General features: G+C 38.7%; 2 protein-coding genes across 2 annotated transcripts in view; both read right to left on the reverse strand.

Annotated features, from left to right (window-relative positions):
• Positions 1-7,543: 7,543 nt before the first annotated feature.
• TTC39A (tetratricopeptide repeat domain 39A) lies at positions 7,544-44,132 on the reverse strand. The gene is made up of 17 exons (XM_009811105.1): positions 44,032-44,132; positions 36,384-36,515; positions 35,617-35,693; positions 35,050-35,117; positions 32,116-32,180; positions 29,550-29,649; positions 28,334-28,399; positions 21,825-21,933; positions 21,110-21,177; positions 20,920-20,979; positions 19,991-20,152; positions 18,222-18,313; positions 17,082-17,202; positions 14,662-14,773; positions 11,950-12,064; positions 11,135-11,251; positions 7,544-7,664 (listed from the first exon to the last, which is right to left on the reverse strand). Exons 1-17 carry the CDS (start codon positions 44,094-44,096, stop codon positions 7,544-7,546), a joined length of 1,650 nt encoding a protein of 549 aa, XP_009809407.1. The 5' UTR covers positions 44,097-44,132.
• Positions 44,133-59,818: 15,686 nt separating this feature from the next.
• Positions 59,819-72,089, reverse strand: part of EPS15 (epidermal growth factor receptor pathway substrate 15) — a 21,775-nt gene continuing 9,504 nt past the window's right edge. The window contains exons 7-13 of the mRNA XM_009820876.2: positions 70,970-71,005; positions 69,978-70,114; positions 68,313-68,382; positions 67,036-67,112; positions 66,376-66,538; positions 63,586-63,764; positions 59,819-61,698 (exon numbers count right to left, since the gene is read on the reverse strand). Coding sequence (XP_009819178.1) covers positions 61,552-61,698; positions 63,586-63,764; positions 66,376-66,538; positions 67,036-67,112; positions 68,313-68,382; positions 69,978-70,114; positions 70,970-71,005 — 809 coding nt within the window. The 3' untranslated portion in view covers positions 59,819-61,551. The remainder of the gene's footprint in view (positions 61,699-63,585; positions 63,765-66,375; positions 66,539-67,035; positions 67,113-68,312; positions 68,383-69,977; positions 70,115-70,969; positions 71,006-72,089) is intronic.

A 72,089-nucleotide genomic window follows, 5' to 3' on the forward strand; every position in this document is an offset into this window, starting at 1 on the left:
CATCCACGATGCTGGCACAGCCGGGAAAGCGTTAGGTTACATTTGCAGATTATAGTAGGAAACGGATTTTGTCTCATATGACAGAAGAAGAGAAAATTCCCACAAATCTCAGGCCAAAGAGATGCAATGACAAGTAATGAATACTCAATTTTATAAAGACAGACCTGTATGCTTAAAAATTCTTGCATGCTACTGGAATTACCACTTTAATCCTTTTACGTCTAAGGATGATAATCCTTGTTACTTGTTGCCAGTTCATTATGTAAATCTGGGAGAGAATCATAAAATTTGTACATAAACAAAAGCCCAGAGAATTTCTTTGTGAGAAACTAGTGTTGCAGAAGGGCTACAACCACATAAGGTTTTAGAAGCTCCTACTGTCTTGTGGCTTCCCAGGGTTGAAAGCAATTACGTGTTTGGAAGGCTGACAGTCCTCTCTTTGCAGTGGTAGAAGTGCACTTTTCTAGGCTAAGGGATTATGAAATACCTGAACTTACTTAAGCTGCCACAGTTTCAAGACTTTGACATTTCCTGTCCTTGTGCAATCGTGGTAAAGATGAAAATTCTTCTGAGTCAGACTCAGTTAAGTAAATAACAAGATGGCTGAAACCAAATATACAAGGCCTCTCATCAGTTAAATTCTGGATTAAAATGGACTTTGAAACAAAGTGGATGCTAGTTGATTACAAATCCAGTTTATTAATTATAGACACCCCATTTTTATTAAAAACATACATACTAGTTTATCACCTATAAGAAACATGAATAAAATCTGTTCAGAAGAACACTTCTTGACTTAATACCCAAAATAAAAATTAGCTTCAAGGATTAACTTTTCCTTTTATATAGCATTTAACTTTGAAGTATATAATTTATGCTAACCATCCTTTGCAGATTATCTTGCGTTTAAGCCTGTTTGGGATTGTGTCTTTGGAATTCTTGGTATGAAATGCAAAGTTAATGCCTGTTGATAAAAAAAGAACAGTCCAAACACTCTGCAAAAGCATCTTTTTGATTTAAGCAGAAGAAATAACTATATTTGCATGCTAGCAACTGATTTATTACAATATCCACTCTGCACAGACACTAGCTAAGTAAAAGCTGCAGAGAGGAATCTATATAATGAAAAAAAATGTTTGTGAAAAATGCTGCACATGTTTCTAGCAGCACAAAGGTATGTACTTACTCAGCAAGAGGGGACCAACCGTACTACAAATGAACAAAAAGCCACCAAACCATCTCTGTCCTCTCAGTTGGAAAACAAGTAGAAATAACTACATATTCCTACTCTTTGCAGCACCAAACCCTAGAAGGTATTTGTCTTTAGTTTAAATAAGGCATTTCAACAACAACTGCACACAACAGTAAATGTTCAATCCACTGCACATACTACATGCACCCTGGCTGTCCACACCAAGCATTTTTCCTGGACACAACAGGCCTTGCTCTTGCTCACTAGAGGCACTTTTGCCAGGGTTCTCACTGCAGACAGACACACTGCCATGTTTTTAGCATCTTCTTCCTACACTTCCGCCACATTAGTGGCAGCTGGCTGCCTGTCTAATCAAGAATTCACACTGGGTAAGCAGATTGAGAGAGACAGACAGGGCAGAAACTCAAGGGAAGAAAGATGGATCACTCCAAAACTGTTTTCTGAGCAGGACAGTGCCATCCCAGGTGCTGTCCCACTGAGGCAGGGCTCTGCTATTCCAGAGTAAAAACTGTGTGATGGCCTTGAACACTCAGTCTAAAACTGCTTTTGGTGAGGTTACCTCACTGAAGGGCTCTTGCTAGATTGCCCATTTGTTTGGGATTTCTCCTTGTAGAAGGCTGTATACTGCACACTCTGTTTCCTTTATGATCTCACAGCAAACCATTAGTAAAGGCCCTTAACATCCCTGCGTTTTCCTTGGCCGTCATCTGAAAAAGTGTCAAAGATTTTTCTTCATATATTTCACCTTTTTTTTTTTTTTTTTTAAATGCTGAATTGTAATAGTTCAGACAGTTCTGGTAACTTTTCAAAAAGCTTTAGCTACAGAGCCTGCTACTGGTGTGTGTGTATACATACATATACTTTTTGTGTATATCTATATATACCTTTTTGTATATATATGTGTGTGTGTGCATGTGTGTGTCACAGATCATACACTTTCAATAGACACGTAGGAAAGGCAGTACACGTGAGCTTTCTGCTGTTCCTTGGGAATACCAAGAATTATTTGCATCAGCGATGAGCCCAGCATCATGGAACAGAAACCTGAGCCAAGACCCAGGTATCCACGAGCCGAAGAATGAAGGCCAAAGCAAATGCCAAAACTGCAACTGGGCTGGCTGCTTGCTTCTAAAAAAACTTTGCAGCTGCCCAACAGAGGCTGTGTAACCTTGGTAGTGATGACAGCAGTACTGGGTACTGTACCCAACTGAAGATGACATTGAACATGATCCATATATTGTATCTTCTAGAGTCAAACAATATTGCTCTTCCCCTCTACAATGGTTTACTGAACTCTGCTAAGCGTTGGAGATAAAGTTCCTATTTTTAATCTTCAGATAGTATCAACAGAGGCAGTCTTCAGACATCTTTACCAAAACATCAGGAAAAGCACCACATTCACAAACAAAACACCGGCTCATCCTAGAACTGCACCTATGACACTACCAACACCAAGCATGGCCCCTGTGGCTCCAGCACTGCAGACAAACATCCCGTACAGATCCAGCACTAAGGAAGTAGTTCCTTACCTCCACACCCTGTGTGCTGCAGGATAAAAGGAACAGTGAGAGATGAAAACTGGCCAGAATATTGCAGCTTCTACTTACCTACTCTTTCTCACCACGTTGCTACATTGCTTTTCAGCCACAGACCTGAAACTGTTGTTACTGTACTTGACTAACATGAGATAAACATACTTTTTTTCATTTTTTTTCTTTTTTGAATTGAAGCAGCCTATAAAGAGAACATGCAGGGGATGTTGTGACTGCTCTGTTTTGTATAATTGCTGTAAAATAGTCAAGGAGACACTAAGCAAGTAGAATTGAATGCAATACACAATTCTAAATAAACACTTTGTCTATGTTTAGCCAGAAACTAAAGTAAGTAGGTCCAGAGATTTAAAATACCCAGAAAATAATGGAACACAGCCTAGTCCTACAAAAACATTGTTGAATTAGGAGTAAACACCATGCAGAATTTTACCACAGTGCAATGCAGATATTTATTAGCTCTGTCACTGTTCATAGATCTTGGAGACAAGGATTGACTGGGAAGAGAGTATTTGTACTTATCTTTTTTTTTTTTTTAAACACCTGAAGCAAACCTAGATAGCATCTTTAAAAAATATTTTATGATGACAAATCATTCAATTAAAATACTTGCCAATACGTGCTTTGCTTATAATCTACCACAAAAAGGTATTTGCAGAACATAATGAGAAAAGAAGCAAGTTCATTTCTAGTCTGTTCAGGTTTTCTGATCTCGCTCATCGGTGACGTTTCCAACCATTAACCATTTTCCTGTACAGCAGTAAACAACATGACTCACCTCTTTATCTTCTCCTCTTCCTCCCAGAGGGGGAACTGTGTGGAACACATTGTTTTGGTCATCTCATATACATTTGCTTTGCTGCTGTTTTTATGCTTGAGAAGGCAAAGAAATGCATCTTGCAGGTGGAACTGGAGGCTGAGAGTGTTGTATTTAAACTCTTGGGAGTGCCTTTGGCATTCTGGGACTGACCTCTAGGAAAGCCTTGTTTCACACAGAGGAGCATTACTTGATGCTTCTGTTGGGCCAGAGGCATGCAAGCTGTCAAAGCTATCGTCCCATGAGCTTTTAGTAGTCTTGGACTCAGGCCAACTAAAAATACTAAGGCACTCAACTTAATCTAGAACTTAATGCCAAAAAGAGCGTGAAATGGGAGGAAATGTTTGATATGAGCCTGTTCTATGCTGCTATATTTTATAAAAGGCAAAGTTTCCTAAGAAAAGTTTTGAATGCTCTGTCACTGTGGTGTAAATAGCCTGAGGCTAGGCACTGTCAGAATGGGACAGTCTTTAAACTAACCATCCGTGACAGAATGCGTTAATTGTAGATCGTAACAGAACTGCGTATCAGTAATAAATCAAAGCATGTTCCTATGCTACTGGTTTAGTTGAGCAATCATAAGTAGGTGTTTCCAAATAATAGTAGTTGTACCATGTTTGTGATTCATCAAAATCTCTTCTGATCATCAAGACAACCTGTGACCAGGTTCAGCTTCAGCCCACCATTCTTCATCCAACAGGTTATCTCATCTAGTGTTATTTATAGGAGGTAGGTGTTGATCTAGTTACACCACGTTAGAACTCAGTATAAGCTGCTGGCTTTTCAGCCCATATCCTCCCTTCAGTTTAATGAGAGACCGTACATACATGGATTCCACATATCAGACCTAACGATAAAAATGATGCTCATTTTACTGCTTTTCCCTTCCTGACCACTACCACTTTCAGATGGCATAGCGATATCACATGGGGCACCATGGCAATTGCTGCAGACATCCAGGAAACTGAGTATGAATTTCTACCCCTCCTCAGCTACTGGCAGGAAACCACTTACTAGTGCTACTAAAAAAAATGCATAGAAAAAGAAATACAGTTTGTAAGTTTTATGATAAAGGTCCTACCAAGTGCAGAAAATTATTTTCTGCTACATGAGTTAGTAGATTGCCTTTGGTTAACTTCTCTGGCTTTGCTGAGGATGTAGAAGAGTTGATACCAACAGTTGTTGGCTGAAGCCTAGTACACGGAGTGGGTTTCTCTAGCATTGGTCAGACAACGCAATGTTTGAAAGCAGAAGGAAGTGCTGCTTCTGCAAATGAGGTGTTGACTATATCCATCTGAAGCAGTACTTGTGTTTCCCGAATTTAGGCCATGCTGAAAATCCTTGATTTGTGATTCCATTAGAGTATCTGCTATTTTCTGATAGGTGAATATACTGAACGCTGAAGCTGTTTGAGAATTTGCACCAATTGTGCTTTCCCTAGTTCATTGTACGTGGGCCTCCAGACTGATGAAGCAATTTACCATTCTGGAGAGCTGCTTCAGGCAGAATGCAGCAGCTTCAGGAGAAAGCAATGGAAAAACAATCCCAGCATAGACCTTCCAGCCCAGACTGACACCAATGAGTTTTTGATCTCTAGCCACAGTAGAGAATCAAAATGAAGTACATTGATGAACAAAGAGTAATGGTGGGCAATTAAAAATGTAACATATTGAAAAACATACAGTGACAATGTACCAGACCGTCCGTTCATCCTTTAGCAAGCAAGGTGTTATCTTCCTTTAGCGAGTTCAGAATATTACAGTCCATAAATCTTTGTTGTTACATCAGGAAGGTGAGTATTTCCTGTTGATTGGGAGCTAAAAAGTCAGAGCGAAAGCACGGACTACTTGATCGTGGCTAACTACAAAGTCCTCAGCTGAAGCTGGAGATCAGGTCCATGACGTGACTGATGTTTGTGCTCAACCAAAGATGACTATGAAAATTCTCAGGATTTTCATCACTGCAAAGAATCAGGGAAGTTGACTGCATATTGCACAGTATGTCCTTTGTGCAGTGGATGTGAGATCAGGCGAAACTCGGTTGTGGGTGAAATTTCAAAGAGCCCTGAGAGTTGAATCTACAGTCAGAAGGATTGTTCACTTTCTGCAAAGTACAACTTATGCTAATTTTCATGGCATTGCTTGCTTAAAAGATGCTAAGACTGCCAAAATATTTGAAAAGGACACAACTGGAAGAAGAGGCGTTATATGCATGAAATAGAATAAGAATCTTTTTTATTCTATACAAAGAATGACTGAGTTTTTACACTTAAGTTTTGATGTGCAATATGTAAATAACATAACTGTTTATACTGAATTTTATCTGAATTGAGAAATTTATCTGAACTGAATTTATCTGAGAAAGTTACTTTAAAAAAATGCATTCTTCATCTATGATTTTAACTTGGGAAGACTTTTATAAAGGGTGTCTATTTTTAAGACAATGCAAGTTCTCCGTGTTGAGGAAAAGGTGGTTCTGTCTCCTTACATATTAATTCGCAATTATAAACAATGTCATTTCCTTAGAGGAGGTAAAAGCAGAGCTATAAACTGTCAATTTTCTCTTCTGCTGGGAACAATCACTTTAGAAAGAATATTCACCGTGAGGTACGTAGATAACGAATCTTCCTGACAAACATCTCCATTGGAGAAAAAGGGCTGTCAGAAGACCTCCCATCTTCACATATCAGAATGGGTCATGGGGAAGAAGCTCTTTCAAAAGGGAGGTAGAAACGTGCCCCAAAAAATCACAGACATACAAACATGGAGCTAGCCTGGAGAATCGTAAATACGAGTCAAATACATGCTACGTCTGACTTCACCAGTTTTGCAGAAAAGCAGCAATTCTACGGCAGAGAGCACTGGAAAGCAGAGCTAGCTCTTTGCTCTATTCTCAAAGCCCCTTACACAGAAATTCCCCCAAAAGATCCATAAAGAGCAAAAAGACAAAGGGCCCTCCCTTGTGAAAAGCAGAGCACTGTGCCAAGAGAGCCTGCTCCAACCCCAGCTTCTTAACAGAGGAAACATGGCCATACGATCTCTTTAAACATGGACATCTCAAGTTCGACAAACCTAAGAACAATTGTTTTAAAAAGGAATTGACTGTCACAGTAACTCTGTATTGCTGTGCAGCCAGACCAATATTGATGTTTCTTAAGTGGCCTTAAACTTCAAATCATGTTTGCTCTGATGACAAAACTGTTTTCCTAAGGGCCTCCCATTTTTAAACTTGTCAAAGAAGTGATGCAGTTTTATACTGTCATCACTCTACCCCCACCAAATCCTTTGTAAATCATTCAGCCGCTACGAGCAGCAGACTTGACATGACAACGAAATTAAAGAAAAAGCCAAGGTACTTGCATAAGGGACACCATTTTTTTCACCAAGTTTCTTATAGAAGCAAAAATGTGACTAGTAAAAGCTGGTAAAGAGACGCTTTCTATGCACACCTGGAAATGCCCAGGATTCAGAGCTCCTCCCTGCTGTTCTTGTGCACCACGATTTTCTCACAGCATTTCAGCTGAGTAGGTACTTGGAAAAAGTGATGCTGCCTTCTCAACTGCTAGCAGTATGAGTTCAAACAGGCATTTATAGCTGGGATTAAATCCATGAATCTTTAAAGTTTTGTTGTTTTGGATTTTTCAATTGTTCCCCTTTATGTTGTAGCTTGCTTAGTAAACGTTGCGAACACAAGAAAAAAAGGCACACATGATTGAAAAATGAATTACACAGATGTAAGTATTCAAAAAGCCACTGTTGGAAAAACAGTATTTTTCAGGGTTATGGTTGGTTTGAGAGGTTTTTTGCCATGTTATTATACTAGATTAATGTTTTATGCATCGCCTTTAAAATTTTAAATGATTTGGTTTCTCACTGACTTGAAAGAGAAGGAAAAATAATTCTGAAGTGTCAGTAATTTTCTGCACCAAAGTTTGCAACAAATAGGACATCAAAGAAGAAAAAGTTACGACACTGCTGAGGCTCCAGAATGCATTCCATTTTCTGGGGTGGATTTGGCTTGGTGCAGGGCAGCTTGAATTCTGAAATGTGTTCTTGTTTCCATGGAGTAATTCTTGTAGTTTTGTCTAAAACAAAAGCAGATCCACTCTGATGAATATATATATATTTTAAACATTTTCAAGTTATCTTTATATTATTGTTCTAAGCAAACCAACTGTACACAGCAAAAAAGCCTTTCTTCACAAGCTCCTTTGTTGCCTACTCTAAAATATAAGGCATGTGTTCCTAGCTAAACAATGCAGCTCTTTGTTCTTTATTTGTAGTTCCACTGTCTGGCAATTACCAGAGAACTATAGCTTAATAAGTAATTGAATGTGTTCCACTCAATCAAAACATTGAGTTCACATTAAATATCCATAGCATCCACTTAGTTTACATTCAGAAATTAGACTCTTTTCTTCCCTCCTCTCAAAGTATAACTGACAAATTTGAATACAAACATTTTCAGGATTTTTTTTCTCCTTTTAATAAGATGGACTCATCTTAATTCCACAGACACATTTCAAGGAAGTAGAGAAAAGACAAAAAAAAGGAGAAGAAAAAGAGAGAGAAGATGTCCTGAACCAGAAGAGGGAAACACCCCATCTACATCCCATGGTTGTCAACTATGTGTACTGTGTGTAGGAAATAAGGCCAGACAATTTGCTGCCCTAGAAGCTTGGAAAGAGAAAGGGGGCACACGCGAGACTCCGTATCAGCTTTCGAGGAGCAATTCACCAGCCTGGGGAAAGACTGCAGGACTTCCCCCACAAACATCTAGTGGCTGACTCAGCAGTGTCATCTGCCTATGGACTCCAGTAGCTATGTCATGCTCTAAAGAGTTAGAGAAACATTAAAAGAAACTATTTTCATGCAAAAGCTTATATAAAAAAAGAAATTTTGCCCCCAGGACCACATAGAAAGTGCAGATCCTACTTAATAGCAATTAACATGTCAGCTCTTGCAAGATGGATACAGAATCCAGATACCAAAGAGGATTAGACCATGCTAATTTTCTTATAGAAGATATTTGTCATCTTTACAGAAACATAACAGTCTGTATACCTTAAAAACATTTCAGTTCAAAATTCGTAATTCAAATCAAGCATGGAAGCATGGTATCTGTCACTATGGCAGTAGCAGTCTCTCTGTGAAAACAAGGAATTCCACACCCATCCTACACCAGCTTTTAATTTTATGTATGCAACACCCAAGAGGCTGAATGAGAAAAGGAGGTGACTGGGTTGTGCCATATGCTGATCTGAAACTCTTTGGAGTTTTTTCTTTAAATTAAGTAGACTTTGTCATGCGGATACTGTATTTCTCATCAGTAGGCTCATATTTTTGCTTGTAGCTTACGGTAATACAAATAGAAATAGAAATATTTCCATGCATGACCAAGCCAAAACTGTTTATCATCTCATTCCACTCTTTCTCCCGGAGCTGAAACATTCAAGCCAGCAGCAGTACGTGGATTTAGGTCAAGCAAATCAAGCGTCATGCACAGGCTGAGTGCTCATCTGCACTCCTGCCAACTGCAAACATAACTCTGCAGTCCTGAAACCCACCACAGACAATACGTTCCCCCTCTAGTGGCTGCAAAGACAGTCAGCATTTTTAGCTAAAAGCTTATAAACCTGAGCATTTTAATGCAGTGTGACAGCTACAGGTGGAAATGTAAGGACTGCACTTTTTTTAATGACTGACTGAAACAAGGAGGGGGTTGTGGTGGGGTAGGTTTTTTGCATATCATTACAGTTTCCATGAGTTCTTTGAGCAGAGCAAGTCTGAGTATTAGCTTTCCATATCCTGGGTAACAACAAATTTTGAAGAGCTGCTGTCTGCTGGTGCTCTTCTTTAAGCCAAACACCTTCCCTTAAGGGGGCCTGCGACCTGAGCCATGCAGAGCCATCAGGGCAAAGGCGCAATGGCTAAGCACCAAGTGATAGAAGTACCAGATGGAATGAGAAGCTCTGAATCATTAATTTCTAGATCTATTCTTAAGAGAGATTTGAACAAAGGCAACAAGGACAAGGAGGAGAGGCGTGCTTTGAGGAACATGAAACCAATTGAAACACTTTCCATTGCGTTTTGCTAATGCAATTTTTGCTCTTCTTAATATCTTCCATGAGTCTACAGAGAACCAGGCTCACAAGCATAGGAGATTAAGAATTGCAATAATTTAATTTTTGTGTTGACAGGCTTTTGGCATAATCTTTGGTAGGCTGATTCACCACTCTGTCTTGCATAGTGGACTGACTTGGACAAAAGCTCAACACAAAAACTCTATCTAAGCTCTTTGAATCTTGGGGCCAGACATCAGTTTTGTAGCTGCTAGCACCTACGGCACTGACTGGCGTGACTCTCTGCACTCGGAAAGATGCAGACATCTGGACTCATTCAGGATCCAGGCAGAGAGGTGAACTACCCTGCTGCAGGATGCTTGAGGAGGGCGAGGGTTGTTTGGTTTGCATTCCCTCTCCTCCCCCACCCCACAAGAAACTTTGGCTCAGCAGAGAAGTAAAGGCTCGGACAGAGGTAAAAACCGTATTTTGTTAATTTCATAATAACAACATATATGATCAAGTAGAACTATTCCTGATAAACTTACTTTGCTAGAAAAATCCACCACACAAAATAGTAAAAGCAGGTGTTTCAGTTGGCTTTCAGATGCAGATGAAACAATACAAAGATACTAACCGCAACCTGAAGCATTATCTGAAATGTATTTCGTCAAGGACTAGCACTGCTAGCCATCAATTTCAGTAATGCTATTTTAGCCATAATACAGAGCTTTGATTTAATTTAATACATTTTTTATGAATAAGTAAATAGAATCACAGAATCATTAAAGTTGGAAAAGACCTGTAAGATCATCAAGTCCAACCATCAACCCAACCCCACTATGCCCATTAAACCATGTCCCACAGTGCCACGTCTACACGTTTTTTGAACACCTCCAGTGATGGTGACTCCACCACTTCTCTGGGTAGTCTGTTCCAATGCTTCACCACTCTCTCTGTAAAGAAATTCTTCCTAATATCCAGTCTAAAACCTCCCCTGGCGCAACTTGAGGCCATTTCCTCTAGTCCTGTCACTAGTCACTTGGGAGAAGAGACCAACACCCACCTCTCTGCAACCCCCTTTCAGGTAATTGTAGAGAGCGGTAAGGTCTCCCCTCAGCCTCCTCTTCTCCAGACTGAACAACCCCAGTTCCCTCAGCCGCTCCTCATCAAACTTGTGCTCCAGACCCCTCACTACAAAGATTATTACATTTTTTCACACATGGATTATTTCTTATGGAAGCCTGTGACATTCATATTATATGTTTAATTTTTTTTTTCTCTTATCAGAATGGATAGGTAATCACAGACTGAACGATCAGATAATGTCTACCATTAGAAAGGTCCAAGCCAAAACTAAGGCATGTGTGCTTCCACTGAAAAACTGAAACAGTGAGTTTCCATGATATTAATGAAATGTTTCTGCTTCCCACTAACCAGTAAAATACCATACTGACCCATCAGACATCAGCACAGGCTTTTTGCTTGCTTACTTTGCTCTTTCCAGTAGTTTTATTGCTTCTTCCCTTCTATCCTGGTCTAGGTACAGTATCGCCAGCTCCAGCAAGGCATTTGGAATTAGATAATGGTCATATTTTATCTTCTTCTCACTGCATTGGAAAAGAAATAGTCTCAAGATCTTGAAATGATATATTATTTCCTTTGTTTAACAGTTCCAAACACAAATAAATAGGAGATTAGCTAAGATCAGAAGGAGCAGTCAATCTCTGTTACAACACTTGTCATGTTCTCTATCCAAAGCTACCTTCCTAAATCTGTATTTTGCATAACCATCCTGCACAGTATGTTATTTCTCAGGATTACAAAATATTACCTTTATTATCAGTAAAGTATTAGAAAAGATGACAATATTATGAGCTCTATCCATGTGAACTGACAAAAAGAGATGCCATTCACTGCATGATGTATAGAAGTTCCAAGTATAATCGTGCTGCCATCTGTCTCTGCAGACTGCATTTGGCTTTTTGGGTACAGCTTCTTCATGACTTGTAAGAGGAAGGAGGGGGGAAAAAGGGAAGTGGTATCCCAAAAATTTTATGCATGTATAGTCCTCAAAAAAGGAAAAAATATCTCAGTAAAAAGTGCAGATTTGCAATTCTTCCATACATGACTAACAATACTGGTAATTAAAATTGCAATTCCTTTATATCAAAACAACCGAAATAAATACTAAAGATACTGCATCCTCTCCCTTCTAGTCGTATCACGGTTGCATCTCCTCTTACTTGAAATGAATGGTTACTGTGAAATTCAAGAGCTCTCCTATATGCCAGGTATGAAAACTTACTTTAAATAGATGTAATTAAAATGGTCTTCTGCTTCTGAGATCTTGCCCAAATGCTTGAGACATAAACCCTTTAACAGTTTTATCACACACTGGTCATCTGCTAGTAATTCTGTAGCTGCAAGATGAAGTAAATAGCACGTTTTAGAAAACTCTAGAGCAGCAGAGACTTTTACACAGGTAGGTGTGAGCACAATCCATTTACTGGAACACAGGACAGAAGGAAATATCTGGTCAATTTAGTTCATTTAATGCAGAGACAAACATGCATCAGCCTTTTCATAAATCAAACTTTGTCTAAAAATTGTTGGGCTGTTCTTTCTCTCCCTACTCTCACTGAAAGGCTATTCCACAACCTGATTGTTCTGACACCTAAAAATGAATTTAAAGGGTCCACTTTGGAAATATTGAGGTTTAATTTATAATCTCTTTATCTTACGCCTTTATTGCCCTTTAGTATGTATAGCTCTTCTCCCTCCTTGACTTCTAGTCACATGATCTATTCATAGGCAAGTGTTTTATCAATTCTCCACCTTTGTTTGGCTAAAAATATGCCGAAATTTGCTATCTGCACCTCACATCCCCTCACCTTCTTGCCATACCTTCTGTTCACCTCTTTTGCGTTTTTAAGAGTGCCCAGAGTCTTACCAGCACCTAGGTTCAAAGTCATTACTAACACCATCTTTTCTCCATCAGAAAATTTTTGTGTGATACATTCCAAAGAAAACATCTGGCTTTTTCATAGCCGTTCCATATAGGCAGCTTAGTCTTAAAAGTTTACAAGCAAAATCTTCAGCTTGCTTGCTCATTTCCAATTCGTGAAATACTAACTAAAAAGAATTTCTGCAAAATGTGTGATAGTGCATCTTGTGCTTTTGAATGTCACCCTGTTTTCACTAGTCCAAACCTTACCTGGTTCTTCCTCGCTCCAGCTGATTAAATGGTGACACATACTGCATGAAACAACTGCTTCCCTTTGGACTACGCAGTTGGAGACCTTGATCCTACAACTGGAGTCATTTCTATTGCTAAGTCCCACAGAGGACCCTACATACTTATGTCACCAAAGCAAATCCCAGGAAAGATGCCCAAAGACTACACAGCAAACTAACTTAGAAGGAACAGGGAAGAGGGCAAAAGCTGACACACTAAGTATGTGCATGGTGAGATGACTCAGGGCCACAGAAGAGGTATTTCATAAGGATAAACAAAAAGCAGAACACTTGTCTCTTCTGGACATCTGTCCCATGAACATGTTCACATGCATGTATTTCCTCTACTTGTAACATATCCTACAAACTGCCCTGGATTGTATAAGCAAACATTTAGGGACCTATCCTAGACACGATTATGTATACCAGATTTGCATTTCTAGATGTTGCTTCCACTAACATTCTTCCTTTTACATCTTATATGGTATAACGCTGCTAGAAGCACATCCTCAGATTCATAATTTTATAGTGTTAGATCCTTGCATTATGAATATAACAGTAATACAGAGAAAACACTTGAAAATACAGTAGTTTAGCCCCAAACACTGCCAGGAAAGCTCAAAGAAAGCACGACACCTGGAAACAGCAATTCACTATTTGGAACTTTAAATTGTTGGTGTGTTTAAAATATATCCCACTTTTTGATTACATGTCCTCATAGTGTTTTATAAACATGAATCAGCTTCTACAAATACCTGCAAAAAGCCAGCCTTATCCACAATTTACCAACTAAGAAGAAAAGGGAACAGAGAAACAATTCACTTATTCATAGTAACATAACAAAATGGGTGACAAAGAAGGTGAAAGGGTCAAAAGCCTTCTTCCAAGAGGTCACCTTCACTGAAAATATTTTTCCGTTCTGTTTTTCAATTGATTAAAAAGGAGACAGCTTTAGCCAGTCTTTCAAGAAACTCTTTCAAATCTTGTGTAACACAACATGCACAGGAAGACCAAGATCCTAGAAAAGACTGCAGTGCAGTGATTTAGCCCATATTTCTTTGTCAACAGGGGTTTGATCCTTTTGCAGGAATATATATTATTATATAATAATAAGATCAAATATTTAGTAAGGGAAAACTTTGTGAGAAAAGCTGTGCAGCCTGGTTGCACTCCCATAGGAGTTGGGAAAGACTGGCAAGAAATAAACATCAATTGAACTTTCTCATGGATGGCTAATTAACAGACAGAAGATGTGGTAGCAGAGCCTGTTTCAGTTCAATACTGTCGCCTATCTTATGCTCATTCATAGTGCAAAGGAAGCCCATCCCTGGCGTCCCAGCTTTCTGTAGCATACTGTTGACACACAAATACCATCCAGCCCAAGGTCACATCATAAATTGACAGCACTTTTAAAACAGAAGACCAACTTGTCTCCTTCTATTTATCCTTCAAAACTGAAATACAGTATCTGAGGATAACAAAGCTTCATGATCCAAGTAATCAAGTCAATGCATATGCTGATTTTGATCTAGCAAAATAAACAGTCCTTTAATACATGTCATAAACTATTCCTAATACACATCTGTAGATGGGAAATCACTTGCTACTATTCTAAGTTATTGCTATATTAAAAAGGAAAATTATTCCTACCTGCATAGGTTTCGTTATCTATGTTCCTCCTATGATCAGATTAACTTTACAAATGAGTGTCTCTCTTTATTCACAGATGGTATCTTTAGGTATTGCACTGTAAAATATCTGCTTAAACCGTATCACTGATTACCTGAACTTCTTGCCAATGCTTCTTCTGCTTCAATTAAAGTCTCTAACATGCCTTCTGTTAAGTTGGGACATTTTCCAATTACAGCATAGCCATTCCAGATATACATCATTTCCTAGGGTCAGGGAGAAATGACAGCATCATTAATTACGGTAATGGATAAATGCAGTTTTCAAATACTTTAGTTATCTCTGCATGATGAAAAAGTTACAGATTCCTTAAATAAAAAGTCAGTTTGTCAAAACATATTTTCATTGCAACTGAAAATTTGTTACATTGGTTTTCAGAATAAATTAGCCCTGAAGACAACTAAAGAGCCATTTACTACACACAATGCAAGGAGGATTGCTTGAACAGAATGCAAATACAATCTCACTTACAGATGAAGGCAAGTACCAACAAAACAGACAGACTTAAAACATTCATGACACATGGCTAACTGTCCCTTGATTAAGGTCTCCTTTTGCTTTTCTGTTCTATCCCAGCCAGGGCAGTAATAACTATCAATAACTACAATGTATTGCTTCCATAGAAAAATATAAAATCTCAGGACAACAAAACAAAAAAAAAGAACCCCAAACCCCCTAACCTTTAAGCCAAGCTTCAAACAAAACAACAGAATTTTAGAGCTGAACTGTAAACCCCTTAAATTGCTCGGGTTTGTTTGATGTTCCCACAGAAAGTAATTTTTTTTCTTATTCAACTGTTCTTAGAGTATATTTTATTAAAAAATATTGATTTAATTCCTATTTGTTATTGGGGTTCTCTCTTAGAGTATATCACCAGACCAAATGTGCCCATTGCCACTAGCAATCAAAAAGTTAAAGATGGAAATACTATAGAGACTTACAACTGGTCCTCATGACAAGTTATTTCTTTTATTTTTTATATGACCTAGTCTGTATTTGATAATTTAAAGCTTTTTGATAAAATTTCTGTACAGATTAACTGAGTTTTGGGACTATAGTACAAAAAGCTGTATGGCTAGAATAGATGAAACAGTATGTTAACCCCAGCCACTGTTGCTTTCACCATCCAGTCTCTACTGATTGGAAAACTTGTGCTGAACTTACTGTATCTAGTGCAGATTTGTTAATATGGTTTTGACACAGAAGTATTCAAACTACATTTATACTAGGCTAAATCTCTGAGTTACGACTTGCTTGAGGACTAGCTCCTCTCAGGAAGTCCCTTCACAGTGAAAAGAGAAATCCCAGAGATGAGATTCTGCACCCAAGTCCATCCTCAGAGTGCTTTTAACTGTTCAGCTGCGGCATCTGCTGCCTCAGAAATGCAACTGCAGCAGAAACAAAGGACGCAGTGCCCGGCCGCTTCAAGGAGAGCCCTTAGTACAGAAACCTGTTCTGCTAAAATCCCATTAGAATAGCCCAGCCAAACCCCAGGTGTGTACGTTTCTTACTCTCTACAATCTCTGAAACCTGAAAGGCAAATCAAAGTAACCTAATTATTTCTCTCATTTCAGCCTTATGACTTAGTGGAAAGTGGCCCCTAGTGAATACCCACGCTATGCTGTATCAACTAGATTTCTTCAAGCAGCACTGTGTCACATTCCCAGCTGGTGGGCTGAGAAATGACTACTCATTGGTGTCTCCAAGAAGCTCTCCTTGGTTCAGGCACTAAAGAGTATTTACTAATTATCCATCTGTTTTGCAAACACAACAGCTCAAAGCACTGCAAATGTTAACACCACTGCACTTGGCAAACCCGTGGAGTCAAAATCCTTTTATGTTCTTTTATGTGTTCTTTGCAGACAGATTTTTGTAAGTGCACCATAAGCGAGGCAATGGGTGCCTTATGCAGCTGTTCTCATCTGGCCACAGGGAACTGGCCAGCATTATAGGCAAAAAAAAAAAAAAAAAATCAACAGCACGCAATGGTTTTCTGGAGTGGCTAAAGGATTTGGCTGTTTAATCCCAGCACCTATGAGCTGCTCTGGAGAGCAGCAAATGGCAAACATTCAGGGACACATTAAATAGATGCTTACATGTAGACCCCGATTCTTGCACTGTTTCTTTGATTCCCCCCCCCAACTTGTACCTTAAAGTCTTCTTTTAGTAGTCTCAGTAAATGACACATGACAGAGGAGACCTAGGGCAAAGTTCCTCAAAAGGGAATCAAAAGAAAGCTGTTAGGAGCATGCTAGTCTATAGTTGGAATAATGAGTTACACATGCAACACGTTTACGTGTCACAAACAACTGGCTTAGTTCCCTGTGGCTGGTGCATGCCCCAGTTTTACAGCATTCCTCACATTCATTTGGCTTTGCTTTGGGAACATTCCAGTCTCCTGCAGAGGTTTTTACCTTAGAAACATGGAAAGATACTATTCTAATTATCTTGGGTTTATTTCCATAAATTTAAAAAAGTGGTAATAAGGGGTGTGTGTGTGTATTTCTAACTTACCAAAGGTGGAACAGGCAAAGGAATGGGGTTTGAAGAAAGATATCGTCGAGCTTTCCGAATTGCAAACTTTTCTGTAGGCAGTGATTTCCCTGCAATTTTCAGTTTCAAACTGGGAACAATCCTGAAAGTTTAAAGGAAAATGTAAGGAATTTTTCCTCTGTGAACCTCTGGGAAAAAAACATTCAAACTTAAAAAAAAAAAAATCAAATGAAAGAGAACTTAAAAGAGCTGTTACACACAGAGCTATTGCTACCTCTAGGGAAGCTGAGCAATACATATTCATAAAAGCTGTCTTCATGCAGGGCATATCTCTCTAGGCTTCTTCTTTTAATCAAGCAGGAGGAAGACAGAATTTTCCCCACCCAAAGAATAAATTAGATGATGCACCTAACTTATAAAGGGCCCATCTCTCTTCACAGACTAAGAAAGAGGTAAGCTAACTTTTGTCAGTGTTCCCCCCATTCTCCCGAAGACCAAACGGATTCACTTTGTAATGGATCCCAAATCCAGTGAAATCTGCTTGTAATCATTATATAAGATATGTAAGGCCTGAAAAGTACCAATATATTGTAAGCACATAAAAAAAAAAGGTATTTAGATTTTATAGAAAAACTGTAAAAAACAAAGTAACAAATTTTCTTTGGCCCAGCAAAGTTTAGGCATTTTTGAGCTTAAACATCACAATTAGGTTAATTCACTGTGATAATAATGCATATTTAACTATTTCATATTCCTCTCAGACTCAAAATGCAAGAATCAAATTGAGCTGATGCTGTCTCCACTAAGGAGGCACGCATCTTGTAGCATAATCCATTGAAGGCTTTCAGATGTTACATGCCATTTTGATTAAAGAAAAAAACTGAAAAAGAATGTGAATATTACATGCAACAGCAGCAGCCACTGTATGGCTGACAGACCTAATATCCTGTCTCTAAAGTATTTCCAGGCCAGTAGAAATCTGACGTCTGTACTCAAGGTCCACTTTAGTCTAAGGGAATATTTCATTCTGCCATTTCTTACCAATCCAATGCTACTTGCGCAGGTCCTTTGAACTGCACAATGAATAGTTTTCCCTCTCTTCCCCCAACACTGTGCCGTGAAAAGACAGGAACCTTGTAACTGGGAGTTATCAAATTTTACCTAAATAATTCAGCTTCACTGTCTCCAAAAGGACTGCAGTCATCTGGTCCAAACATACTGAGATAAGCAGCTTTCATGTAAATATAAGTAGCCTGCAAATGCAATCAAGAATATCTGTACAGAAAAATGAATTTAACAGCATCACCATTATTGACATAAAGCACAAACCAGCAACAAAGAGGAAGAAGTTGCTGCTTTTGCTGGCAAACAGACGTAATCTTACAAAATTTTAAGCAGGAGCTATTTTAGAAAATGGACTACAGAATTTTTTTTTTATCACGTATGTCTTTGTTTACTTTGTATCAGCTAATAGTTTATGTCCACATTCCAAGAACAAATGTCACGTTTGCGTGAAGTGAATTTTTATTAATTACTTTCAGGAATACATGCTAGGAAACTCATGAAAAAGTCATGCTCAGAGAAAAAAAAAATAATACTAATATATAGTCTATGTGTCCGATAACAACTTGGTAGCATATCTCAAATATTAGGTTCTGGAGAACATGAAACAGTTTTTGAAGGGTTTCATGATTTCAGATTATGAAAAGTACTGATTTCATAGGGATTCCTGAGCTATCATACATTCAGCAATCAAGGAAAGCAAAGCAGCAGAGGACATTACAACTCTTGCAACAGAAGAGAGTAACAGTTGGTAAGTTCTTGAGTACTGCTTTAAGGAGTCTACAGTAACCATAAGTTTCAGTAGTTTTCTAGAGTATTTTAAGCTGTGATTATTTATTTATACCAGAATCTAACAGTGCATATGCACAACCATCTTTCATTTAGCTCATGTAGTTACTAGTCTGCTACTATCACATGGCACTGTAGATGACATATTAATAGGAAGCATCTTCCCTGCTTCTCTAAGGGCCCTGCAATATAGTATAAAACTCCACACAGTTTAAAAGGACACATGTTAATATTAATCCTACAGCATTTCAGGATATTAAAGCTTTTAGCCAGGTGGTGCACCCCTGGCTGTGGGAGTTCTGTGGGAGCTATTCAGACGAATGCACCTGGCTGAACGCGTTGCTGGAATCCCCAGGGGCACACGGGGTCCATACTGCAGTTTTCACCCAAGTGGGAGCACTGAGAGAGTTGTTCTCACCTGGCTGCTTGGACCTTATGTCGGTTTTGGTTCCACTTGGCCAATATATTCAATGTGTAGTAGAAAAAACAGAGAGAGATACCCTCCCCACACACTACTCTGATCACATTAAGAAGAAACAAACCAATAAACCTCCAATCAACCACACACACAACCCGGTCAGACTTAATCCCTTCTGACAGATATCCCTGTGGCTCAGGGGAAGACAGAGGGAAGAAAGCTACCAGGATTCTGGAGGGAAGACCTTCTCCCTTTCAGATGCACAGGGCAAGGCGCCTCTTCTAATTATATTTATTATCCTGGAGGCACCATCATGGCTAGCCTCACTCATCACCAAAAGGGCTTATATTCATAATGTAATGAAAGAAATGGCAACTTGAGCCATTAATTGCAATGTGTTGATGACACAATTAGTCAATAAATAGCAGAACATTTTTAATAAGCTGTTCTTCATCTACCAGTCAGGCCCAAAAGATTTCTGTTTGCCCACAATCTGTTCAGATTTGAATGTTTGCAATTCGCATTGTTCCAGAAGAGCCACGGCAGTCCAGGGATTGTTTTACAATCTTCATCTTCGAAGCTACAAAAAAAATCAACTCAATCTGACTGAAAGTTAATCGACGCTACAGGGCCTTCTGCCCTCCTGTTCCACTTAACTTACCTTTGACCAAGTGTTTTCTTTGCTTAGCAGGTCTGCATAGAAGAAAGCCATCTTCCACTGGCGCTTGTAGGTGAAGCACCACATGAGCTCCCAGTAACACATGTGATGAAACTGCTTCCAGTATTGCTGAGCCTCGCAACATTCTTCATACCTATTAACTGCCTGAACACAGAGATTTCCAAACACTGCCTTAATCATGTGTAAATGCACATACACCAGTGCTGTAATAGACACTGGGGCTCCATGATCTGCCAGCATGGCTCCTGCGACTTCCAAATTATTAACAGTATTCCCCAAAATCATGTCTGCTGGCTTCACACAAGAGATCCTTGGCTCCACAGTCATTCTGGTGTTAGCAAGTTTACCTCTGCCACAGAGTTCCCCACTCTTGGAAGTTACATTAAGTCCTAAGCATAGACAAAATGAATGCTTGTGCCTAGGGAAATTAGGAAACTAAAGTCAGAGGACAGGTGCTCAGCTGACATTTATTGTTGCAGCTCCAAAGATTTCAAGGGAGCTACCACACTGCACACCAGCTCATACTCTGTCTCAGAGTATTTTGAACATGCATTCTTCACCTCCCTAATTCTTTCAAGTCTTGTATGACTCTCCACCCAGACTGAAGGCAAAGGATTACCACTGGATGTTATTAAAGGCAACTTGCTTCAGGATGGAAAGACAATGAGAAAATTGTGTTATTAATACTGGCGGACTAGATTATCACCAGAAATTGATAAGGGTAGCAAAACGAGCTGGTCAAACAAGCTAGTCAAAATTTTGTAATTCATAAAACATTTGTAATTCATAAACTATAAATTACATATAGGCCAAAGCCACAGGAAGCATTAGCCAAAAAGGAAACTTGTTCCTGGAGGAGTTCTTCTTAAGCTTTTGAGACTTACTTTCCCAAGAGCAAAAGGATTACTTACCGCATCAATATTACCCTTTAGTGTTTCTATCCTGCCTGCAAAAAACAGGAATATGGCTCCCTGTAATAAATAATAATAAAAATACAAGTATTCTATAACAGTTTTCAAGCTGACCATACAGTCTAGATCTTCGTTATTTGGCAAGAAAACATTAAACTATCATACCAAACTAAATTATGATTCATTTTACCTTTGGATAGCGAGCCAAGTAAGGCTTAAGTAGTCTTTCTGCCTCCTCAACATTTCCTTTTCCTGTCCCTAGAATGCATAAAAATGCAAGTGATAAAAATAGTAAGAAAAAAGGAAAAAAAAAAACCCAGGAATGCAAGGTACTGATTAGCCATCCTCACCTGGCCAATACGTAAGTTCCTCTCTATGATAAGTAAGGCATAAATACAGGCTCATGTGGCACTAAGCCAGCAAGCACGAAGACCTGAACACCACTGTGCTCACTGACTTGAAAACTCACTTATGCGCAGCCCAATGCATTTTGAGGAATGCTTTAGGAGATAACAGGGAAGTGTATCTCAGTGGGAAGCTATCACCTCCCAGAAAAGTCAGGGATGACGTACAAACATCAACAAAGGATCCAGGAAGTCATCCCTTACAGCCATTATTTTAACCTCCCAAATAGTGCACCAGACTACTGAAGACAGATTTAATTCTCACAACTTCCTTTGTTATCGCCATCTTCTCCCTTCTTATATGTTAAACAAACTTCCACCTTGAAGATTAAGACACTCTCTTCAGCTATGATCACTATTGTAAAATCACCCACAAATGAGTTACATTTAATCTGATCATGAACAAACAATTCAGCAACAAATAGGTGATGGAATCATCTTTTTCCCCTCTGTGTCCCACAAGAACTAATCAAATCCAAGAGTTATTATAAACAATCTTACCTAACACAAAGGTCATGAAAGTATGATAGCAAAGCAACAGCATGGTACACAGCACCGACCTAAAGCTGTATGATGATGCTCCTTCTTGAAGCTGCAGCAGACCATGCTCCTGTGCAAACAGAGGTGAGGAGGACAAAGTATTGGAAAAGAACCAAAGCTGTGTTTTGCTAGTTTGTTAACTTCTGCGGTGTCATCTACAGATTGCTCACTCACCAAATTCCCCAAATGCACTGACATACCTTGCTTACATAGCAATCAAAGATAAAAACACACATATGAAATTATCTAACATTTTTTCATGGAGCTACTGCTTAGCCTGGAAAACATCTGAGGACAGAGCAGCAACTTAGGATTTATTACATGGTTAACATAAGAGAATGTTAGACAATTTATCACCATCATCCAAGTGCTGCTAAACAGCATTCCAGAAACAAAAACCACAGAGTTTTGAAACGCAAGGCAAATAACATATATTGCCATTGTGCAGTGTATCCATGTTTGTTGTTATTCACTGCATAAGCAAGTTAAAGATATCAAGAAAAAAAAAATCTGCAACTAGCAGGACAAAGGATAACAGGGCAAAAGGATTTTTTTAAGTATGTTAAGAACAAAAGGAGCTTTGCAATGATGTTGGCCCACTACCACCAGTGGAAAAATATGATGAAAAGAAAAATATTTCTGTTCCCTTTGGGAAGAACTAAAGCAATCAAGTATAACACTGTGTTCATATTCAATGAGAGCATGATGGATAACCAGCTTTAAGGATTCAAGCTCCTGAGGCAACAGCATTTAGCAGCCCATTCTAGGACTGGTTCCATGATACCAACAGCAAGAATATAAATATACAAACATATTAAACATGAGATCTGCCTCCTAGTAAATATGCACAGTAAGATGTCCACTGTGTGCTGGGGAAAATTCTGTTTAAAAGTTACACTATGACTGCAACAGAAAGTTACTGGAACACGATATATGTGACTATAAGGACATCCTTTCAAACCAGCTACACTATAAATAGGGACCCTGAGGGATGTCTGTCAGAGCCACTGCGGAAGGTTATCAGAGAAAGCACTCAGAGCATGATCTCAAGACAGATTTTCATCTTTTCTGTGTCCTTGCCAACAGAAGGGTATTATGCTACCTCACCTTTACCACTTACTATGCGAACCTGTAAGCCTGTAATCACATTCTAGTTTTCATCATACAAGTACTTTTTCACTTAACTAGCGTAGTTAATTGTTTTCACATAAATACAGTTATTTTGTGTTTTGAAAAAAATCTTAATTTACTGTATTAATTACTGTTATAGGGAAAGGTACCATTAACACACATATTTGCAGGTCAATTAGTATGACACCTAGCCTGGACAAAATAAGGAAAATACTGACTTGCATGTCACTTCGAAAGAAATTAAAAGATAGTAAAATCATTACTGAAAATCAATAACTTAATGGAAGTTAAGCACTCAGCAAATAAAACCAACTTCATTTTCTACTGAGAGCAAAAGTTTGATTGATACAGATAACTAAAAAAATATGACATACTCAGCTTCTTTAAACTGCCCAGATGAAAACCACAAATATTTGAATTTTTTTTAAAAAGTAGCACTGTAGCACTGCAAGGTAGAAGTAAGACAAAACGTTCTGTGGAATCAGTTTTGGCAGAAAAAAATTCCAAAGTAGATTTCCAAATTACATTTTTTTAAAGTGAAAAGTCTTCAGGCTGAGTATTTCACTGAGCCTTTACTGACATCAGTACTGGGCCTTGCAATGTTCAACATCTTCCACATGATATACAAATACATATAAAATGGCTGCTGATCACATTTTTGAATAGCACTAAGAATGATAGAGAAACAAATTACATTAGTCATATAGAACAATTTATTTGTCAAGTTGATCTCACTTTCATATTTTAGTCCAAAACTGTATTTTAATACAGCCAAACACAAAGTTATCATCTGTAGGAACAAGGAATGCAACCCACACCCACCCTATGTGGGACTGCATCCTGGAAAGCAGTAACTGTGAAGTAACTGGACTAAAAAACATGGTCCATTCATCAGAAGAGGGCTGCAAATCTGGCATACTTGAGCCTAAATTCTTAAACTGAGTAGCTACACATATGGGAAGATCACCGAGCGGTTAGTTCACTCTGTGGTATGTCCATAATCCTATTTTGTCCAGTACAGGTATTAAAGAACAGTTACTTTTCACTCTGCCGCTTGAATACCCCAAACTTTCTATATTAAAACAACAATATAATCAGTAGAGACAGTCTGGAAAAAAGAAATCTAGAAGTAGTTATTAGTATTACAACGCTTGCTTGTAGAAAACGCTGCAACAAAGCTGCTTCTCCTCAAAAAAACTCTTGCAAACTGCTTCTGTTATGATGAGATCCCCAGGGAAGTGGGATGATGAAGGGTGTTTTAGATACCATGTTCACACAGCCAGTCTCCCTAGGCTCCCTCTGGGGCTGGCAGAGACAGAGGTGCTCCTCCAAGGAACAATTCAGCACAGAAGCCTAGGTCAGACATTATGAATCACCTTTTCAAGCACCTACTCTTTCTCCACAGGGAGCCTTCGGAGATTAACCAGCAAACCTCATCAGCTAAGTGAGGTGTCATGCGTTGGGCAATACTCTTACACCCATGTAATCCTCACTGGGGATCAAACTGAGGATCTCGGTACTAAATCACACACAGCTACTACTTGAGCCTAAGAAGTAACTCTGTAAACAAACTACACTCACTGCTGCCAGTCACTAAGTGAGTATATTATATTTAACTGTTAGGACACACCTTCTAACCATAACTAACCCATAAATATCTCCCACACCTATGCCACAGGTGATTATGAGCAATCCCAGAACACCAGGAATGAGCTTCCAAACAAAGTCTATTACAGGGCATATTGCTACAATATAAAACAGATGTCAAGGCAAAAAGTGCTCGTAATTTCTCCAAAATACTTAAATGACATTAACACATTTAGGTTTTGTTTTCACACAAAATTTAAGTTACTCCGAAGGGCATACGGTATGATGCAGAACAGGGAGCAATGACACTTTACAAATGTCATCCAGTATGATAACCCTTACCTTTCTGTGCAAGTTGCTCGTAACATCCCACAATCTCTTAATTCCCAAGACTGTCACTACATTATATTACATCAGTGTCTCACTGATTTGATCCTTGTTCCAAGGCATCCAATGCTCTGTCATTCAGGACTCCCCACATGAGCAGTGGGGATTCCCACAGCAAATGCAGGATGAACAAGGACAACGCTCAAAACCATTATCAGACAATGTTGAGACAGGTTCATATTTATTTCAGCTGTCACTGAGTAAAATACATCCACTTTCCCGAAGCAAAAGCTCTTGAATGCTATTTTTAAATCATTCTCTTTTAATAAGGGATCTTGACAATGCAAGCAAAGCAAGGTCATCATTCATGTACCATGACCTGATCAAATTACTGTAGACTTAGCAAGGAGGATGGATAAAACTAACAGCTTTTATGAAGAACTGACTAATTAAACTGGTAGATGGGGCATTTGAATGTATCCCATGAAATAATTTTAGATTTAACCTTCATTTAAAATTTGCAGAAGAGACCAAAATGCAAATCAGAAAGATGCTTAGTGGGAAACTGGAATTCAATTTATTGCAAATTGAGACATCAAAAATATTCTTCAGCTCAGCTGCTTCGGGAAGATGTCCTCCCACATCAGAAAGTATAATTTTAAAGAAATTGCTTCTATCTGAAAGTTTTCCTGCCTTCCCCTGAAATCATGCTGTCATCTGACCCTCTGACAAATTGCACTTAACATATGGTGGGCTCATGTCAAACCTTTCTACAGTTTAGCAGCACAGTATTTGTAATCATCTATAAAATAAGAACAAGAGTAAATTTTAGCCTAAGATCTGGCAGAGGGGTCAGTAAGATGGGTTCAATGCTTATATGGGAGATCTCACACCAGAAGTTAGTTATCATTAAACACAAAAAGTCCAGGTGGGACACATACTCCACCTACTGCCCAGGGAGTGAGGAAAGCATGCCTCCACAGTACAGTGCACCTGACGGTGTGTAATGCATACCTCTGCCCACAAAAAATTTCTCATGAAATTAGGCAAAGCTGCATTGAACTTCAATGCCCAAATGCAGGGCCTATGCCATTAAACACAAATAAACATGTATTTTGACTAACGATATAGGGGAAAGGAGCTTGAACAGTGAGAATGGCACAACTGGCACATCTTGGAGTGGAAGGGAACAAATGTGGCCTCAGGCTACTCTTATACTTTCTTGATCTTATCCTACCTACTATTTTGAGACTCCAAACTGCTGTTAAGTTGATCATGTTGTCCACAGTGCCCACAAATGGCTTAGGAAGTAACAGAGCTTTGGGCATGTCCTCATTTACTATCAGACATGACATGTCTGAAAGACAAGAGTCCCTAGAGGCAAATCTGCTGGCTTCAAGGCAGATTAGTATTGTGGAAGATACCACAATGCAATTTTATATCCAGTTTTAATGAACACATGACCCACACCAAAAGCAAGCTGTCCTCCAGTGCACTGTAGCTCTCTCAGGTAAACTATAAACAGCTCAAGGCACTAACCATGGCTCTTGTCTTTTGCACAGCCTGATACTCACCATGAGCGTTTAATGGAAAAGACTGCATGATCAAACACAGATGTATTCAAAATTCCTTTCTTCTGGATGGGGTGCAGCACATGACACACAAACTTTCCCTCTCCTCCTCTACCACTGTTTCTTTCACCTTCAAGACTCTTGTCTATACTGCAGGGGACAGCTTCCTCTTGCAAGCTTTGGAAAACCGCCACTGGAAAGGACTGCAAATGCAATTGCAATTTTGCTTTTGGCTTTAGGCATCTGACTAACAAATGTTAAATGCAGAAAGACTTCTTTAGGATGTTAAAATAAATGACCATCAATGAACTTCGATCAACATGTTTAAAATACTCCTTTTTTATGGTGTGCAGACAGCAGGTTTTTGCTTAAATTTGTGGTAATCTAGGTCATGCTTCAGTGAGTTATTAAAAAACTGAAACAGGAGCTGACTCATCAACACAAATATCAGCCCACTCATAACCATACAAGAAATCCCAGGGCCAAAAGAAAACAACAGAAATTCAATTAGAGGGACAATTTTCATCTGCAGTAATAAGATGAGTGTTCAGCAAAGTATTCTCAGAACTCTGCTGGTACATGAATTGCCCTTACATGTCTAGGAGAATATTTTGCTTTAGATGCTCTTTGTTTTCGTAACTGACAGGTAGAACTATTTGATTTTTGCCTCTGCTGTTTGTGAAACAGCTCCTGGTCAGCTCCTGGAAATTTCCAAGTTCTAATCCATGCTCTGCCAAAAGCTCCTTGCTTTTAAACAGGACATTTTATTTCCAGATCTAAGATCCTTCCTGTAAACTAATAAAATGGTGATGACACTCATCCACCTGTCACGTAAGGTTGCAGCTCTGATTAAGGAAACATTTTTCTCCTTGAAACTTGTTTTGTAAATAGAAAGCATTACAAAAGAGTTAAGTTTTAACTTGTTGATACAGCTTTTATTGTGTCTGCGGGACATCGAACACATACCTTACCCAGCATTTATGAAATAAACCTAACTAGTGGTTTAGATTAAACGGACCATGTTTTCTTAATCCAGGAACCCAACTTTGAGTGAATCTCATGTTCTGCTGGTAGAGTGAGAGACAAGGGAGGGTACAAGGTATCAAGACCAAGATATTCCCATCTATTTTGCATCCTATTTTGAAACAACAAATTCACAAAAAACTAACACAGCATTTTCTGTGCATCTGTCCTGCAGAATAACTCAGGTTCATGCGAGTTTACTAGTGCTTTATTACTAAACTTTTGTCCTTAAACTGCATGCACAAACAACATAGGTCAGACTGGTTACTCTCTAGGCAAAAATGCACTTACTCTTTTAGGCAAAGAGAATTTAGGTGCCACACTCAAGTTATCAGTTGCTATTAAAGACACGGAGAAAAAAAAATCAGAAATGAAATTGAAATTTTTTTTTTCCCAACTGGATGTCATGCAGGAACCTGTCAGGGACATTCAGATACCATAATGACAGTAACTATCAAGTAAGCTAATATATTAAAGACTAAGAATACACTTTTGGCTATGGATTTCTAAGCAGAATCATACATCAAAACACCAGTAACTAAAAAACTAAATATGTCAACATCATTGTATTAGCCATTGTCTTTATCATGTTTCACAACCGTATCATCATTGAACAATGGTATCACAATCTTTGAAGTGTAGTATTTCAGACAAAAATAGATAGGAAAACTGAGCTGCATGAAAGCATCAGTGCCAACAGTGCGCATGTGATACCAATCAGAGCGTTTCAGAGGGTTACAGCTAATGTGAGGAAGAAGACAGTAGCTCCTGTCTCCATTTTTTAATTTAAGAGTGAGGGGAATGTACCAATAATATTTAGTTCACATTTACCTTGTTTCCAGAAAATCCAACAAACTCCAGTAATCTCAGAATTCGTGCGGGAAACATGGACAATGTCTACAGAAAGAAATGCAACAGTTATGCAGTAATAGACTTTCTGCCTCTCAGCTACCAGCTGCCTCCTACAACTTTTCCAAACACAAGAAATAATCACTAAAATTACTAAAAACATCTTTGTATGTCTGACAATTTCCTGGGTAAACGTATACACCTGCTCTATTTTACATACAATTTAAACAGAAATATTTGTTTAACACAGAGACCCTGTGTCTCCAGGATTCCCCGCATAGAAATATGTTTACGCAGCACATGCTTAGTAACTCTAGTACTTCTTGGATGTTTCAGAAATACTGGGTGCACACCACACAGTACGTATTTGTTCTTTGTGCAGTAAATCTAACATTTTGGCATGTGCCAGACTCATGCAAAGTAGTGCAAGCAAGGGGAAGCACCAGGCACTTTCTGCTGCCCATCACCTGAACAGCCATGTCACCCCTCACCATCTCTGGGTCAATACCTCTCTGACATACCAGGAACTGTCCTGTATCATTTGACCACCCACTTTCTGACCAGAACACAAGCAACAGCCAACAGTGGCCTGCATAGCACCCCAGACCCCATTCATGCACCCTGCCCCATCAACAGCCCTGCTACCAGCCAAGTCCCTGGCTACAGTCCCCGATTGCTTCCCAAGTGCTGGTTAAACAGTAAATGGAAGTCAGCAAGCACAGGCAACTGCTGCTTCTGTGCAAGTCTTCTCCTGGCCCCTGTTCCAGTGGGTCCCTTCTCATGAGACTATAACACATTCCCCTCCAAGTAGTTCCCAAGCATTGGTCACTTGGCTAATGAACACCCTTACTGGAAGCTGGGCACGGGCACTCAGCTACATTCTCCCAGAACATACCCTTAGCCCATGTCAGATGAGATAACTTCTCCGTTGATAATCTCCCCATGAGGATGCGCAAGTGGGTCTGCACACACACAACAGTATCGCCCATGTTGCGGGAAGTTGTCTATTTCTGAAGTGTATTACTATCTGATGTTCTTAGACCAGAGACTGGGATCCTGTAAGTGTCAGTGCATATACCTAATTTTAACTGTATGATTAGTAACACCGATGTCAGTGGAACTTCTCAGGTATTTAATTTAAGATCATTTTCAGGATGTTGCAGGACTTCAGCTTAAGAGAAGAACTGTTGGTACATACCAGATTAAATGCTCCAACTCCAAGTTTTACACCTCCCTCAAAGTGAAGATGGTTCTCTCCTTTGACATAATGTGGAGACTGTATGAGACTGTCCAGCTCCCTGAAAATGTACAAGATTCTGTTACATTGTCAGTAAATAAAATGATTAATTACAATTCAGTAAGAAAGTAACCCAATTACCTTGAACTACACAGGAGTTCATAAAAGGTCAATTTGTCACCTCACCCAGGTGAGCAACACCTACAACATTTTGTTGAATTTATCAACAAATAATTTCTGTCACATTACTATCAATTAAAAATATTGAGTCCTGGAGATTAATTCCTGTAAAACAGACATAGTCAATTTGCAACGACATTTCTGCCTGAAAACGTTTCAAGAATGGCTGTTTAGAGTAACACTAACCTTTACTACTGCAAAAAGAGATGATGGGGCAGTGCAGAAGAGTTAAATTTAAACTAGCAAATTTGATTGGAGTTTCACTAATTCCTGGATTAGGTATTCCCTTTTTGTGCATGTTCATTCAAAAGAACATTTTGTTATATATAGGAAAGACAATTTTAAGAAATATTTTAAAATGGGCAGGTATACTGGAAATTACTTTTCACTTATTTTTCTGACTTTCATAAATCTCAACTTTGTAGTGTTCCTTTATTTCTCTGTGTAATCCAGCTGGATTTGAACCTATTTTGTCTCCAAGCTTTCTATAGGTATGTGTTTTAGTTTATTTTGTTAATTACTAGGAGAAGAAAAACACTGTTTTAATGGCAGCCACATATTTGTGTTCAGGCTATCATGTTTTTATCTGCTGGTTGTTGCCAACAGATACAGGATTATTCATTGTAATTGCAGTCTTTACAATGGACCTGCATTTAGAGTCGCCTTCAATCCACACAAATATGGACACTGTCATCTCTCTCCCTTCCAGTGAACTTCTGGAGAACCTGAACTGGATGCTGCTTTGTGTCTGCTAGACATGTGACTTTTGGTGGCTGTTCTGAGTCCAAATTTAAAGTCCTAAAATAAACCAAAATATGATGCATATCTAGCTTTCACTTTTTAAAATTATTCAAGTTAGTCTGTACTACTGTGAAAGTTTTCTGATACTTTTTATTCACTGACAATAAGCAAATGTTTCATTCTGAATTACTGTTTTATTTCATTCCATCTTTTTTACACTGTATGGTAACCTTTCCTCCCTGAAGGAGTTTTAAAATTTGTATCTTTGCAACATCTACTCCTCCTGTCTTTTCAGGGTTGCTGTTGTTGCAGATTATCAAGCAGTCCTGCTGACAGTGGGGAAAGGAAAGACGGCTTTTTATATCAGAAACTATGTTGTAAAAAATACTGATCAATCAAAGCAAATGAAGTCTCATTTCCATATTCCATTCTTTTCTCTGTAACCTGTTGCACCACACTCTCACCAAAACTGCAAACAATTATTTCTTCCCACATCAGAGGTACAATACAAAAATCGTAACTGCCAGTCTCACATAAAAACTTCTGCTTTGTTAAAATAAATGTTTTAGTAACATGCAAGTTGTTATTAGCATTCTTTTGAAGAAGACCACCTAAGAGCTACTAGATTTATAACACTTTGTTTTACATATACTGGAGATGACTTTAATTTATTGAGGCACAACTGAGTATGCTTCCCATTTTAATGTAATTTCTAGAATTTACTCCTGCATTTCAAAGCCTTTTGCACATGTTGGAAGTAGCTCTCCATAACTTCCTGGATGAAAATAAATCTACTTAAGCCGATGTTTTTGGCTTACAGACGCTAAGTAATGGGCATATTGTGAGTTCAGATAAGCAACCCTGCTTATCATTTTCAGTAGCATGCACCTTCTCTTTAGAGCAGAACAACTGCCATACTTAACCTGGTTAAATGTCCAGCTAACCAAGTATATCGCTCAGACAGTGGCATATGCTTGGAAAAGCATCCTCTAGGAATTGACCGTTCAGGGACTTCATGACGCAGAGACTGCAATCTGTTCTACTATGCTAACTAGCTCCTATAAACCTATTTCCTGTCAATTTGTTTAATCTTTGTTTGAAGCCATTTATACTTTCCATTGCAAGCTCTTCAGTTTATTGACTCTTAATTTGTCTTAGCTTCATGCATTTATTGTGGAATTACTTGTGCTTCAGCTACTGGTTTTGAATGTTCCTAAAAGCTGCAGCTAGAACTATAAAGAAATGCCATTTCATACGCCTAATGACTGCAAGACCTCCAAATTGTGCTATGCAGATACAATGAGCACTACATCATTTAGAACAGATATTTTTTGACATAATTTCAAGGATATAGTATTTGATGTAGGCAAACCTTGCGGGTTAACAGGGTTAGGGTCCACTATCGTTACAATCCAAATCAACCATAATATCAATGTTCTCTGTTATGTAAAGGAGGAATTTTTGTGGGCTGAGAAAGGCGATAGACAGGAGGCCCATAATAAATGCTGCAATAAATACAACAGTAATTAATTTGTGAACTGGACAATTTGACAAGCAGCACTTTTTACTGAAAGAGTACGCTTGATCACACATCACTCTGACTTACCTGTATGTTTGGTAACTATTTCGGACTTTGATGCCTCCTTTTATGAAGCTAACCATATTCTCGTCCTGTTAGAAACAAAACACATTAGCAATATGAATTTGTAAGCATTATAAAGAGCTTTTGTCTTCTTGAGATGAACACATGCCTTGAACATAACCATCGTGACACACAAAATATCAGTCTCTGAGAAACAATACATGGATTTAGGATTTCCTTTCTATATTAAAATATTTTTTTATTGTGTTCAGACATACAGGCTTTACTTTGATGCCTTCTGTGACTAGTTTAGCCCCTGTGACCTTTGGACCATCTGAATTTGCATTAATGAACACAGCGACTAAGCTAATGAATGGCACCTAAGGTACATGCATTTGTGGCTGTTTCAAAAAATAGCTTTCTCTCATTTGTCCTTCAGCACAGTGAAGATCTGAACATTTCCTGGCTCAGCACCAGATACAAATAAATACCTGTCCTCAGGAGTCTACAGAATATAGCTTCACATCCTAAAAAGGAAGCAGGGTAAGTTATACAAGATACGCTCTTTCTGGTCTGAATATTCAAGTATCTATGAGATCCATACTAGTACAGTAACATGTTACATTACAAGCTACAATGAACTGAGAACTTACAACGAAGTGTATCTGGGGGACCATTACAGTTGTATCCCAAATAGAGAGAACTCTTTAGTCTCATAACTTTCTGGTGGCAGTTTCCTGCCTCACTCATTGTATATAACCTGTCATTCTGGTTTGTTTTGATTACTCTGGGATAGGAAGACTACATGTGTTTTAGCAGATGATTTTTCTGTGATAGTATTTTAAGAGGCTGTATGAAGCATTGCGGAGAACATAGCATAGAGTAGATGAACATTTCGTTGTTTTACTGTTACTGTTAAGGAAACAGGACGCAATTGTGCTCATCAATGTGTAGACAGACAGAACCTGCCTCAAAGAGCTTTCCATCCTCCTGTAAGTCAGGAAGATAATACAATCAAAGTTACAGTTCAACTTCTTCCAAACTTTGTTTTCTATGAACTAGTACAGGAAGCCTAATGGCCTGAACTGAAGGGCAGGGGCTTACTCCTGCAGCCTGCAACACCACCACTAGCCTGTCTCCTTTACAGTCATCCTTAAGCAGCATTATCAAGAACGATAATTGAGGACAGAAACTATGCACCATAAATGAACGTGTAATTTCTGATGATATATCCCCGGAGACTTGAATCCCAATCACATGCAAACAAAATAACCACAGAAAAATGTGATCCTGTTTTTCTTTGTTCTGTAGAAAAAGTCAGTTTTTAATTAGCAACTGGCGGGGGGGGGTGGGGGGGGTGGGTGTACAGCACACCTAACCATATGTAAAGGTTCAGTTGTATTTTCCTTTGAATGGAAAATGGAAAGAGGAAAGAAGATGGTTTTAAAATGCTTAAATTCAGAATACTCATGATACCAACAACAGAAATAACCAACGTGAGAATAGTCCAGCCCCTGAAAAATCCTGAGAATAATTTTTATGTGTTTTCCACTGGATTTGGTCATTTACATTAAGCATCAAAACTAACCTACTTCAATAGCTGTTGGAACAAATTGCCTTTGTTTAATTTTTAAAACCAGTTCATGTGTTCATGAAAAATTAAACACAGAATAGAAGAGGAAGCAAATAGACAAGCATTCTTTATGCAGAAGAGGACAAGAAATTATTTTCTTACTCTTAAATCTCTCACGTATCTAGAAACATTTTTAAAAACAGATACCTGTGAAAATAGTGCTTAAAACCGAGAGACACTGCATTAAAACACTCCTTTCTTACAGGCACAATGGAGAAGTTCTGAAAAGCCTTGCTTCCATAGCTTCAGGTATCACCTAAACTGTCCCCTGTGCTAGAGGCTACTCATCCCAAAGAATCCCAAAGGAATATGGAAATAGGTAGCTACACCTTGGCCATTTCAAAGTCCATCATTTTACCATAAAGTCACCATCATCAGCACTCTAAAAACCTTCAGAAGAAGCTACTCTGACTACTGGTTTTGCTATGAAGCAATAGTTTCTAGCAGAGGGGCATGGCAGATTGCTGAAAAAGGTTACACGGTTCATAAACTATCATAAGCAACATAAATCAGAGCCCAACTGGCAACTCCCAAACACTATAAAATCACCACCTGCATTTCATTCTCTATCAGCACCTTTGAGCCAAGAAACAGAAGCCCTTTGTGAATGTGACTTTTATTATCCCCTCTCCATAGATGAAGAGGCCCACTGCCACATAGCAAGTACAGCCAAATCAAAAAGAAGAATCATTTCAAGTATGATTAACAACTGAAATTGCAAGCTGGAGCCCAAGTAAGTATTGCTAATGTTGATCCATCAAACAAATCAAGCTTCATTAGTACAGATAAAATTCAAAGACGAGGGAGAGCTCCCCTTCTTTTAAAGACAGGCAGCACTGTTCAGCAAAAACCATGTGTGGAGCCTAACAGCTATGCAGACCATAATAGCTGTTCAAGAACAAAACAGTGAGAAAGCAGCCTTGGGAAAGCAAACACCAGCCTGAATGAAACAAAAATCTTGCTTGCATTCCAGCATAGCACGGCTTCAATGACCATCTCTCTCCTTTTTTTTTTTCAATCTGATATCCCAACACACAGTATTTGAAAATTGGTGCTTACTGCGGTTACATTTCACACATCCAAAAGGGACTGGAGAAGGGTGTCATAGGGGACTCAGTGCTATGTGTATCGAGATAAACTTTTTTAGATAATCATGATAAACATTCTACTATCTCATCAGCAAATAGTCCAGATTTAATCCAGATGAAAGTGTCTTACACCATTAGGTCAAACTAGGGTCTTCTACCATTTCTTTAGTTTTAAGAAAAGAAACCTGTATGGTGTGTACTTTTTTTTCTCTCAAAGAGCCACGTAGGAATCCATACCTGGAGGAATGTAAGTGCTGCTCTCTGAAGTAAACATTCAGCATAGCAAATTTCTGCATGGATTTCCTCTAGTGTCACATGGAGGGGGGAAGAAAACAAATCAATCAGACAAAAAGTAATTAAAAAACACTTAGCCCATTAATATAGGAATAAGATCACAAAGCTCAAACTGAGAAAAATTTTCAGCAAATTTGCTGTAGTGTTTCAGTTCTAGACTACTGAAGTAACTCCAAACAGTAATGACACACAGTTACAGGAATTTCTCTGGTGCTTTCCAGGAATTCCTGGATCTAGAACCTTTCTAGGCATTTCCCTACTTCTTTCTAGGTATTTCTTTACCCAGCAATTTTTGGAAATGCTGAGTCAGCAACCAACAAAAAAAAGTTAGTGATTTTCGATGTGGTCACCCAGCAATTGCTAAAACACTGATCCAGCAGTTTTGGAAATGCCAAATCAGAGATTTTGTCAGTGAACTCATAAACTGCAAAAACACATCAGGTGAACAATTCTACACAATTCAAACTGCAGCAAAATAGACGAAAACATTATGCATTTAAAGATAGTTACCTTCAGTAAAGTGTTCAAGGCTTTGCCTATGCACAAGGTTGTTGATAGAATCAGCTACTGTTGATTTCTTCCTAAATCTGCAGAGAAGTCAGTTTGGTCATTCTGAACATGAAGCATCAACAACAGAGAATGGTATCTTTCAGCCAGCCACCCCCCATACAGTCACTAACATACCTCTAGTGCTCACCAACCCTCTGTCACCTCACCACATACACAAACTTCAGCATATTCCATACAGAACTTAGTCAACATGGTCCTCCTGGGATCCGTCTTTTACCCTTCATGTGCAGAAATCTGTCTTGATGAAGGAAGGGACAAGGGGGCTTTTCGATTTATTTTGAGTGTGTGTTTATGTGCACATGTGTGTACAGAAACGGGAGCACAGTTGACTCAAGGACAGCCAGCTACAGTATAACCATCACCAAATGGGAAGATTCTGCAGTGTCTGTAAATGGTAAATAACTCCCAGACACTGCAGAACCGGGGCTACGGATAGGACAAAAATCTAATTTACAGCAAGAAAAATCAGTTATTGCAGTAAACTGAAGATTTCAAGACTAGACTGATGAAAAAGCTAAGTTATGTGGTCTGACCTCGTAACTGACCCTCCTTTGAGCAGGAGGCTGGACTAGATGACCTCCTGATGTCCCTTCCAATCTCAGTTTTCCTATGATGTCTATGAAATTACATGTCCTTTGCTAACCTGTATGTCTTTAAGAACTTTCCCATGAAGGGACTGTTTATTGACTGAATTGCTCCACACTTACTTTTGACAGGTGGCTTGAGCTTCCTTCATTGTGTTTCCTGCATTCAGTATGTCCTGAGGATCAAATGTCATCATAGCTTGCATTTCCAATATGGTGGCATAAGTCAGTGCATGATACATACTATCTTTAGTTCTGCAAGAAAACACAAGATGCAAAGCACAGCTGGTTTGATTATATCATTACTTTTAAAAAACAAATACAAATCCCATTCCAGAAAATCATCGGTCTGATGGGAACTAGGTCTAAAAAACCTAGAAATCAAACACAAAGGATATGCAAAATAATCAAGAAATGCTAATACATTGAAATTTGTACAGGAAATCATGTCTACAGCTCCGGTTCCAAAAACAGTGCTAAGATGTTCCAATTCTGAGCCAAGGTTAACATACATAACAAAGCACAGGAATTAACCACATGGCTAACCATTCAGTGACCATAGAATCTTTTGTCTTTTTTAATGAAGTATCTAATGAATGCTACAACATATGACACAAGTCCAGATATTCTTATTCTATTTTGGGACAGTTACTCAGGACAGACTCAAGGAGATAAGTAACACCATACTATAACCATTGCCAAAGTAGAATCTTCTTCAAACAGTTCTTCCCACCAGAAGCGTTCCAGCCTGCATTAAACACTACAGCTTTTTCCTCCTCTCCCTTTCTGCCAACCTTCCACCTCAATTTGTTCAACTTAAATATTCTTCTGTGGGATTTCAAATGGTGCCTCTTTTGTAGAAAGCCAAAAACTTTGGCATTAGTGCAAGGAAAACAATTAACTCGTACCTGCAACCATTGCCAGCATCCTTCCTCTGGCAGGAAGAGGAGTTTATACATTGCACATATTTACAGCATTCAGCCAGTACCTATGTATGGTATAATCCTCTGCAAATGAATCAAAATATCTTCAGGCCTAGAGATCCAATAAAGATGACTTGGGAAATACATCGAAGGGCAAGCTCAGATGCATTCCTGCCACATAAACTCTCTGTAGACCTTGCTAACCCACCCCTGACAAATAGCACAACTTAGACAAATACTGCTGAAGAGCAACAATTGCTATTTCAATTGTTTACACTTTTAGAAGGGATCAGATAGTTCTATATGCTGGGAATATTAAAAAATACTTGCAGTTAAACAAGGATATCCTTTCAACAAAACCTCCACCCTCAACACCTCTATTCTCAATACGTGTACTTTAGGTGTTTGTTTCTCAAAATGAGCCACTTCATTCTCTTTTTCTGCTAAGGAGAAAGTGGTGGGCCAGCAACATGCCCTTGCCGCAAATAGGGCTAACGGTAACTTAGGCTGCATTAGGAGTGTTGCTGCCAGCTGGTCGAGGGAGGTGATCCTTCTCCTCTGCTTAACACTGGTGAGGCCACACTTGGGAGTACCACGTCCAGTTCTGGGCTCCTCAGTACACGGACATACTCGAGAAAGTCCAATGAAGGGCGATGAGGATGATTAAGGGACTGGAACATCTCTGCTACAAGGAAAGGCTGAGAGAGTTGGGACTCTTCTGCCTGGAGAAGAGAAAGCTCAGGGGGTTCCTATAACATACAGAAATCCCTGAAGGGAGGGTGCAAAGAGGATGGAGCTAGGCTCTTTTCATTGGTGCCCTGTCACAGGACCAGCGGGAACGGGCACAAAGTGAAACACAGGAGGCTCTGTCTGAACATCGGGAAACACTTTTGTACTATCAGGGTGACCAAGCGCTGGCACAGGTTGTCCAGAGAGCTTACAGAGTCCGTACCCTTGGAGATACTCAAAAGCCATCTGGACGTGGTCCCGGGCAACCGTGTCTAGGTGGCCCTGCTTGAGCAGGTGACCTCCAGAGGTCCCTTCCAACCTCAACCACTCTGATTCAGTGGTTTTGTTTTAAGGGGAAAAGCCAAACTTTAAAGACACCTCAATCCATTTAATTTCTCCCCTGGAAATACACTTGCCTCCCCAGGTTTTGATGATTGAGTTGGAAGATAATTTTAAGGATAACTTAAGACAATCTTACATTAAAACTCATTGTGGTGACCTTGGATCCCTTGAAGTTTTGTAACAATTCATACATTATTATGCATTAATTCTTTTGCTCAATGGAGTGAAACACCCGTAAGTATCCTCAGGAGTCCCTGATGTTTGGTTAGTGTTTTCCAGAGCCAAAAAACAACCTTGTCTAGATGTAAAGTAACCTCCTCTCAATGACATTATGCAATAAAATCACCAAAGAAAAATCCAAGTGATGATATGATCCTAACTTTCTTTGTGTATATAGTTTTTGAGATCTAGGGTTTAAAATAATACCTTGTGCTGGCACAGACAGCATTACACAGGTATCTGGTGCTTCCCTTGCCAACCTTCATAATGACAACGAAGGGCTACTTTTTCCACTATACATGGCACAGAGCAGGCTGGCTGTATTGAAGAAATTTGCAGTGCGTGTTTAGTGGCTGTCCTTAATTCCTAGTTGCCCTCACCACGTCCACAGGTTACCTAACAAGGTGCTCTAACCAACCTCTAAACGAATCTACCATAAAAGCCATTTTGGGAAATCACCTACTGCCGTAAGTACTATGAGCCCCAGACTATGCTAACATCCATCTCATCTCCAAGATGAGTAAGAAGAACAGACAGATAATGGAGAAATTAGTTTAAAATCCACTGGAGTCAGAACAGCTCTGTCTTAGTCTACTTGCATCACGATTCTTTCACAGTAGACTGGTAATGCAAAGTAGAAAAAAACTGAACATACTATGAAATGCCAGGCTGATGAAGTGTTCCTGTTCATTTGCTTACTCATCAGCCTCAGTGGGCGCAGAGAAACACACTTCATCTCGTATTTATTAAAATAAAACCCTTCCAAAGGTTCAAATTCAAAGCACAGGGAAAGCACTAAAATAGTTCCCTTCCAAAATTTTAAGAAATTTGCTTTCAAAAATCAAAGCAGATAAATATTAAATTCACTGCACTAAAAGGAAAATTGATGCTTTTCACATATACATGGTGAAGAGGGATTTCCCCCTCCAGTAATTTGCTTCTGATACCAAATCACTCCTGCTCTAATCAATGTTTTCATCTATTTTGCTTCTAATAGTTAAAGAAGACAATAATAATTAATGTTTATCATTAGTCAACTGGTATTTATCAACACTCAAATTTACTTTTTCTTTTTTCCCAGGGGCTGAGGGGTGGGTAGAAATGCAACCAAATGTAACAGTTATCTATGCTATTTATACTAACCATATAATTAAAACTGCCAGTTACATCCTGGCTTATTGCCAGAAGTTTTAAGGCCTGCATTTTATATGGGTGGATACAGAATGAAACGTCATAGCTTTTTTTTTTTCTTCTTTTGATTCCTCAGCACTTCCCACAGGACATCGTTAGAGTTAACAAGCCTTTATGGCATAAATACAACTAATATTCTGATTAATGACTTATCCCAGTAGTTGGTATCACATGGCTGAATAAGAGGATTATAAGTAATATCTTTAGGCACTTATGGAGTTATGCCACATGCCTGTTCTCCAACTACGGTGCAATCATTATCATCCTGTAGCACTGCCCTTTCTTGAGAGCTGTTGGAGAGCACTTTTATTCCTGCTTGAAAACAAGTACCTAAGTGAGGACAGTGAGAGCTCTCCCCTCCAGCTGAAGTATGAAAATCAAAAAGCTTGGCTTGTTTTGACCTCAAAATTAACCCAGGGGCTAGTATTTTTTGTGAAAAACACAGTGCCCAAAATCTTTTTGAAGATCCTTTTATAACAATCCAGCAGGGAGGACATGCATCACCAGGTTACAGAAACCCCAGGTTCAAGTCCATGCCCTGATTTAGTATCAAGATGCTTCTAACAAGTGAAACAAATGCAACAGCACAGAGCAAGAAAGCCCCTCCACAGACCAGCCAACAGTCCAATCACCCAGGTGTACCCAAGACTGAGAGATCAAGGCCCAAATTGAAACTGCATCAGGAGAATGTGGTCACATGGGGCCTGAAGGCTTTCCTCATCTTTGATCAGAAGTTCCACCCAATGTCCAAACGCCCGCTAGACTTATTGCATGGGCTTCTGTAGAAACGTTCTGTTTTGATGAATCGACATATTCTAGTAAAAACCTGTTTCCTATGAAAACTCCCCACTAGCATTAAGTTTACAACTAGGAAGGACCACTGTAATCAGCTACCAGCCTGGTTCCCTGGTTACCACAAGTCATCAGAATAGTCTAAGCCAAAAAGCTGTGGTTCAACGAGAGTACCCCTGAGCCTTTTTGATCTAAGCCATTCTCCAAAATTCAGTCAGTTCTTTCAGCTAGGAGGTGAAATCAACAATTAAGTCAGGCTTTGGCAGCAATGTATTTATTTACAAAGACTATAAAAGTTGTGTTCTTCCAGACTCCAGTCATAAAAAGATACACCCCCCACCCCCCGAAATAATTACCTTCTTCACGTTTCTGACATTCTTTACTATAAAACCTAACTCGAGTTTTCTGCGGAGTTGTACACCATCTTTATCCAAACACTGTCTAGAGCTTCACCCTACCTCCATGTGCTTCTCCTTACTCTTTCACCACTCTCAGTTTGACAATCACACACTTTCTTTGTTAGATCAGTTCCCAGAGAAAGCTCCTCCACCCCACTGAGCAACCGCATGTTTGCTTTTATTTGACAACGGCAAGAACATTTCACCACACCATGAAGACAGCCATTACAAAAGGCTTCCATTCCTTAGTAATCTCTTTAAACTTTTTAAAGATCAGAATATGTAAGATAACATTTAATATTGGGTTTACATTAAAAATTGAAGTGATAGTAAATAGGTACCACAGAACTACACTATTCCAATAACAGTTTCACAAGTAACCTGCAGAGCAGTAACACAATCTTTTCACACCTACCTGAAATACTCCTGCATCAAAGGATTGAACTTACCTTTCAAACACAGTCATTCTAGAATTAACATTCCACCAAACAACACCAAGTGCTTTTTGGAGGCTATTTTCAGAATAAAGTCAACTGCCCAGAATGAATCGTTCTCGTATTGTTCTTGGAATCATGTAAGCAGCAACGCAGATGTGTTGCAGCTCATCCAATGATCCACATTAGTCTGTGTCATGAATTTATCATTATTATTTACCATTCTCCCAAGTGACTTGACATCAGCAAACTATCAGGTGATTATGTCATGTTTTCCTTCAGGATAATTATTAAAATATTAAACATTTGTCCTGGGGAAGGAAAGGGGACATCTCACCAGAATCAACTCTTTAATTCATTATTATCTGTTTGCAATTACCTGAGGGCTAAAATCTAGTCAGCTTTTAATTGATTTACTGTATGTATCTCAGGGTTGGGGAGGAAGATGAGATTTTTCCCCACTCCAGTGACTAAACAGTTTCAGTGTTACTCATTGTCACAGTTAACAGGTTACATATTGAAAATCACTGCTGTGTTTGATGATCGAATTTAAGGAATTTCTTAAGACTTCTTAGACTGAGTGTGAATACTCCACATGAAAGATTTATTTAATTAAACTTACTGCAGGAAGCACAAGATAATTGGAGCCCGCTATTGTACAATGATTGTTAATGATAATAAAGAAAACTGACTCTAAAACCTAAAAGGCAGCTGAGGAAACAAGAAGAGTTATGTAACATGAAGCAAAAATGCCAGATTACTTTTTTTATGAAACAAGATCTCTTCTTTATGATAGATTCGCTTTTCTAACAGGAAAAAAAAACGAGCTTTACCTCAACACAAGTCTAGACACCATCCTCAGATATTTATTTTTAAGCTGCTAGGAAAAATCTTCCAATTTTAACTCTCGTACATTGCCAAATCTGCTCTCAGTTACACATGGTACAGATCAGTTGAAAATACACTTATTGTGGAAGCCAAATGTGAGTAATTTAGTGAATCTGCAATAATGTAATACAGAGCTGAGCATGTCCTACAACATAAGTGGTAAAGCTGCAAAATCTATGATATGAAATTCTTTACAAGCATGTAAAAACTGGAAAGTATTTCTTTAAACAAAGATAGTATGTTTATGGACTGTGAAAACCAATTTCAAATCTCAGCACACTAAAAGGCAACAGTGAGGAACCGATGACTCCTAAAGAAAATACTCAGTATTACCATATGTGCCCACTCCACAGCTCTTGTCATTCCCTAAAGAGATGGAGTGTGTCCATAATGGATATCATCTGTGGGGAAATTTAGCATCCTGTTTCTGCATTACACTTGCAAAGATCGTAAGCCTGTATTTCCCTCACTGCCAAAGGCAACAGGAATAAGGGCCGCCTCATAACAACAGGCTAACATGAAAAATCGGTTTCAAAATGGTTTTGCAGTGTGGAATACAGTCAGATACAAAAACAGAGTATCAGTTCATGAAATATATTCTGCAGGGCCCAACAAAAGCTGAATGAAAACCATATGCAATAGAAGAAAAATGGATTTACAGAAAAAAACACCCAAAACACAGCCTCACTAGCTTTTGCAGTGTTTTGGAAACCCCCTTCAATAAAATATCTCCTTATTTTATGCTAAGCACTGAGTAAGCATTTCCAGATGGGCACAGGGGCTTTACTGTCAGAATTTAATGAAAACACAGTTATTCTTCTTACCATTTTTATGATATCTTCTGATGATATATAAACACAAAACAAAACTGCTGTGAATAAAACCAGTATTATTAATACATCTGAGCCTACAATTTATCATGAATGTCTTTCACAGAGTGTACTTACGTGGTTAAGCTACAGATTCTGGCACCAAAGACTGATGCCGATACCTCCGCAAAGCAGGTTATGTAGTATTCACTATAGTTACCCCTGAGGCATATCAAACACATACTACTGCATTGCCTATGAATTTTACGTGTTTCATATTCCAGTGGCCTGAAAGAAGGCATGATGTAATTTGCTGATGACTCAAAAATAAATGAAGCAAACTGGGGGGAAAAAAAAAGTGAGTTAACCACAGACTTCAACAAGCCAAAAGCACAGGTAACTTCAGGACAGAGTATGAAAAATCACAGACACTGTAAAGACACAACAATTTTTAGAAGCTATTTTGTGACTTCACTGCTTGCAGCTGGGCCGCTCATTACATGCTGGGCTGCAATGTAATGAGGAACAGAGTGCATGACCACAACACTGAATTGCAAAATAAGCTGTGAGAAAGTTTCTGCAAGTGGTTATTAATTTAAAAAAAAAAAAAAAAAAAAACATACCTAAAGTAACGTGTCCCAAACCTGGCAATTCATGGTCAGTTGCTCATTTAGACACTAAACTATAAATTCTCAAATTCTCAAATATGGGAAAGGAGGGGGGGAAAAAAAAGTGACAGAAGATGGTTTCTAATCTTCCAGGAGCAAAAATCTCACATACAGTACTCACACATTCAGCACTACAGCTGAGAGGTTACTTCTTTGGACAACAGTTCTGTACTTTTTGTAGTTACCTTTGATCAATCTCATTATTTACTCACCCAAGTGTAAAGCACTTATTCTGTCTTCCCCAAAACTTAACACATTAACTTACCACCCCCTTCTGAACAAAAACCATGCAGTCTTATCAACTATTAACAGAGAACTAGCTGTCTGGTCCATTCTCTGGAAGAAAAATAAACAGAAGAAAGCTAGTAATCAACTTACTTTGCTTGTAAAGAAGCCAAAGCGTCCGAGAACTTATTGTTAAGAAATAAATCCAGAGCTGCCATACACTCATGCAATGCCACGTTGAGGTCTGATGTAGGTGACCTGCCAGAAGAAGAGAGAATAAACTCAGCACATTTGTTCTCTTTCTAGCTGTGCATTACTGCTACATTTGAACTCCTCATCTTCAGTTCTAGCCTTATTCCCATGTATAATCTGCTGTTCCATTTCTAGTGATTGCAAAAAATGAAAGTGTCTTCCATTATGTTTGTGGGTTTTTTTTTTAAACTATGCTCTTACTCTGTGACATGTGGAAAGCAATTAAAGTTTTGTACTTTCTAAAAATAAGATAAACTGCATGTGCTGTAAATAAGAGCCTGGTCATGCAGAATTTACCCTGTGGGAGCATGGCAATTTGATGAGCTCAGGTATCAGGAACACAGAAGCACTGGGTGACAACGCACATTTGACTGTGTATAAGGCTGACAGAGACTACAGGCTGGTGACATTATGATCATGTTGTCACTTTAAGGATGAGACATTGCCAAACTACATCAGATTATTATATCGACTGCTGCTGGAATATCTGCTTTAGTTCAGCTCATGTTCAGTATGGTTCCTGACTGGTGGACCACTACAGACTTGCAGGTGGGTTAAAATTTCCCAGGAGCATTGTGCACGCTCCTGGGAACATCACTGTCCCTAGGAAGTGCTACTGCACTCAAACAAAAAAACTGCTGCTGCATCTCAAAGTCTGAAGATCATCTCAGAGGCTTACTCTGGCTGTGCTGTTCTCATTTACAACATTCAGATGTCAGCCTGACCTGTCACAAGGGTTCTCAGCTGGTCTTTGGGTTTCTGGCAACAGGATAATACAGACCAGCTGAAGAAGTTTGGCCCAAGTTCATCACCACCAGAACTGCTGGACAAAAAAATCCACAGAATAAACAATAAGGCCTTGCACTAACAAAGTTGAGGTAACCTGGTCAATGTTAGGACAGTTGAAACATCTGCATCTAATGATCAAAGAGTTACACCGCACTAATAAGTTGTCTGTACAAAAAAGCTCCCCCAACAATATACAAACAAATCCTCATCATGTTCCTGATGCCAAACAGCTCTAACTGAGGTGATCTGTCTTGGGCCTTAGAAACTACGTTACTTCCTTAAAAAACGGCACAACACGTAGCCTGCTGAAAGGAAAAACAGAAAGCAAAGTCCTGGTATCATCTGAAAGAAAAGACAGGGGAGCACAGAGCAAACAGATAGCATCAGTAATAACCACTGACTGCAGCAGTGGTTTGTCTTTGTTTTTTGAGAATAACAACTGCAAAGAAAAAAAGAGCATAATTATGTCTATGAAAAACAGGATTATAAAGTTGAGAGAAACATTATATGACACTGTTCATAGTGGCTGTTGTCATCACACTTCAGATATCCTGCAAATCCTTCTGCACCCAAGAGACTCTCCAAGTGCTTTGCAAACATTGATTAACCAAGTCTTGGCATCCGTCTCATACAATATGCAATATCATGTCTGCCTAACTATTCTGAGCCTCACTTACTGTAATAATTAAAACTTTGCCAATTATTGTTTACATATATTACAATTCTCACCTGCCTTTTTTAAATCTGTGTCCCTGAACCAAACAGCATCTTTAACACTACAAGAAACATATTCTCATCTGTTTTCAAATATTTAGACTACTAACATTTTACCTGGGGTTTTTGTTTGTTTGTTTCTTGTCATGCAGGAGAATTACCCCATTCAATACAAATAAACCTTTTCAAAATATTCCTTTGAAACAGAAAGGTAACAAAGAAAAAACCACTGTTGAAGCTCAAAGCACAAACAAGATATATTAGTTACTCGGCATCTTTTCTGGAATAAGAATTATTAACACAGTGCCACCCCCAGCAGCAGCAAAAATACAAGTTGCACACTTCCCTCATGCTCCAAGGAAACCTGACATTTGGTGTAGCTCCCAAGTGAAGGGCTTAAGACCTGAACAAAAAACGCACCTTACATAGATGCTACAAATCATCATTTGTTGCTGCTAACAATAGGGAAGAAACACTTTAAACTAGAGCGTAAGCATTTTAAAGCAAACTGATTAGTCATGCTTCAGTGGGCTGCAGATTCTTTCCTGCTTTCAACAGCAAGATCAGAACTGCCTCTAAGCCAAATGGAGAATGCTCTGCGCTGCTACTTACCTTTCCGCTAAATCTCTTGTCTTTTCTGACATAGTCATTTGTATGCCCACTCTGCATTTAGGCACGAACATCTAGCAGCGGCAGCAGCACTCGGTGCTACTTCACCAGCTCTGAGTGACGGTCACACTGCGAGCGCAGGGTAGGGCAGTGTCTGCGATACTGTACTCTCTGATTGGTCATTAGGGATGACACGATGAGAGTTGCGAGCATCGCTAGTTCACTTACAACACACTACAAATGAGCGCCTCGGAAGCCGGTCTGTGACACATGAAGTTTATATATCACTGCATACTTACTACTAATGTAGAAGTGCTGGCAGCTGCCAGCGTATCGTTGATCTACAGACCTGTCTGAAATTAGTGGCAGCATCAGCTACCTTTCATTCAGTACAAACCAGGCAGAAGTCAAATACCCCTGTTATTACAGATCTGAAACAACAAAAATTACTGCATGTGGCAGTGGACCACATCGGAAACCTATGCACCAGAACGGAGAGTCAAATGAGGGCAGGTGACATGCATGAGAACCAAGGCATTACTTGCTGCAAATGTGAGAAGCAGACAGGCAAAAGAGACAAGAAAGTACTTCTCCCCAGCAAGGATTCTCTGCAAAACAGGCTTCAATCCACCAGCCTAACTGCTGCTCGTTGCTGGTTCCTATAAATTTGGAAGGTAGTGAGACTTTACATGTTCTTTGTGAAAATCTCTCTTTAATGCCATGCAGAATGACAGGGGTTGGCATAAACAATTTAATCAGTGGAGTGAGCTCATTTGGCCGATTTTGCCCAAAATAAAATAGCATATGCTCCCAAACTGCTTTGCTGGCATGTCAGCAGTACTGGGCCTGTATGTAAGAAGGGCAGCTACCAGCAGCAAGAACAGTCATCTCTCTCGTTACAACAGCAGGACTGTAGAAGTTGATCAGCTATGATTTAATTCAGTTAGTTTCTCCAAGAGCATCTAATGTTAAAAATTATACATTTCTTTTCTCCTATACATGGTCTTATTTGTTAGATTACACAAAGCAGTAGCAATACTGAAGACATCAACTGATGAAGGAAGACCCAAAAATCATAAACAAGTGAAGGATAATTTCAGGAAGATACTCTGAAGACATTAACATACCTGATTAAATCTCTTGCTGTTTTTATGACATCCTGTACAGGAAAAGCCTATGCTGTATTTGGTATAAAAATGATTGTAACAGATCCACAGGCTGCCCCATTAATGACTCCATTACATGTCCGTAACAGCAGTCTACGTACCTGGGCCACAGCAGGAGAGAAAAGACATTACCGGGTTTTTTTTTTTCCCCAGTAGGGAATAACTACTGCTTACAACTTAAAATTAACTGGGGTGCTTCCATGGCAGGATCATGAGCTACTCTGAAAAGATTATTCATAATTTTCACCAGCTGTTTATACAATTTCTAATTGATACTGTATTTCTCCAAATGGTCTTTAAAGTTCTGTATGGTCAAGGCTCTGGCTGTTTCTGCCAAGTTCTTCCAAGACTTGAGTTAGCAGATTTTTATCTGAATACTTCTCTGGTAACAATTACATGCTCAGACAACCTTCAGCAAGCAATCTCTCTTCCCTCACATATATCAATGTTTTCTTTTAACTAAAGAAAACAAATCTAAAAAAATAAGATCTGAAATATTTCCAAATTTAGGCCATTTCCCCCTTGGTCTTAGAAGCTTCTTTCTTTGCTTTTTAGTGGCAGGTCTTGCAAGGATAGCCATATGGTTCTCATTGTGGTTTTATTATTTATGAAATCATCATTTTCTGCCCCAGGGACCATGACTGGGGGTGCTTCACAAATCACAATTACAGTGTATCCTCTGACTTAAGGTAAGACCTGATCTCACTACTCCACTGCATCCCCACTGTCTCTAGTCAGAAGCGCAATTGCTTGGGACATCCTAGGCAATGCCCTTTTTTCCTTAAACATCAAATCCTTCTCACACCAACAGCTATATCGAACAAAATAAATAAGCAGAACTAAGCAAAATTAAATTTCTGAATATTAATGAAAAGTAAAGCACTTTCAAAAGTAAAGAATCACGATGTTTTCCATGGTCAAAAGCGGGGGCGGGGGAGAGTGAAGGCTTTTTTCAGCATGGAACTTACCATATTTCTGCATAAATTTTATTTCACTGAGTGCATTATATTGACTGGTTTCTTACTGTAATTTTGCAGCTCATATGCTTTATGATTTCTCATTGGGTTTTATGGATTTCATTAATAAAAAGGATCTTGAACCTTGTATTCTGCAAAATGCTGTACTGACTCATTTTACCTCAGTAACTATCAGAACTTTGCAAGAAGAGGTAAGTCTGAAGTTTGTGCCTTTATAGTAATGCTTTTAATAGTAATTCAAGAGCTCCTTCAGTATTGTGGAACACTGAAAGCAAGTTAAATCAGTCATATCCTAAAATATGGATGCATTTCTCTGCCAAACCTACGTTATCTGCATAAGTCAGTTGAGGTAGTGTGCACGGGTAACTTAATTTGGAGGAAGAGAATAAAATACAAAGAGTCAAGCACAACTGAGCTAAACCAGTCCTTGATGAGAAACCACCACAGTGAAGACCAAATGCTGGTGACTCAGTAGTTGACTCTTCTCTCCATTATCAAGAGACTCTTGGAGGAGGGAAGAAGTGGAAGCACACCGTGTTTTCCCAAATACAGACTGGTCCCAAACATGTAAACTAAGTGACGTGCGAGATCAAAGAAAAGCATCTAACGGAAAGATTATATTCCTATTCCAAAGAAACTTCACAGCAAAATCTCTGTAATCATACTAGGCACCTTCTATCTCGGGGACTTGAACAGCACCAGCACAATTGGGCTCCATCATGACTGACACTGCTTTCATCTTATTCAGAAACATCAACAAAGCTACTGTAGTGAACACCAACCTGGGTTCTGGGATGACTTCTGCAACAGCTCTACCTATACTGCACAGCTGGCTTCTGCTCCTGCTGTCCCACTGAAACATGTCTTCTGCAACACAACACAAACCGTTCGCACCCCGACTTACTACATCGAAGGCTAGAAAAGCATAACTGTTCATCTGAAGGGTTACAAATTCAGCTTAAAAGTTTCTTGTTAAGTAATTTTGAAGTATTTGCTCCTGATTTTAGTTTATATTTAACAATTTGGACAATACGGTGTTTTGGCCTCCTTTACTCTCTTTATATCAGGGGCTCTCTGTGTAACATGCAGTTTCAATTTTTGCATGATAATGCTAATCTTATGCTATTAAAAGGCAGCACAAACACTCATAGCGCTGGCAGAAAGGACGGGGTTGCACCAACACATATTTCTGCAGCTCTTTTACGCTCCCTGCATCAATAGTCAATATATCTGGCAGCACACCTTACTACTATGATGTTGGAGAGCTCAGCACGTACAGAGAAATAACAATTAGCATTACATTCTCTCTGTCTTTACAAAGAGATTTAGAGAGGGCTGATTCTAGCCACGGAGTCAGAAAAAAAGTAATAAATTCTTAAACAACTTCTTTATAGAGTATGAATGGAACTGAAAAAAGATTAGTCTCCGATGCCCAAAGCGGCTTCGTTTTTTTCCAGAAAGGAAGAAGCAGTAAAACCATATTGCTCCCTACAAACACTGTGCCACTCAGGCTACCTAAGCTTCATCAGTGCTAACGCTTCAAACCATTCACAGGTGTGAGGAGCACCCCAAAGCACATTTCAAAGGTCTGAGTTTCAGTTCTTAACAAAAAACCATCTAAGACACCTCCAACATATGAACACAACCTGGCTTGCTGATACGCAGGCCACCACGTGTGGTAGGTACCGTCGCCGACACACGGCTGTCCTCACTGCATGTTTTCAAAAGTATCACCATTGAATATAGAAATTCTTGCCATGATACCACTTTCTGTTCTCGTAATGCCGGATAATCACAGAGACGTTACGAGATACCAGGATACACCTGGGGTTACTTTCTTTAGCCTTTTCAAGTTTGCCAGGTCACTCCTAAATGGATGACTACTACTTTTCTAAATAGACAACTGCTTTGAGCAACACCACGTTACAAATGTTCTGAGCCTGAGACTGAAAAAATCTCTACATTCAAAGAAAACAAAAAGCACATCACTTGGGAAGAATTCTCTTCCTCTTCTGCAAACATTTCCAAAACCATATGAGATCAGAAATAATCTCGGATGAACGGCTCTCTCATTACCATGAAAAGAAGGACCAGTAAGCAGTTCTCACAATAATTTGTCACTCTTCAGTTTTCAGACAATACTGAAACTTCTTTGTAATTCGAAAGCAAATAAGTTAATGCAAGAAAATTAATTCTACCACATCCTTTCCTGTTCTATGTGCCAAGCTAGTAATACCTCAGCATTTATCTTTTTGTATTCTTGAACATGTTTCTGGCATGTGACTAAGACTCCTCGGTGCTGCAGAAATACCATTGCTTCTAACAACAACAAAGCAATTGGAAAGGTTTCAATATTCATGTTCTCCAAATATTCTGCATAGAGACACAACAGTGATGCAATTCTGGAATTCAGGAGATCTTAGTCAGTATTTCAAGTTGTACGTGGAATATGACAGTTTATTTCTGAAGTTAACTCAGCTCTCAAAACCACCAAGTTGTCAATGCCTCGGCAATGTCAAAGGTCTTGTTAAAAAGATATTCAAGCTTTTGGCACTTCTGTTTCAGCAAAAGCTCACAAAACAAAGGGATGTGGCAAAGCAGTCAAGTGAGCGGAACAAAGTCCACGGAATTGGTAGACTTGTGTTCTGCCCTCGGTTCCACCGCTGTTTAACTTGTGCCAAGCAGGATCTAGGTTGCATTACGTTCACAGTTCTCATCCTGTATTTGAATGGGCAAACAATGCAATAAATTCATTAAGATAGGTTTGTTCAGTCAAATAAAAAGTATTGGTGTCTTTTTTGCAGTTTCCTTTCTGTGTTGTACTGCCATGACTGCTCACAGAGGGCTAAATGCACCATTGTGGGTGATTATTCCCAGTTAGTAGAACTGCCTGCATCAAAGAGAATGAAAAAAAAAAAAAAAAAACAACAATATAGTCTGGCAAATTACAAATTATCCACCCAAGCATCCTGGAACTGTAATAACCTATTGGAATGTACACAGAAAAAATTACCTCACACAGGGTCAAAATTAAAAGGAAACAAATATATCCAGCATTAAAGAAATTTACAGGAACACTGCAATTAAGAGGAAATTCTCATCATAAATCAGTCTGTACTGATGCTTAGCAAGTTTTAACAGCTCTTCTTTTTCAATTCAAATGCTCCACAATCTTTGTAACTTTGAAGGACAGATGTGATTCATATCATGCTATTTTGGTTTTTAAGAGTCTTAAGGTCTTTAGACAAACTTACAATACCCATTTGCTCTTTTCTCAAAGTCCTCTAACTTCTCACAGTTTTACTGCCTCTGGTCAACCTACATTTCTGGCATAGTTACTCTTGATTTTTAAAGGTGTAATCCCGTTCATATTAAAACTAATGAGAAATCAACAAGAGCTGCACTAGACCACTGTTTTGCAATGGTGTTGAGCACATTTAGGTAGCCAGCAAACTAACAATAAAAGCATTAAGCAAAATGCAAGCTCACGTCTGTCACATTCATGGTAAGAAGCCAGACAAAATCTGCAAGATTTGTTTTTGTAAGGACTGCAATATCAGGGTAGAGGTCTGTATTATTGCTGAAGTAAGATTCCATGAGAATTTAGGGAGTGATGTTATGCAGTTTTCCCTTTTGGTTGGATTCTGCATTACCTAGCAATAACAAAGACTGACTGGTAGGTCACAAAATAGTTACCTACGGATCTTTCTTCAGCAGTTGTAAAGTTTGGTTTGTACTTTTTTACGCTGACTTACACTTCTTTCAGCATTCAGTGTGGTGATGAACATGGAAGGGATGAAATACACATTTTGGCCCAAAAGGCATTTTCCTGCAGCACTTAATCTGAGCTGAAATGCTTCTTGGTTTGGTGTTTGGTTTTTGGTTTTGTTTAGTTTGGGTTTTTTTTTCATTAAATCTATGCAAAGCATTTTCAAAATAAATTTCTCTGTAATATGATTTATGGCAACTTAAAAAAAAAAACCAACCATGCTTATGTTTCAATTCCATTGCTGAACAGTACTTTAGGCTCTTATAAAAAAATATAGGAATGACACAAAACATTTTAACAAATAGAGAATTGTTGCTTTGCCTCTAATCATTGCTTTACACAAAATTTCAGATTATGTTTCCCTGAGAGCTTCCGACAAACTGACTTCATATTTCAGAAGTCATCTGCAAAGCATACTTCATGGTACCTTGACCAATAACAATGCAGTTTCTCTCCAATTAAATAAAAATTGAAGCATAGCACTTCAATATGCCTTTATAACTCTCTTGAACCTGCCTATTGAATCAATACTCAAGAACAGAAAAAAAGTACTAGTAGCAAGTTTTCTTGGCTTTCTAAAGTATTTCTAAATTCTAAATCAGTATTTCTAAACCCATTTTGAAGAGTTATTCTTAGGCACAATGGCTTCAAGAAGCAGACAGTTATTATTCTCTCCATTTCTCAGTGCAAAAACAACTAAGCAAGCTACCTGAGGATGAAAAAACAAACAAAAAAAGCAAGGCTGATTTTGAACTCAGAATCAGAACAGGCAAGGATCTTTCTGGCATTTTTTTCCCTTTCTGACAGGAAACACTGATTGGTCAACACTAAAAATTTTGATGCAGACATAGTGAGAAGATTTCATCAGCTCAGGATGAAAATTTTAGTTAGAGCCAAAGAGAAAGAAAGATAAAATTACATGCAAGTTCAGTATTGCATTCTATTTGATTTGCATTCGAGATTCAAGCCATTAAGTCAAGTATACCTGAATGACCATCCTAACACTCAGACTCTCTTCTAATAGTTGTTTTTTCCACAAAAGATGACTGAAAGTTTTATTATCAAAGTGAAGACAAAAGCTGAAAATCTGCAAAACAGGAAGTCATTTTCTGTCACCCCTATTCAAAAAATTTAGGTTTTTTGTTCTAACCAGTCCACTAGAACATCGTGTCCTCCAACTATGAGCTAATAACATCCATCTATTCCCAAAATATATCTTGAAACCTAAGAAACCACAAGCTCAGCCCTGCAAAAACATCATCTAGGAGCTTTATCAGGGTTTTAAAGGAGCATTTTAAGTAAAATGTGAACTACAATAAGTAAATAGTAGTATTTTTTCCAAAAATTAACAAAAATCCTGATATAAATGTTTTCAACATTTTGTGGTACAGTAACCGAAACATCTGCAGTACTTGATATCCCGGTGGAATGTCACACTGGAATGTGACAGCTGGTTCCAGCAGATGGAGCTACAGAAAGGCCATGAGGACCCAGCACCTTTAGTAACGCACTCGGGCTTTTGGGACAACCTGCCCAATCAAGCAAAATTCAGCAAACTCCTTCCTGCTTCTGAACATTTTTGCAAACGGTCTTCTGCAGGTTCATAACTTTCTGAAGTGCAATACAGTCACAATCACAATCTCTCAGCCTTTGCTGCTGCTATTGTCAATGCAAACACAAGACCTGGAAGTCGTTTAATCATGTCATTTAAAATCATTATTGCTAACATATGGCCCACTGTCCCACCCTGGAGAGTAAAAAAAAAAAATATTTTTTTTTTTAAATTTGTTGGCCCATTAAAGAATTATCAAGACAGAACATGGCCACAAAATTGTATAAAGTTATTACAAATACTAATACATGTGTCATTTTGGATCATCAGCAGGTCCAACAGACTCTGTATTTTTTAATCCTACAGGACTTTGCTGCTTTAAGTGTCCTTAGATCACCTACCTCCACTTTCTGCAGTAATTCTAATGTTAACATAGATACCACCAAAAAATGAGCACTATTGTGTAACTTATATAATCTAAAATTCAGGAAACGTTTTCCATCACGGTTTCTGCAGACAAATCAAAGCCTCAGGCTGATGTTTGCTGTTTCCAGCTTTAAGATAGAGGGAAAGCACACAGACAACGACAAAGCAGAACACCGCTTCCAACATTTCATGAACCCTTTGGACCCTTTATCACTCTTCAGAAATGGTCTGCTGACCTCTTCAACAACTGCACTCTTAAAAGTGTCTACTGTGTAGATTATAAAACAGATTATTTCAAAAAGCTTATGTCAAATAGGGAATCCATAGACAGGCCTTTAATGCAGCCATGTCTAAAATTTAACACGCCGTCATCACCAGGGAAGAATGTTATTTGCTTTTGAAGAAACAACTCCCTCACATGCACACAATGGAAGTTTATGTATTTTAGGGGCAGTGAGAGTGCACGCGTGGAAAAGAGAAAGGGAAGTTATCCACCTGCAGCTTGTTCATAAGGGTGAGCAAGAAGGCATTGAGTTACAGAGTCATTAACGCCAATGTTTCACTGCCAAGGTGTATTGCAAGCTGTGCAAACAGGAGCTCAAGGAAAAGGACTTGCTCTTCCACAGACTTCAGAGACATGACACCACTCTTAAACACCACTTTGAAGACCGAGGTTAATTTGCATACAACTATTGAAGGACTGCGGCACCAGCATGTAAATTAGCTTAAGCTAATGCTTTTGTCGAAGCAAAAAAAGACAGCCCCTGAAAGTGCAAAGAAGTTTCTGCCCCTTCAGCCACCGCGGTCAGGTCGGTAAGCGGACGCGCGGAGGGACAGCGCCGTTCGCCCGAAGCTGTCCGCAGTCAGTCGGGCGGCACAAGCGGACCAAGGGCGGCTCGGGCCCAGCCTGGGCTGCACCCGGGCAGCACCCGCCCGGCGGTGCCGGCCTGCGCCGGGGCAGGGCCGGCCCCAGGCCCACAGCGAGGAGACGAGGCGGGCTGAAGCTGCAAAGGCACCGACCGACTCCCCACAGCCAGTCGGGAGTTAATTCAGACAGGTAACAAACTCGATTTACAGGCTTCACAGCAAGGCAGGCTGCTTAACCGGGAAAGGAGCCGCCCTCATCCCCCTCCGCCGCGGCACCGGCGTCTCCTGCCACCAGACCCTCGCCTTCGGCCGGCACCGGGACGGCTGTTCCCGCCGCCGCCGCCCCCTTCTCCCAGGCGCGACGGCGCGTTCCCGAAGCCTCGGGGAGGGCAGTGCTGCTCCCAGGGGACACCCCCGCCGGCCCCGCCGGAGGCTGCAGGCGCTGGCTGTGGCGGGAGAGACCCCGCCGCCCCTCGCGGCCTGAGGTAACGGCCGCGGCCCCCCCCGCCCCGCCTCAGCCCCGTACCGGGCGTCGCCGCTCCCGCGGTTAGCCGCGCGGGAGTCCATGGGGGCGTCGCGAAGGGCGTCCCGGCTGCAGAAGCTGTGGGAAGGGAGGCCGGAGCCGACGGCTGGCGGGGCTGCTGTTCGCCGGCGCGGGCGGCAGCCGCAGCCACCTCGCATGGTGTGAAGCGGCGGCAGCGGCGAGCCTCGGCGCATGTTCGGGTAGGGCCGGGCGCGGGCGGAGGGGCCGCCCCCGCAGGTGAGCGGCTGCGGCGGCGCCCGCCCCTCCGCCGGCCGCGGGCAGGGCGCGGGGGGCTGCCCCGGCCCCCGGGAGGCTGCCGGGGTTACGGTGACGGCCCCGTATTGGGGCGCGCAGCGATAGGTGGACGTTTCCCTCGGCACTGGTGCAGCACGCGGGGCCTGTGCTGTGCGGGATGAGGGGCCCCATCCAGCTGGGGAAGGGGAGGGGAGGGGGGCTGCGGTGAGGCCAGGCGGGAGGAAAGCATGCGTTATGAGGGTGTGCTGGAATTAGAGTCGTTAATTCCTCTTGAGGAAAAAAAAAAAAACTAAAACAGGAGGAAAATATAATTCGAATTTAGCAGAGTTTTAAGTTCGCCTACACCGTGTAAGAACCTGCTCCCAAGAAAGTGTTGGCCTGGGTGGAGCCCTCTACCCCAAACCACGATGGTCAGTTCATTGTACGAAGGGAGTAACACCCAGCAGTGCTTACAGTTCAGGTTTATCAGTTTACGAACAAACTATTTAAAATAATTCGGAGAGTCAAAAAAGCTAAACCACTTCCAATTACTAATACATATGCAAAACTGAAAAATTGCTTTAATTTGGCCATTTATACATTATAATCATATATATATATCAGCTTCAGGGTTAGAGGGGCGAAGGGATAGGGATAACACTTTAGAAGAGCTTAGCAAAAGAAAGGAGTCTGTGGAAGGAAACGAACAGGGAAAGAAGGCAAAGGTATACATGGCAGAGGGAGTGGCAGGACAAACAGAAGGATTTGGTTGACATAAAGAAACAATGGGCACATTAGTGAGAACAGTGGGCGTGTAAGGTTAAAATAAGAAAGAATTTATTAGCTGAACACCGACAATGTGGTTCGTGATGTGTAGAAGGAGAGGTAGGCGGCAGCTCTGCCGCACGCTCCAGCGCACAGGGCGCACCAGAAGCTAAAACTGAAGAGAGCACATCTGATCAATCTGAGCGTGATGCTTTAGTCTAACAACAGGCAAAAACTCATGATTGTCTTAGCCAAATCAAACATTTTAGATCAGTGAGGGATGTCGTAAGGAGTGGTGACAAGCACCTACAGAGCTAGTTTGGTACAGATGCAAAACTACATTGTTCACCATAAAATGCCTGTTACGCATATTTAGGTTTTTGAATGGTGAAGCTCAAACATTCTAGCTCACAGCTTTCATAACGAAGAGACATCCCATGTAGTTCTGCACTTTAGATACAACCCATTTTCAATAGCCAGTCACATTTAACCTAAAGAACATTTTTAATGGCCACCCCAGAATATACTTTAAATTGCTTTTTACAACTTTTAGGAATTCTGTGTTGTAGGGATGAAGTTGAAAAAGCTAAAACAGAAGGACAAAGTTGCATCAGTAGCATAACTGCAGTTTAAATTCGTTATTCTCCTGAGCATATTATTGTATGTTCATGAGCAGAACAGTTGTACTTTTAATATCTGATAGTTAAATAAATATTTTAGGATAAATTGATCCCATATTAAGGAAAATTAGAGAATTTAAATCTACAACTAACATTCAACTAGTGCTTTTACATACAGTTTTCAGTATTCTGGGTCACTGGTTTGAACCTCAACCGAGTTATTTATTCAGTAGAAGTTATTACTGGATGTGGGCCCAAAATGGGATTCATACTCCAAACTGCTCAGAACTGTTTAGAACTCAAAGACCCTAGTCTATATTACAAGAAGAGCATTTAAGAATAAGGAGGTATTAACAGAGCTTCAAATATGTATTAAAAAAATAAAATCTACAAGAAGGATTTTACCTAAAAATCCATTGAGCCTTTCAAAATTAGTTTTTTCTGTGTAAGTGGCCACACCTGTTGATGTAACATCTCAGGAGAGACTGCATTCTGTGGAAAACAACTCTAAACACCTTTTGGCTTTGAATATAAGAAGTTCAATGCTACACAGTTCAACACAATAAATATTGAATCTGTCCACATAGGAAAAATCAGTCTGAGTAAGTGCATCAGGATGAATCCTTTTATGGACTTGGGCACTGTCAGATATAAAAACGAGACGGCCAACAGTTTGCAGACAGTGTTACAAGGATCTCTTGCTGGCCAGTGCCAGCTGGGATAGACCTCTGAAATCAAAGGTGAGATTTTCACTGTGTATTATCAGCAAACTAAATCCTCAAGAAAAATGCCTTGTTCAAAGCAGCACTTCTGTCAAATTCTTAATCTATTTCCAGTTATTTGTGTAGTCCTGGAGTGCAGCTGGCTGCTTATACTAACAGAGAAGAGAAAACACCTTATAGCATCTCTTCTACCTATAGGATACACACACGCAAAATGGGTTAAAATTCCTTTTACTCCGCACAAGATTGTCTTTCTAAATTACAGCAGTTACATAATACGCTATCAGACCCACTGTCCTTTAGAAAACAGGAAACAGATTAGCATTAAGAAGTGGTTTGTCCAAAATCATTTACTAAATCAGCAAGGGATAACTAGAAACAACATCCTGACCTCTTGAATACACATGCAAACAATGCAGTGTTTTTCCCCTATCATCTAGCTACCTGATCACCTGCTTTAAAAACTAAGGCTTTTTGTTTTCAGTTTAAAAATCTAAGGTCCAAGCAGGTCTAGATCTCTCAATTTGAGCACAACAGGAATTCTTAAGTATTCTGAGCAAGGAATAGCAATGCAGCTGGTATGATTTACGTATTTTTTTTGTTATTCACGTTTCTTTAAACAGATTGTGGATGAAAATGACTTCTGTTTCAGGATATTACTGACCTAGACTTGATGGCTTGTCATCTGACAAATTAAAAGTTCCTTCCTATCTTTTCTGGGTTAACAGACACAGGCCAAAATTTACTGTGAAGCTTCCCACTTAAAGCCCACTGTGCTGAAGCAAACAGCTTTCTAGAGAACTCCACTTAAAGTCAACCCGGTATATCAGTTCCTTCATTAAGCACCTTTATTGCCATTTTATTCCTTGTTGATACTTCACAGCGATATAAGCAGACTTAATATTAACCCCCAGTACATTCTTCCAATACAGTTTCTAGTTAAGTTGCTTCAGATAGTTACATTTCAAATGCAAGTTATCAAGTGGCCAACTCATACGCTAGACATTAAATAATCTCTCTTCAATCTTTTGAGTGCTATGGTATTCTGTGAATGCAATAGAAACTTTTACATGACAGCTAGAACTTCATAGTATAGGAAGTTAGAGAAAGACAGTGAAAAGAGGGTATCAAATTATTCAAGATGATTATCATGAAACTGAAGATCATTGCTAAAGAGTTAAATTGACTGCACATAATTTGGAGGGGAAAGAGCATTGAAAGCAGCACAATCAGAGGCAAAGTGCACCCAAGATGGAAACTTGACAGGAGACTTAAAAGGAACAAAAATGGACAGCCTGCAGAAGTTTTCAGTAGCCTCAAGAACATGTGTGAACCTGATACAGTTACTGAAGACATTATGTTGCCTAATCCAACTGATGTCTCATTAAAAGAAAATAGGCAAAGAGATTTGGGTCCAGTGAGGCAAGTATGTTAAAACCTGGCACTACTGTAACAAAAGGATCAAAGACACATGTAAATGGTTGCTGGAACTCCTAAACTTCTAATCAAGCAGTCTATGCCTTGACATAAAGGAGACATTATGCTGACAGATGTATTTAGCAGAATCATATATGCTGCGTCAAACTAAAGATCTCTGAAGCCCTGTATGTTGATGGCAGCCAGTAAGGGATGCTTACATATCTTCAGAGATAAATCTTAAGTATCTAAACATTTGGGCTCTGCAACCCTTTGCACGCAAAAATCCTTGGACAAGAGTAGCCTGAGTTTTCTCTGAAGCTGCCACAACTCCTCATGAAGGAAGTGACAGCTGGGATTAGCGTGCACTTCAGCTAACCTCAAGATTCAGGCAACTTTTTTATCTGAAAATTAACCCACTCCCATCAGACTACAGTTGGAACACTTTATATTGTTTGCATCACATTTACATGTTGTTTTACAGCTTGCAGCACCCTTTTGAAAAAAACAGGCAAACAGTTCACACTTATGTACTTAAACTTTATTTCTTCATAATTACAGGCTATTGTTAGAATTTTTAAACAAAAGGGAAGTCTATAAATAGAGGCTAATCCCACCTGAACAAGTTGGTTTTTTTTTAAAAAAACAAACAGTTAAAACTTCATAAAGTAATGCCATTTAGCTCACAGCAGTGGTTTGTTGGTAGTCTGAGTAAAAGTACTATAGTCAGAGTCAGTAACATGAAATGTAACATCAAATGACTCAAAACTTTAAATTCCATAAAGGAAAGCAGGAATATATATATAATATATACATATAATAATGTGTTGGTCCACTGAGTATACATTTTTAACAAAAAAGATAAGAAACTATGTAATCCAGTTAAGCATATGATTCGCAAGATTAGTCTACACTCATTACAAAGATGTATAGATAAGTTATAACTATTTAATACTTGCAAAATTTTAAGTTACTTTTTTTGAGCAGGTGTTTAAATGCTCATTTCCCAGTGCAAAAGAAAAAACATCCCAGTCAGGTTACCCATTTTTCCTGAAAAATTGAAAACTACCCTTAAACTCGTTCTACAGCAGCAATGATAGGTAATGGGAAGAGCTTAAAAATACTGAAGCATGGCTGAGTTCTCCCCCTTTCCCCCCCAGTGCTGTGTGTTGAAACACTTCAATTTCCTCAGAAATACCACAGGTTAAAAGTGCAAGAAAAAAAAAAAAATCTCTTCATGTTTATGCTGCTGCCATCCATTTTTCTTAGATAGGGCAAAAGATTATTCTTTTTGGAATTATTTTAATGAAACTGATTCTCCAGAATAGAGTTCTTTCAAAATGAACAATAAGTTATTCTCATTAACATTCTATCAATCCTACTCTGACTCAGTGACCATAAAGAAATTGTTCAGTTTAAGGTGCAACTATCAGTTGGCATTCAATAAATTACATATACAGAAAACAACTGTGGTTAAAAAAAATAAAAATCAGACTACCTGTTTTTTCTTTCTGTTCTCAATCCTATTTCAAATTGAACTTACTAACTTGCCAGTTCAGCTGCATATTTCACAGGCAAGAGTGGCTCAAAGTAGCAGTGGGGTCTCATAATTTGACAGTCATCTTGACCAACAGCAAATGCACATGAATCTTCAACTTATTTGCGTTATAAAACAAAATAACAGGTCTGTCTTCGAACCTATGACCATGCAAGAAAAGCATTAAAGATTTCAGAAAGACACACTCTTTCTGACTTAAGACTCCATGAAGATTGTTATTTCAAATCCAAACATAAAATCTTCAATGAAGAGAAAAATCTATATGCATACATATAAAATAAAGCACTCCACAACTCTGGCATTACTAAAATCTCTTTAGAAGGATAAAAGGCTTCAAATGACTAACTGCTTGATGGGAGACAGTCATCCATGACAGAATAATTGCTATGTTCACTTTATGCTCAATTACCAACTGCTGACAGATTACAGTCAAACTACAATCTCGCTATCTGCATTTTAAACTGATTTACTTACAGCTGGGAAAAGTACTTTGTTCTCCTGAAAACTTGGGAGAAACTGAATGCTAAACTTGACAGTTATTCAAACAATAACCAAAAGGATTGAATTTAGCAGAAACATTCACACCACTTTCAGAAATTTAAAACCTTTCATAGTTTCTTGTATATATGTATTTTCTGATTAACATTTAAATAGGTTAGGTATTCAGGAAAAGGGACAAAACAGTTGACATAAGACAAAATCTTATTCTAAACTTCATGCTTCTGATATTTCAGATTTACTGAGTGCAATAGCCAGTTCCAAGTCTTCTTGCTCTTGCTGTTTTAGTCTTGCCAATCTTTCTTTCTCTTCTCTCTCACTTTCCCTCTTAGCCCATTCAATCATGTCTTCCTCAGTAGAATACTGCATTTTTAAAAGACAAAATAAACCAGATTAATAATACAATGATAACTAATACTGTCCAAGTCCTTGGTTTAAGGGACAACTATAAAAATATTGTATATATTCTAGTCTTCAAATATTACTTGCTTTTTAATTTTAATACACTATTAAGATTAGCTTAGTCTAAGTGTTAGCTATTAAGAACTGCATTGAAGCCATCCAACTGATGTATTTTTATGAAATATGCCATGTTTCAAAATTAAGTATTAAGTTTCAAAAAAGTTACTGAGCAGAAAATGCTATAATTTAAATTCAAGCTATTTTGGATAAAAACCAGTCTATATAAGAAAAATTTTGAATAAATCAGGAGAACATTTTGCAAAACACACCCCTATCTGCAATATGGGACATCCCGATTTACCCTACTTTCATTAGGGATGATTTTTTCCGGGTGACAAATTAGCTGTAGAATGACTGTTTTTAATTGTACAGATGATAAATACTTCTGCCAAGAAGCAGCAAAAATAATAATGTCACTGTTCAGTTAGAAGCCTAGTAGTAATACAGAGAAAGGTCAGTGTGATACAAGAGAGAAAAAAAAAAGAACAGATTCCTTCCACGCAAATTGATGTGAACAGAATGTGAACTAAATTTCTGTGGCACAATGATTATAAATCGGAGACAGTTAAGGGTATTATCTTAAGTAAAATACAAAAGATTATGCTAAAGTTTGTTTCTAGTCAGCATGCAGAAAAGCTAAGAGGTAGGTGAAGCCCATGTCTTCATGAATGTCCTGATGTTAAGTCTGAAAGGGTTCTCATAATATACTCCAGCTAGTTTCTACTTTGAGCTGCTTCTTTGGGAAATAAATGTAGAAAAGCTTGAGTTTTCTCCATAGTTCACTTAGCATTTCCAGTAATTGCAGCTAGAAAAGAATACTTTTTCCTTCATGAAGATAATGAACATTTTTGCTTTCCTCTCCACATTTCACGTTCTCTCCTCTAAACTGGCTTCTCAGTCCCTCTAACTAGTAACAGTTATCAATAACAGCAATTCAGAAATTATCATGCTACAAAACACATCAACCAGTGCAAGTCAATTTTGAGCGCCTGTCAATCCTCAGTTTACTTCAATCAAGCACATAGTTTATTAGGCCTGAAAATAAGAAAAGCAGTATGATAAAGATACTGTAAATGCAAATTGCATTTAAACAGGTATCAAGCTTGAAAGTGAGATGATGCCTTTTAAAACCCCTATTTTCAAAAGCTCAAAAGAAAAAAAATATATAGGCATGCACAAACCTTTAGATTTGCTTCTATTGCTTGGACACCACGACTTCTATGAAATGGATTGTGGTTATAAAGAGACGCTTACTACCTTTTACTTCATTGTACTTAAGTCTGGAATTTACTAGTCATTCAAAACTCACCAAATTATATTTCATTAACATACACTGTTATGAGGCTGTTCATCAGTATTTCAGTACATTGAAATTATGACCAAACAGTTCAGTGACAGCTAAATGAAAATCACACCTTTTGTTTTATTTTTAATTGGATAGTTAACAGTGTGCTTGTTATGGATATATAATTTAAATCTGCATGCTCTGATAAAATGGATAATCCCTAGAACATAGATATTTTAAAAGTCTTATTTTCTAAAAGCTAGGAGGCCTCCATGAAAAACTCATAAAAGCAATGCAATTTAAACATTAACTACAACATTTTGCAGTATTTTGCTTTAGGACAGCCTCAGCTGTAAACTAAATGTAAATACTGTTTTAACTGGAAGTGATATCCCTTTTGTACATGGGATATGTTTTAATATTTTAAATTAGACTGAAGACTTCAGTGTGAACAATTCAAAGCTGTCATTATACTGAAACAAATGTAAAAAGTGTTTACTCACAGTACTGAAGTTTGCAAAATTGTTGGGGTCAGCCTCTTTACTGATGCTGGTGGGAGCAAATGGATCACAGAATAGATCTGCTTCTTGTTCTTTGGGAATGTCTGGGGTGGGGAAAGGCTGAAATGGATCTCTCGGTTTAAAGGAATCTGAAGAGTCTATTTGATTGATAGGTCTTTTCCCTTAGATTAAAATGAATTTAAAATGAATTTAAGATAGCAGGTAATAACATGCCAAAAATAGTTAAAAAAAAAACAAATTCAGAACTACTTGGAATGCAACCTCTTCTAGTAAATTAGTGGTGTTGCAATGACTTCAGAGGAAGGGTTGCCAATTTAAAAAAAAAAATGAGGCTATGGTCCATAGTTACTTAAAGGGTAATCAGGTAAAAAGGAACACATGTATGTTAATGATTCAAGAACACAGTTATGTACTAATGAACTATTTTGGGAACAGAATTTTTAACAGTTTTAAGCCCCTATTCTATCAGCACAGTATTTTTTCTTCTTCTGCTTATCAACTGTCCATGATCATTCCAGCAAGGCTCTTCTATTATTTGTTTGGATCAAGATAACACAATTTCATTCAGAGACCAGAAATATATTCTTAAGTCTTCAAAACACCATGTCCTCTCACTATGCTAACACCTGGAATTTCTGTAGTTTTTAAACTAGCAGTATGAATGATTATGATAACAAGTTTAACTATTTTGTCAATCCTTGCCTAAGTAGCTGCAGGTATAATAGAATCAGGCACAAGCCCCCACTTATCTTTCTTTTTTCAGCTTAACCCCAGTCAGCTTTCAACACCTTTGAGGACATTAACCCAAATACTTCCAAGAATAGTTGAACTGAATTTCATGCCACCATTCTCTCCATATGTTACTGCTTACAGAAAAGGTTTCATTGCAGTTTCTTGAACTCAACTAGCGGGTTCTGCAAGTGGTTAGACACTTACAATGGTCGTATTTTAAAACTTGTCTCTGTTGCCATTTTAGATCAAAACTACAGAATTGAACTAAAGTGCTTATTATTTTGCATATCACTGTTGCAAATTAGTCTAAAAATTCTTTTGTAGACCAAAAGAGATTCTAGTTTGGCAATGATTTAAGACAGTACCACATTGGGAATATATTATTTATTTAGACACTTCGCAGATAGCCTTGTCATGATAGCTTTCACTCACTGATGCTGTTCTATTACTGGCAAACAACGCATGTCTATTTCTTGAATAATGTGGGAGAAGCAGCTTCAAATGACATCTAGGGAATTTTATTTCTACATGGGAAGGATTAATAAGAATATGAAGTATACAGTCTCCAAATCTACCCAAAAAATCATGAAATGAGGGTGCTTATCAGTATGTAGAAAGGCAATGGATTTCAGAGGCAAGCAAAAAGCCCTTCTGCACACTTTCCAGTAGCATGACGAATTCAGACAAAGATTTTTGGGGCATTTCTTTGAAAAAGCATTCCCTTGTTTTGTATCAGACCAAGGGAGTAATTAAAAACAAATACACTTAAGTAACTCCATTTTTTATTTCTATTAGGAAAATAATTTATTAGGAATGGTTATCAAGATAACCACAGTATTATTTTTAATATGTGCAAACCAAAACAGGCTACTTTTTTCCAGCCATCCATCGATAAAGATGCTGTTGTTCCTCCACTAGAAGTTTGCATTCTAAAAGCTGATCTGTACACCATGTCACAGCCACTCCCATACAATGAAATCAGAAATCCTTTTTTTGTTTTAAATAAGGACCACCATAAGAGGAAACACTATCAAACATTCAAATTGTCATCACTTGTCATGTCAGCTGTTTTAATGTTATTTACAGTGAAACTGATTACTTGCAAGGCATAAGCATGAACCAGATCTCACATCAACATTAGAAATTAAACAGCCGAGTTTAAACTTTAGAATTCATAATCTTACATTTACTGTGTTCCCCTTCTTTTGAGGAAAAAGATTAATACATGTTTAAGTTCCATGCTACACAGTTTCCCAAAACACCTTAAGAATCATCCATATAGTGTAATACTGAAAAAATGATGCAGTAGTTTTTAAAGAAAATGAAACAAAGGACAGAGACCTAAGAAGGAATACTAGTAATATATTTTCCAATCTATGTAAAAAAAATAAGAATGAGGAGTCTGTTGTAACACGGGCTTGTCGCAACTACAAGAAGGTATTGTTATCTTTGATAATCATGGCCTTTTTCTGGAAAGCAGTGTGGTTTGTGTCATGGGGTAGACTAGAGGACTCAGCTATCACTGAACAGAAAACAGCATAGGAAACTTGAATTTATTACTATTACATTGGCTAGGTTTACTACTACAGACCTCTGGCAAGGCCACCTGGAAAAAAGTTAATCTGAAAACCTGACACAGTCATTTAACCCTATTTAGTTCATTCTGCATTAAAACCAGAGGTTTTGCAATGGATAAAACACACTGAATTCTCACTTTAAGCATGATTTAATGCAAGATTCACCATGTGTCACATTAGTAACTATTTAATTTGCAGCCATGCTATGTTCTTGCAGATACTTGTAATAATTCTATTTTTTCCTGTTTTTTAAATCCTTTCTCGCTACAAAAAACAAACTATGATCCCAAACGCCATGCAAAGTTTAACCCTGAGGGAACCACCAACAGATCAGGAACAGACTTGTTTCACATCTTGCTCATTCATTCAAAATGCAGACACTGCACCATTCCCTCATAATTATTGTCCTACTGCCAATATTGAAGCAGCTAATTGTTAACAACATCTCAGTATCAGGTCTTACCAGGTGGTGGTGGACAGGGCCTTGTGGGAGTTCCTGTTTTAGGGGGCAATGCAGGAGGAACATCCTCATTTTTAGCTGTTGGTTCCTCAAATAAGTTTTTAGTTATGATCACACTGTTGACAGAACCTGATGTGGAAGAGCTAAAGGGATCCTCATTGTTGGCCTTCAAAGAAAACAGCAACATACACATTTTCAGTGCAATTCTACTACTACTTTCCCTTCTTTTCAATAATGCAGTATTTATTTAGAACTGAAAGTTTGGACTATGACAAAAAGAAAATACTTTTGTTTGTTTTTAAACATATCAGCCACATACTCCAGTAGATTGAAAATAAAGAAAAAAAATCAGGAATGGTTAGTGTGTACAGGAATATCAAGTTGAGTGCAGTTATACATGCAAAAGTAATACTTTTGCTCTTAAACTCAGTGAATTTAAAAAAAAAATCACTTCACATATACAGAAAATACTTATAAAGTCACAAAGATTACATTGCATTCTTCACAATGGAATTGTAGGACTTTCTTTTTCAAGTAAGTCAGCCATTATAAATTTTTAGTAGTGGCAAAACTGTAACAAAACTGTTGGTAGAGAGAGTGAGCTACGTCTTGTCACTGCAGAGTTTCATGCATTTTCTATGAGTGGCAGTAGCTTCACATTACCTTTGACAGCGTGCTGAAATCAGCAAAGCCACTTCCAAAGGATTCATTTCCAAACAGAGAGGCAAAGGGGTCTGTAGCTAAACACACACAAATCAAGCAAACAGAATGAGATTAAAAGTTAAATATGAAAGAGATTGAAAAAACCCCACAAAAAAAAAAGCAACTGTTACATACTTTGCCGCATAGACTAATTCAAGTGAAATATTTTATGAGGTGGGCAGTTTAAGTAGCTTTTACAAAAACTCTGTCAACTGCCAATTAAGAATAATAATTCTGAACAGGGAGTAATTAAAAAGAAATACTGGTTTTCTGGTTTCCTACATTAAAAAAAGTTAAATTCCACTGAACATATCAAATAACCATACTACTGGATGTTCTGCTGAGATACGTGTATGTATACACGCAGAGGTATTTTTTGTGTGCATACACCCATAAATATACATATACGGACACACATATATATAGATAAGATAACACGAACAAGAGCTCACTTCTGACGGTAGGCCCACTTGTGGAATAAAGTATCTAAACCTCATATAATCTCCATCTAATTCAACAGTACACTTTCATTCTTACGTGCCCCCAAAATATGTAAATCTGCTATTCTACTGTAAAGCAAGAAGTGCACTGTCTTTAGCAATACTCACTTCTGCATCTCCAGAAAACAGCATTTTTTCCTACAATTAAACTGAACAGGTTTTACAATGGAAAAAATCACACGTGGATTCATGTTTTGGATTACCACTTGTCAGTGCAACTTGGGAAAGTAGTGAATTAGTCTTCCCTAAAACATCTTTAGCCTTCAAATGAGGGAGGGTCATAGCAAAACAAATGGAGCAAACTTCAACAGTAAAAAGTCTTGATGAAGTAGTTATTCTATCCCACATCTCCTCTCATAGTTCAACACTATCTTGTATGTTACTTAGAAAGTAACATGAAATCTCTAAAAACAACCCTCATGGGTAGCAGTACAAGCCATTCAAATAGTCCAAACACTTAGATCAGGATATTTCACCAGTTTTAGGTAAGGCAGAGGAACATTTTTGCAGAATCAGTCTTCAGTGATATGCACTAAAGATAATAAGACAGTTTTGTTTTATGAAAATACCCCCCTGCAAACTTGCACTTTAAGTCATACTTTATAGGAAAGTTCAAGAGAATGTAGGAAATCCCCAAAATGCTCCATCACAAATTCAGTTAAAAGACTGGAAACAAAAATAAGCAAAAGCAAATAAAAATAAAGCTCAAGAAGTCTGATGTATATAATCTACTTTTACCTAGATCATTTGATGTAGTAACAGCTGTTCCACCAGGAGCAAAAGGGTCATTCTTCTTCGATATCTCTGTCTAAAATAAAAAATTCCTTTGGAGGGAAATTTGTTTTTCAGCTTAAAGATTCCTCATTCTAAGAATGCATTCACAATATATTCAGAAGTTTTAAGAAAAAGTATTTTGGACGTAGCTTTTAACGGATTTTACTGATGCTGGTAACAGAAACTCCTCCTCAGAAAAGTGATTAATACTTTCAAAGGATGGAAAAAAGGTACAATGTATGCAACATACTTGGTAACCACTAATACAAAATTTAAGAATATCTAACATTCATTTTGGTCTCAGATTACTATAACAAGAGCCATCTTCATGAAGATGTAACTACAAGGTATCAACACCACAAAGGTGTGGTAAAGCATTTAGGATGAATGCGTAACTTCAGTTCAGAAATACAGATCTCAGAAGAATCAACTGCTAATCTCACACCACAGCTCTGACCTTTTATGATTTTTTTTTCTCTTCCGTACTTCTCTTATTATCAGACTGTAATATGACCAAGATTTGGTTATATTAGAATATTAAGACTTGGCAAAGGATAGTGTGCTGATTAAGTATTGAAGACTAGAAAACTAATTTTTAAGGCTGGAGATGTAGGCTGTGGTGTGTAATATGACCTTGAGATCTGCATGATGTGCACACCACGTGGAAGTACACCACCACCACTGTTAGGCGCAGTGATTTCTCACTGTCTTGCCTGCTCTGGGTTCGCCTCAGGCACACTCTACAGCCACTTAACTTCCTAATGCTAATCCACATGTATCTTTAACTTTTACATATGTATACACATATCTTATACACAAAACAAAATTGGAAGCGAGGCATGAACAGAAGCAGCACTGAGAAGGAGATGGCAAAAGGATGGAGACAAACATGAAAAATTTCAGCATCTTAGATTGTTTGTCTATCAGCCCTAAGTATTACCTCATCTTCATCAAGTTCTATTCTACAGAGAAGGTTTCATGCCCAACTCTACCTTTTCATAGGCTCAAGACTAATCAATAACTGCTCAGTTATACTGTGAACAGCTAAAAGTTACACCTAAGTACACTCGGAAGAGGTACATTCAGTAAGAATCTCCACGTTATGAGAGGGCTTCAATGACCCTTATTAAAAAAACAACAACAAACCCCAAACAACATACAGCTATAGAACAACTTGACTTTTCAGAAGAGAAACCCCATACCACATCAGATTTCAGATAAGATATAGAACATACTTACTGATCCTATAAGCTTTGGAGGCAAAAATCAAGTGTCTCAACATAACTTGGTGAGATTAATCTTGGATTTCTTTCAATGTTTAGTAAATTCCACCAGCTACCAATAGAGCTTAGTTCATTATTCTCCAATATTCTTATCTGTGGAGCAATGAAGCTCCACACCGAAACATTTTAAAAATGTTTTTATTTTTACTTCTATTTCATCTGTGACTATTTCTAGAAAATAGGACACCAAAAAAAAAAGACAAGACAGAGCCATGGGGTAAGAGGTAACCTTTTATCTATATGATTTCTGAATATCAGCATTTCAAGGCATATCCAAATGTACAGAATAGGTTATTTTGTCCAAATCATATATAGAAGGAAGTAAAATGTATGCTATCAAACTTACTGTGATATTATTACTGTTGTCTGCAGTGCTAAATGGATCAGTGCTGGCAGTCACAAAAGGATCAGTGGAGGACTGTTTGAAAAAACAGTCAGCTGCAAAAGGATCTGAGCCTTTGAAGGGATCACCACCAAAGGGATCTAAAAAGTAAACATCTCATTAACATTTCTGCTAGATTTACTTAGCTTGATATCTTAAAAACTAAATATTATATTGCAGTATTCTCATACTGCAAGAAGGTAACACATTTAAGACCAAGGATCTTTGAAGTATGAAATTCATCTGTGAATAATTTGTATTCTGTGATTCAAAACATTAGACAAGTCAATGTTTTCTGCACATCATGAAAACTTTGGATGGTGCCAGTGGTTCAGTTCCAGAATCATCTGAGCATACAGGTTCTTTAACCAAGCCCCCCTAAAACCTAAGCATTTTACAAAACCTAATGTTCTTCCAAACTCTCCTACCCGCCTTCTCCTTCACTCCCCAAACACAACTGATGTTTTCTTATTTGGCACTTGGTGCACAATGCTATTTTGCTATAGCCTTCCTACTGGCCATTTTGATTTTTGGGTATTAGTAACTCCATTCAGGACCAAGCAAATAACACAATGACATTGCCTATACAGCCAGTCTAAATAGAGACTTCCCACCTTTTTCAATATTCAGTGCTAAGAAAGTTGGTAAGTTAAGAGCCTTTGAAAGACTACAGTCTTACTACTTTGCATAGAAAACAAGAAACAAAAGTTTGGGGCCCTCCGTTCGCCACCTTCACTTACTTAAATCCCAACTAAGGAGACTTCCAACAGCAAGAGAGAAGTTCACTGGCAACAAGCTCTGAAAAGCTTCAACACAACTAGCCAGCTGCTACTGCCATATATCCATCCTATGATGACTTTTTGGGTCATTTCCAACATTTTTGTGTTGGAAGCGGTGACACTTTTCCCCAGGATTCATTTAGAAAAACACGTTAAAAAAGTTACATAGTTACTTACCGATTTTCCCAAAAGGGTCATCTTTGAAGGGATCACCTGTTAAAAAGAAAAAGTGACTTGTACCTTTTTATTACAAAGCATGTATGAGTTCAAGTCTTTTGGATACAAACTCATTTCTACAGCTAGAATTTAAACAGCTCTCGCTCAGAGGAATAGTTTCACTACCTGCAGTGGAACTACAAGAGCCAGTATTAGACAAAGCAAATATTCATTAAGTAGCTCATTACCACTATGAAACACACACAAAAGCATTTGATGCATTCTGTTGGCTGTTGTCAGTAAATACCCACATTATGCAGTATTTACTACCATGGTAATCCAGGCTAACCACTGATAGAAGCTTAGTCCCAGTTGTCGGAATTCTCACAGGTGTCATGGATAGTAGCTCCTATGTGTTCATTTCTGTACTGGATGCATGGTCCCAATTGCATCAGTTCTACTCCCTCACCTATATCGGCGAGACATAGATATACTGTCTCTTAGCTGTAGGTATCTAGCCCTGAACATACTGAGCACACAAAGCCCAAAAAGTTGGCTACTAACAGACATACCTTTCTACTCTGAAAGAAAGGCTGTGTAAGTAGGATCACTTCACTATAAACAAAAATCAAGCAATATCTACACAAACTTTCAAGGTGTTTTAAATTAGTTTAATTTATTCATTAAAAGTATTAAGTCTGCACTGACATTCTTTCAGAAGCCAAGTGACCTGAAACATTTAGCTTACTTTCCTTTCAAAGCAATACAAGCTAAGTTGATTAGACCATGTTGGTTCTGAAAGCATGTAAAATCATATTAATGTGGCTGAAAACATCTGTTTCAGCAGTTAATCCAAATTAACTCCCCTTCTCTAAGTGGCTCCATATAGACAGATCACTTCTTCCAACATAAAAGAAAAAAAATAAAATCAGAGCAACCGCATTCGTAAGTGGCAAGTTCTTAAAATAAAGTGTAGCACTTCCACAAGACGAACAGATGGCACAGTTCCACATTACCTTTTTGAGTGCCAAACTCACCATAAGTAGGCCACAGCCATTCATTCTCAACCACCCACACCCTCCCCACACCACAGCTCACTGAACCCTCAGTTATCTGTTTGTGGATCTCTACTGCAAATCAG

This window comes from Gavia stellata, chromosome 10 (assembly GCF_030936135.1).
Source record: "Gavia stellata isolate bGavSte3 chromosome 10, bGavSte3.hap2, whole genome shotgun sequence".
NCBI lineage: Eukaryota > Metazoa > Chordata > Aves > Gaviiformes > Gaviidae > Gavia > Gavia stellata.

Excerpts from the sequence above, each read along its gene's own strand:
- TTC39A (XM_009811105.1), bottom strand. The coding sequence starts at position 44,096 with ATGGCAGCTCTGGATTTATTTCTTAACAATAAGTTCTCGGACGCTTTG. Across the intron at positions 32,181-35,049 it reads CAGCACTTACATTCCTCCAG|GACGAGAATATGGTTAGCTT; the intron begins GTATGGATTCCT and ends TGTTTCTAACAG. Across the intron at positions 28,400-29,549 it reads GAGTTGGAGCATTTAATCTG|ACATTGTCCATGTTTCCCGC; the intron begins GTATGTACCAAC and ends TTCTTTCTGTAG.